This window comes from Centropristis striata, chromosome 24 (assembly GCF_030273125.1).
Source record: "Centropristis striata isolate RG_2023a ecotype Rhode Island chromosome 24, C.striata_1.0, whole genome shotgun sequence".
Classification (NCBI taxonomy): domain Eukaryota; kingdom Metazoa; phylum Chordata; class Actinopteri; order Perciformes; family Serranidae; genus Centropristis; species Centropristis striata.
The window spans coordinates 2,212,727-2,284,815 of NC_081540.1; the positions used below are offsets into that span (position 1 = coordinate 2,212,727).

Sequence of the window (72,089 nt, forward strand, 5' to 3'; positions counted from 1 at the left end):
GGTAAGACCACTAAATGCCTAATATTTCTATATTCTCATATTGTTATCAGGCTGTTTACGAGGTTATTATAGTAAAAAAGCAACTAGCTGCTCGAGTTGTTGTTGTTATCCGATGTAATAAATGTGCGCGAGTGCAAAAAAAGACTGGAAGGTATGACAAAAATATACAAATCTATATAAAAAGGTAATGCAAAATACAAAAAAATAACATTTTTAGGTTGTCTGACTCTGAGAGGGTGTAAAACACTATTATATAAATATATTATTGTAAACATTTTGGTTGCCATCCCTTTGTAGCATTATTCTACATTTTATACACATAATATGCATACATTTCTGCTATTTGGCATTTATTATGAATATATTATTTTTGTGTTTGTTTTCCTGAGAGTACTTCGCATTTTACAGATATTGCACATTGGAGAAAATATATTCTAGCATGTTGAATGGGTTAAATAAGTTCTCTTCCCTTACTCTTTGAATGCTAAGCTAAGCTAACCAGATGTTGGCTGGATATTTACAGTACAGATATGAGTGATATCAGGACAAAAAAATATATTTTATATGCAATCTCACTCTTAAAAATGTATTTTTATCGAGACTATTCTCCCCTCAAACACGACCCCAGAGATCGTTTGTACAGGCTGCAAAAAACGTCACATATTTACGTTTCAGTCTGTCCTCCGCTGCCCTCTAGTGGCCGTAATAATCATGCATCACATGAAACTGCAGATTTTTTTGTACAACTGCGAACCTTACATTTATGCATAATAACATGTGCACTATTTTTCCTAACTGGTGGTACTAACAATCATCCTATTCTGTCGTTTAGGTTGGATATATTGTCATTTTTATCCCTTTCAGATCATATCAGTGTTAATATTTACACATATTTATAAACGCATGCAAAAAAACATGCAATTTATATCAAAATTCTATCTTACTTTCTTCCTGTAAAACCAGATATCATGCATGCTTATCTATACCAATAATATCATGACTTCCACCTGTCAATAACAGCGATATAGTGGAGACAAAATCTGCCTACAGATGTAAAAACAACAAGTACAAGAGCTCAAAACTGCTTTAAGAAACAACATGGTTGAGGTTTAATTCATTCAGGGGAAGCTTCACCTATTCAAAAGTTATTTTAGTTATGTTCTTACTAAACATTTCACACATTGGGCACTGAAAAATTGCAGAAATCAAAGGGTTTGTGCAATGCAAATCAAGCTCAGTTTTATGTATAATAAGAGGGTTTAAAAAATAAGCAATCCAGAAATTATTGATAAAGTGTGAGTATATAATATATTTGGGAATATGATTCTATGCAGACGATATGATATTGTTTCTTTAGAGTATATGATCTGATTGTTATACATAAGAAATAATAAAAGCAGTGCTTATTGTTTCTGGTAAGAATCTGAAGACATTAAGCAGCTGCTTGTTATTATAATTCACTTAATCCAAAGTATTGTAAGGCAATTTTTCCAAAATTGGGCACTGCAAAATCAAAGTTTCTGCATTTGCAAATAGTTATTGTTAAATCCATGTAATGTAATGTATAGTATGTTTAATGCTATTAGAAAATTGCAGAAATCAAAGTTTTGGCATTGCAAATCCAGCTCCCCTTTATGTATAATAGAGGGTTAAAGAGGGTTTAAAAATAATAATAATAATAATAATAATAATAATAATAATAAGGCAGTGAGAATATAATATATATTGATATATGTGATATTAATCACAATTCTATCTTACTTTCTTCCTGTAAAACTAAATATCATGCATGCTTATCTATACCAATAATATCATGACAAAAAATATATTCTAGTCATGCATTGCAAAAGCATAGTTTCTGCATTTGTACTTTTACATTTTGGCACACAGTTATTGTTGAATCCATGTAACTTAAAGGTATAAAGTATATTATAAAATATTAGAAAATTGAAAGGGTTTATGCAATGCAGAACAATTTCTCTTTTAAGTTTAATAGAGGGTTAAAAAATATTTAATACAGCAATTATAAAGGTTGTTAAAGTTTGGAAATATCATTCTATGCAGACGATATAATATTGTGCCTTTAAGAAACAATTTGGTTGAGGTTTAATTATTTCAGTGGAAGCTTCACTTATTTAAAAGTTATTTTAGTTATGCATTGCAAAGTCATAGTTTCTGCATTTGTAGTTTGACATTTTTGTCAGACAGTTATTGTTAAATCCACATAACGTAATGGTGTATCGTCGGGTTTTATGCTATTACAAAATTGCAGAAATCAAAGTTTGGTTATTTCATAAAAGGGAGCTGGATTTGCATAATAAGAGGGTTTTAAAAAATAATTAATAAGGCAGTGAGAATATAAAAAGGATGTTCAATGTTGCAGAAATATTCTATGTTTCTTTAGATTGTCTGATCTGAGAAAACAAGAAAAACAAGCTTATTGTTACAAGAAACAATAAGCACAGTTTATTATGTCTTATGCAGGACATCAAGCAGTTTCTTATTATCATTTCACATAATCCAAAGTATTCTCACATTATTCATCGTGTCACTTTACCACAGAACCCTAAAATGAGTTTGGCATGGTGTCGGGACAGACTGAAACTTTTACAGCTCCTGCAACACGTCGTGTGATATTCTTTATGAATGTGTGCTGCCCCTCCTCTGAGCAGGCCTCACCTCCACTCTCTGCCTGCTTTCTCTTCCTCTAATGTGCGTGTGATGAATATTTCTCAGATGCTTCCTTTAGGCCATATCTGATCAAAACAAATGCACCTGCACTTTTTTTTTTTTCCTCCTCTCCTCCTCTCTCCCCTTCTTGCAACTGCGACTCCCCCAGGACGGGTAAAAATTGACTCCCTGGCTTCCTCCACCAGGCAATTACGTGCCATCTGTTCCCATCTTGGTTGTTCCAGCTCGTTTTGTTTCTGCGATTGTTCGTCTAATATCATCGGCCTGAAAGTGTTAGAGAGGAGGGGGGAGGAGGGGGGGACGCAAAAATGAGGAGTGGCATGAAGAGGAATTAATCGAATCTAACAGCAGAACCAGATCTTCCCCTCTGAAAGGAGATAGTCCCTCTAGAACGAGGACCATTACCATATTCATCACCTAATATCGCCTGCTGTATGCAAAGTGGGAGAGAAGAGTGCAATATGACTTTCTTGACCGCCTTTCTAATTCCATCTGTGCAAGCTTGCAGACTTCTTTTTTTATTGTTTGTCTGCAACAAGTCCACTTTGTAGCTGCTTTGTTGCTGTTGTTGTTGTTGTTGTTGTTGTTGTTGTTGTGATGCCTCCAGGTTCGAGATTTAACATAAAAACATGATCAATTTAGAAATAAAATGGCTATACAGACACAAAACTACCAAAGAATTAGCAAAATGTCCAATCAAGGACATAAAACAGCTAGAAAGAGATATAAATTGTAAAAATAGATGCTGAAAAACTGCCAAAAATTACATAAAAAGACAACAAAGAGGCAAAAACCGCTACAAATAGATACAAATGACACAAAAATATGCACAAAATGTGTCCATTTATTGTACTTAAGTACAATTTTGGGGTACTTTACTTGAGTATTTCCATTTTATGTAACTTTATATTTCAATTTCACTACGTTTTAGAAGTAAATATTGAACTTTTTACTCCACTACATTTAGCTGACAGCTTCAGTTACATTCCAGGTTGAGATTTAACATAAAAACATGATACATTTAGACATAAAATGACTATACAGAGACAAAAACAACCAAAAAATACATTAAAAATACACAAAACTGTCTATTCAGGGACGTAAAACAACTAGAAAGAGATATAGATTATAAAAAAGATGCCGAAAACTGGCCAAAAAAAGACTAAAAAAGGCTAAAAAAAAGACGACAAAGATGCAAAAACAGCTACAAATAGATACAAATTACACAAAAAGATGCACAAAATGTCCAAAGCAAGCATTCACAAAATGCATTTATGTAACTTTATACTTCTACTTCACTACATTTTAGAGGCAGATATTGTACCTCCACTACATTTATCTGACAGCTTTAGTTACTCTTCAGGTCGAGATTTAACATAAAAACATGATGCATTTAGACATGTAATGACTCTACAGAGAGAAAAAACAGCCAAAAAATACACGAGGGGAAGAGAAAAAAATCACCAAACTACCAAATATATGCAAAATGTCTATTCAGGGACATTTAATAACTAGAAAGAGATATAAATTATAAAAAAGATGCCAAAAACTGCCCAAAAAAATACGACAAAGACGCAAAAAGAGCTACTAATAGATACAAATTACACAAAAAGATGCACTAAACGTCCAAAGCAAGCATTCACAAGATGCATTTTTATGCACCTTTATGCTTCTACTTCACTACATTTTAGAGGTAATTATTGTACTTTTTACCCCACAACATTTATCTGACAGCTTTAGTTACTTTTTTTTTTTTAAAGATTATTTTTTTGGCATTTTACATGCTTTATTGAAAGAGAGAGACAGATAGAAAGGGGGTGACAGAGGGGAGGACATGCGGCAAAGGGAGCTCAGGCCGGATTCGAACCCGGCTCCACTGTACTGACTGTAGCCTCTATACATGGGGCGCCTGTGTAACCCACTACGCTACGGACCACCCCCTTTAGTTACTTTTGAGTCGAGATTTAACATAAAAAATGATACATTTAGACATAAAATGACTCTACAGAGACAAAAAACAGCCAAAAAATACATGAAAAGAAGAGAAAAACCCACAAAAATACCAAAAAATACACAAAAAAACTAAAAAGTCGCACGAAACAGCTACAAATTGATATAAATTACTAAAAAACAACCAAAAAATACACAAAAAGAAGGCAAAAAATTTCAGAAAAACTACACAAAATATATGCAAAATGTCTATTCAGGGACATAAAACAACTAGAAAGAGATATAAATTATAAAAAAGACGCCCAAAAAAACACATAAAAAGACGACAAAAAGAGCTAGAAATAGATTGTAGTTGCAGCCATGCTTTGTTGTTGTGACGCCTCCATTTGTTTGGGAGTGGCAATAACAGCCCATTAACTGTGCTGTCATATAGCCGCCTGATATTTATATATGTGCTTGTTATGCTGCCATGCTGAATCACATTATTGTTTTGTTACAGTAACTATTGGGCCCATTACTCTCTGCCACACACACACACACACACACACACACACACACACACACACACACACACGCCGTGTGCAGATTTAATTGCGGTGATGTTGCAGGCGAGGCGAGCAGCTGCATTGGAGAGTTTTAACAGTGATATCAATAACGGAGCGCCACCTTAGGCCCAGATAATTCTCCGTCTCTCCTGACAGAGCGCAAGATAGAAATAATCAGTCACAACACCAGTCAGCCAGCCTGTAGGACCTCGTGTGACATCAGCAACAGTGATGGCTCAGGACCCATCTGTGTCCAGGGGGCAGCTCCCTGTGTGTGTGTGTGTGTGTGTGTGTGTGTGTGTGTGTGTGTGTGTGTGTGTGTGTGTGTGTGTGTGTGAGGGTAATTGGTGAGAAGATGTTGGATCCTATAAGGATGTTGGATCCTGTTTAAAGGGACTTGATCAGGATCCTTACTGGTTGAAAATGAAACATGCACAAAGTCAAAACCAATAAAATTTTGCAATAGATGCATGCATTTGTGCTGCATTCAAGTCCTGCCAAAGTTATCGGAAAAATGAGCTCTCTATATTATTTTACAGCATATCTGCTCTAACTAATGCATGAAAAATGCATAAAAAATATGATTGAGAAAATCCCCAAAACTACCAGAATACATGCAAAATGTCTATTCAAGGACATAAAATAACTAGAAAGAGATGCCAAAAACTGCCAAAATAATACAGAAAAAGACTACAAAGATGCAAAAACCGAATTTCCCTTCGGGGATGAATAAAGTAATCAATCTATCTCTATATCTATCTCTCTATCTCTCTATCTATCTATCTAAAACAGCTACAAATAGATACAAGTTACACCCATCTGTGTCCAGGGAGCAGCTCCATGTGTGTGTGTGTGTGTGGATAATTGGTGAGAAGATGATTGATCCTATAAGAAGAGGAAATCTGTTTCGCTGCTTAAAGGGACTTGATCAGGATCCTTTATGTGTTTTTATGTTTGTTTCTGTTTGTTTGTCTGTCTGCAGCCTGGTTTACTGGTTGAAAATGAAACATGCACAAAGTCAAAACCAATAAAATTTTCCAATAGATGCATGCATTTGTGCTGCATTCAAGTCCTGCCAAAGTTATCGGAAAAATGAGCTCTCTATATTATTTTACAGCATATCTGCTCTAACTAATGCATGAAAAATGCATGAAAAGAAGAGAAAAAAAAATCCACAAAACTACCAAGATACATGCAAAATGACTATTCAAGGACATAAAATAACTAGAAAGAGATATATATTATTTTAAAAAAAGATGCCAAAAACTGCCAAAATAATACATAAAAAGACTACAAAGATGCAAAGACTGCTACAAATAGATACAAGTTACACCCATCAGTGTCCAGGGAGCAGCTCCACGTGTGTGTGTGTGTGTGTGTGTGTGTGTGTGTGGATAATTGGTGAGAAGATGTTGGATCCTATAAAAAGAGGAAATCTGTTTCTCTGTTTAAAGGGACTTGATCAGGATCCTTTATGTGTGTTTTTATGTTTGTTTGCAGACAAACTATCAGCCTGATTTATTGGTTGAAAATAAAACATGCACAAAGTCAAAACCATTAAAATTTTGCAGTAGATGCATGCATTTGTGGCATTTGTGCTGCATTCAAGTGCTGTCAAAGTTATCGGGAAAAATGAGCTTCCGATAATATTTTGCTACTCCTATAAATGCATCAATAATAATAAACTTCTAATATAAAACAATCTGAGTGGCTCCATTCTCCAGAACCAGTATGTTTACTTTTCATACTTTAAGTACATTTTGATGCTGATACTTTTACTTGTAGTGGAGTAATTTCACAGTGTGTATTAGTACTTTTACTGCAGTAAAGTAATCTGAATATTTCTTCCACTGCTCTCTTTGTTGTCACGCAAATACATATTATACATTTTTACTCCACTACATCTAGCTGACAGCTTTAGTTACTTTTCAGTCGAGATTTAACATAAAAATTATACACATTGACATAAAATGACAAAAAAACAACCCAAAAATACATGAAAAGAAGAAAGAAATTCACAAACCTACCTAAATATATGCAAAATGTCTATTCAGGGACATAAACCAACCCTAAAGAGGTATACATTATTTAAAAAATGATGCAGAAAAATGCCAAAAAATGACATAAAAAGACTACAAAAGGGCACAAAACAGCTACAAATTACACAAAAATATGCAGAAAATGTCTGAATATTTCTTCCACCTCTGTCTTTGTTATCACAATAATATTGCAAACTAACAAGCTAAATAGTAATAAAATAAAACATCTTCTTTGGAAGCTCAGTGAACACACTGAAGTAAAAAAAAAAACTCAAGAATGGGATTGTCCAAGGAGCACATGAACGCACCATGGTGTCAGATATAATTAGAGCCTGACGTATTATTGTTCTGTCACAGATAAATATATAAATATATCTGTATCTGTGGGTACGAGCGTTTATTCTCTCTGATATTCACTGAAGTGAAAACTCACAGAACACATGATGCAGAAAACTAAATGTTCTTCCTCTGTCGTCCTTCACACGGCCACTAAAATATGTTAACTATGTATAATTATATTAAATATTTGTTTGAGAATCAGCCTTCTGACTAACCTTGCACAGGCAGATCTGTGCAGAATGTCTGCACGAGCCACAAAGTAAAAGTCTATGTTCATTATAACTCAAAAATGAACTCACTATATCCATAATTTGTGTATTTTTACAGACCAGATATATAAAATATAGTTATAATAACAAATTGAGGGACATTTTCAATGCTTTTTACTCAACATTTGGTAATAAAAGTTAGATATGAGACAAAATTAACCATCATTTCTTGTTATTAACGTTAAGATTATTTCCATTTTTATGCAACTTTATACTTCTACTTCACTACATTTAGAGGTAAATATTGTACATTTTACTCCACGATATTTAGCTGACAGCTTTAGTTACTTTTCAGGTCGAGATTTAACATAAAAACATGATGCATTTGGACATAAAATGACTATAAAAACAACCAAAAAAATGCATTAAATAACAAAAAATGAAACAAGAAAGAAAATGCACAAAACTACAAAAGATATGCAAAATGTCTATTCAGGCACATAAACAAACTAGAAAGAGATATAAATTATAAAGAAGATGCCAAAAACTGCCAAAAAATACATAAAAATACAACAAAGAGTGAAAAACAGCTACAAATAGATACAAATTACACAAAAAGATGCACAAAATGTGTCCATTTATTGTACTTAAGTACCATATAAGGTACTTTACTTGAGTATTTCCATTTTATGTAACTTTATACTTCTACTTCACTACATTTCAGAGGTAAATATTGAACTTTTTACTCCACTATATTTATCTGACAGCTTTAGTTTCTCTTCAGGTCAAGATTTAACATGAAAACATGATGCATTTAGACATAAAATGACTCTACTGAGACAAAAACAACCAAAAAAATACACTAAAAAATCCACAAAACTACCAAAAATATGCAAAATGTCTATTCAGGGAAATAAAATAACCACAAAAAGATATAAATTATAAAACAGATGCCAAAAACTGCCCAAAAAAATACATAAAAAGACGAAAAAGAGACACAGCTATATAGATTTAACTCAAAAATGAACTCGCTATATCCATAATTTGTGTATTTTTGCAGTATTGGTCAGACAAGATATATAAAATATAGTTATAACAACAAATTGAGGTACATTTTCAATGCTTTTACTCAACATTTGGTTATAAAAGTTAGATATGAGCCAAATTTAACCATCATTTCTTGTTATTAACGTTAAGAGCTTCCACCTACGTGCATCTCTAGTGAACATATGAAGGTAAATATGTGAGATTGTTTAAGAATCCTGCAGAGAAACTTCAGCCGGGAGAAAAAAAACCTCCAGTAGAGACAGTCAGCAGTCTGCAGCAGGTTAAACAACAGCACAGTAACTAGTTCAGGTGCATTTAAATGGATTTACTTGAATTTAAGAAGTAATTTCTCCTTTTTATTGACTTTTCTAAATAGAGGAATTGTCACTGAGCTGCAAAAACATGACTCACTATATAACTGAGCTCCTGTAAAGTAAATGAGTTATTCAGATTATAGACTGTTATAACTAATCAGCTGTTATGTGATTATTTATTTACTGTAATTTATGTGTATGATCTCTTATTTGAAGCAGATCTGATTGAAGAGAACATGATGCGTTCACTGCTCAGTCGCTCTGTTGGAATCTTTGTGTTTGCTGCCCTCTGGTGGTCAACTGGTCAACTGCTACCACAGACATTTATCATTTTCTTGCATGCATATGTCCCATCACAAGCTACATTTTACTGTTAAAGTGATACTTTTAGCACAACAGGTAAATCATGAACCAAAACCTTTAACCAGCTCTGCAAAAACATGTGTAGATTTCCTGCTTTACACACTTCTTAAACACACTTTTCCCAAAACAGAGCACACAAAGATCTACAAAACACTTTATTGTATTATATTTACATCTCACCTTCATGTATCTTGTCCTAGATGTGATATTAAAGTCGTTTTTTGGCTTAACTCTATGGAGTTTTGGGCTATTTTGTCCATTTTTAAATCATTTTTATCCTGCCTGTATACACCACTTAAAAAATGTTTAAATGCCATGTTGGTATAAGAAACAAAGAAAAACCAACATAAATGTGATCTTGTGATTGTGTGTGATCCTGTCATCAACTCTGGTTTTATTCTAGTGGGACGCCATTTTACTTGTGTCTTGTGAGTTTAGCCAAACAATTATGGCCATTTTGTGTCTTTTTTGGTAATTTTGTGTCTTTTGTTGTGTCTTTTTTTGTTATTTTGTGTCTTTTTTTGGTCACTTTGTGTCTTTTTTTGGTCACTTTGTGTCTTCTGTGGGGTTTTTTGGTCATTTTATCTTCTCTTTTTTAGTCATTTTGTGTCTTTGTGTCATTTTGTGTCTTTTTTTTAGTCTTTTTGTGTCTTTGTGTCTTTTTTTTTAGTGATTTTGTCTTTTGTTTTGTCTTTTTTAGTTATTCTGTCTTTTTTTTTTGGTCATTTTGTTTCTTATTTTAAGTCATTTTGTATCTTTTTTTGGTCATTTTGTATCTTTTTTTAGTCATTCTGTGTCTTTTTTTTGTCATTTTGTTTCTTCTTTAGTCCTTTAGTCCAACATAAAATGTGATTTTGAATCTTTTTTTTTTTTTTAACTTTCAAAACACTATCATGCTGAATAAAGAATTTTAAATGTTGCAAATCTACCATATAAGAGGGTTCCATCCAGTTCTATCATTTGATACTAAATCTATTTGAGCTTGTCTCCAGTTTTACTTGGTATATCATCATCAAACTGAAACTGGCCTCATGGAGTTTACAGCCAGAACTTTAGAGGTAAATTTACAGTAGGGCTCCACGCTGCTTTGTTTTCTAGTCTGATGGAGGCAACAAGTCTGGATTATTTGGAGCTTTTAGAGACTCCAGAAGGTTAAAACTTCTGTGGTTGTATAAGAAAACTGAGATATTCTGCAGAGCGTGATGTAGAAATGAGCAACAGGTGAACAAGTGGCAGCAAATCTGTTCTTATGTCTGCTTGGAGACGTCCCTGACTCTTTAATAAAAGACTTTTTCAAACACTTTTAATGTTGGCGAGGAAGGAGAAGACGGTGAAAAAGGTCAGAGATTTTAGACGTTAGAACTTCTGTAAGACTCAGATTCTATATCGATGCAAGGTCTCGTGTTTTTGTGCAGGAATGGAAAAACTTCTAGGAATTTCTCTGCACATTTTGCTTCCACTCTTCTTCTTTTAATGCATCTCCTTCTGATTCTTTCAGAGATTCATTTATTCTGAGTGTTTATTATTATTTGTGTCGTCTTCATTCTCAAGTATCGGATACATTTTTTGATTTTTGCACGAATGTTTTCAATAACAAGCAGAGTTTCAGAGGTTAATTTGTAAAAATGCAACATCCCTTTTATAAAATAGTGATCAGTGGGTCGCAGCTATGAAACATATTAATGATAACGTCTGTAAAAGTGTTATTTTTTTTAGGAATCAGTCAAATTAAACTGCACCACAAGACAAAATGTTAAATTTACACTTTAATCTCCTGTGTTCAGAGTATTTCTCAGAATAATAAGCCCAAATTCTGCACAAAAAATGTGTTTGCTAATATCTTTCATATGCAATCAGTATGTGCAAACGTCCAGTTGATCAATGCAATAGAAAGAGATATGGATTATAAAAAAAGATGCCGAAAACACACAAAAATATTTTTTAAAAAGACTACAAATGGGCACAAAACAGCTTCAAATTACACAAAAATATGCAGAAAATGTCCAAAAACAGACATAAAAAAAAGAGACTGAGGTAAATATTGAACTTTTTACTCCACTAAATTTATCTGACAGCGAGATTTAACATAAAACATGATACATTTTAAGTGATTAAAGCACATAACAATATATTAAGTGGTTATTTAATGCTGCTTACATAAATGCATCAATAATAATATATTTACAATCTATGTGGCTCCATTCTGCAGAAGGAGTACTTTTATTTTTGATACTTTAAGTACATTATAATGCAGGACTTTTACTTGCAGTGGAGTCATTTCACAGTGTGTATTAGTACTTTTACTGCAGTAAATGATCTGAATACTTCTTCCATCTCTGCAGATCCATTACTGCAGTAAAAGCACTAATACCACAGTGGGAAATTATTTGATATCTAAAATTTAAAAGTTAAAGTACTTGTTCTGCAGAATGGAGCCACTCACATTATTTTATATATTCTAAATATATAATTAGATTGTTATTATTCATGCATTTTTAATATTCTCAAGTTCTGGCTCATTTTAACTACTTAATATGCTGTTGGGACGTTATATTAAATGCTTTTATGTCCTTTTTTTGGACATTTTGTGCATCGGTTTGTGTAATTTTTATCTATCTGTAGCTGTTTTGTGTCCCCAATCTTTGTATGTATTTTATCACGTTTTTATGTAAAATTTTGACCTGAAAAGTAACTAAAGCTGTCAACTTAATGTAGTGGAGTAAAAAGTACAATATCTGCCTCTATAATGTGGTGAAGTAGAAGTATAAAGTTACATAAAATGCATCTTGTGAATGCTTGATATGGACATTTAGTGCATCTTTTTATATATATATATATATATAATTTGCATCCATTTGTAGCTGTTTTGTGTCTATTTGGTGTATTTTTATGTGTTTGTGCAACTTGTTTTATAATTTATATCTCTTTCTAGTTGTTTTACGTCCCTGAATAGACATTTTGCATATGTTTTGGTAGTTTTGTGTATTTCTTTTCTTCTTTTCATGTCTTTTTTGGTGTTTTTTTGTCTCTGTAGAGTCATTTTATGTCTTTCTCTATATCTCTGTCTAGTTGTTACTAGTTGTAACACAGTACTTATTCCACTAACATGCTTAGTATTACTATGAAGTGACCAGTGATCTTGTGCAGAATGCAATGGAAAGAAAGAGGGAGGGAGAAGGGGTGAGGTGGGGGAGTGACGAAGAGGAGGAGGAGGAGGAGGAGGAGGAGGTGGAGGCTGCAGGACGGAGCAGAGAGCTGCAGAGAGAAACACACCTGAGTCCAGGTAAGACTTCTTCATGCTTTTTAAAGCTTTTTGTGAATGCATCACTTACATTTTGAAGCTTAAAATGTGATTTAAAAGGCTTTTGTGCTCAGGATGGAATTTCAAAATAAAAGCCTTTTGTTTGGGGGCATTCCTGCAGGATTCTTTGTTTTATTTCATTAAACGCGTTCACCTGCAGCGTTGTCTCTCTAACTGGCGCTGAAAGGCTCCATTGTTTAGCTTCGCTACGCTGGAATGCTCCTGAACATCCTGCATAATCCTCTCAATTATGAATGCTATCATTTATTCTATAGTCCCGGCACCTCGGCGAAGGCCGGCCCGTAGCTTAGCAACCAGTGGCTCTCATTCAACTTTAAAAGAGGCGAAACGTGAGAGGACCCGGCGGCGCGCTGCTGCAGAGTGACGGGATTTGTTACTGACACGTAACCTACATTTACCTGCAACAGATTGATGACTCGGGAAAAGTCTCAGGGTGCAGAAAGTGAACCAAGATTTCTCCTTTAAGTTCTGAACTTAAGTACATTTTTTAGGTACTTACTCCACTACATTTAGCTGACAGCTTTAGTTACTTTTCAGGTCCAGATTTAACATGAAAACATGATCAATTTAGACATAAAATGGCTATACAGAGACAAAAAACAACCAAAAAATACATTAAAAGAAGAAAAAAACACTACAAAACTCTCAAAAAATATGCAAAATGTCTATTCGGGGACATAAAACACTAGAATTAGATATAGATTATTAAAAAAAGATGCTAAAACTGCCAATAAAATACAAAACAGCTTAAAATAGATATAAATTACACAAAAAGATGCATAAATGTCCAAAAAAAATAAATTTAATATAAAAACATGATAAATTTAGACATAAAATGGCTATACAGAGACAAAAAACTACCAAAAAATACATTAAAGGAGAAAAAACTACCAACAAATATGCAAAATGTCTATTCAGAGACATAAAACAACTAGAAAGAGATATAGAATATAAAAAAGCTGCACAAAAACACATAAAAAGATGACAAAGAGGCACAAAACAGCAAATTATCTATATCTATTTGCAGCTATTTTATGCCCCTTTGTAGTCTTTTTATATATTTTTTCGGCAGTTTTTCAGCATCTTTTTTATGATCTATATCTTTCTAGTTTAGATTTATGTCCCTGAATAGACATTTAGCATATTTTTTGGTAGTTTTGTGGATTTTTTCCTTCTGTTCATATATTTTTGTCTCTGCATAGTCATTTTATGTCTATATGTATCATTTTTATGTTAAATCTCGACCTGAAAAGTAACTAAAGCTGTCAGATAAATGTAGTGGAGTAAAAAGTTCAATATTTACATCTAAATATAGTGAAGTAGAAGTATAAAGTAACATAAAAATGGAAATACTCGAGAAAATGCACAGAGTTAGAGCAGATGAGCTGTAAAATATAATAAGGAGCTCATTTTTCCCATTAACTGACAGTACTTAAATGCAGCACAAACGCCACAAATGCATGCATCTACTGCAAAATTTTAATGGTTTTTACTTTGTGCATGTTTCATTTTCAACCAGTAAACCAGGCTGAGTAAAAAGTACAATATTTACTTTTAAAATTTAGTGACGTAAAAGTGTAAAAATACATAAAAATAGAAGTTCAGTACTTAGTTTTGCAGCACTGAACAAACAAAGCTCGTCCACAGATTACATCTTAAACATGTTTTTTTAAACATGGGAAGCAGATTTTATCCTTTCACGCTGAGCTCACATGTTTCCAGAGGGACTTTATTGTGAACATGCTCCGGTAAACCGACACCTCGGCCTTTCAGCCCTGCAGCCGCTTGTTGTTTAGCTCCCAGAGCTTTCTAACTAGGTCTCCACTGTCAACATATACACTCAGGATATGATCATTCTGCACGCTCATAATGTAAAGAGTGATGAAGAAGAAGAAGCTGACCTCTCTCTCTGGCACTGTGTCACATGCCTTGTGTTCAGTTTCAATGCCTGCAGCAGATAAGCTCTGCTGTTTCCACCACAAGTGACAATAAAAGGCCTGTGCTGCAGTCGGAAGCAGATATGTGAGACGGCTGAGGTTTCATGATGAGAGACTTAAAGAGCAGCGATGAGACGCTCTGCATCACCTTTTGAACATTTGATCATTATATTATGTTGCAAATAGTGAGAAAAGATGTCATTTCATTTTCTTGAGTATTGCCAAGATGCACAAAACAGCCAAAAATAGATGCAAATTACAAAAAAAAAGATGCACAAAATGTCCAAAGCAAGCATTCACGAGATGCATTTTACGTAACTTTATACTTCTACTTCACTACGTTTTAGAGGTAAATATTGTAGATTTTACTCCACTACATTTATACGACAGCTTTAGTTACTTTTCAGGTCAAGATTTAACATGAAAACATGATCAATTTAGACATAAAATGGCTAAACAGTGACAAAAAACAAAACTACCAAAAAATATGCAAATTGTCTATTCAGGGACATAAATCAACTAGAAGGAGATATAAATAATTAAAAAAGATGCTGAAAACTGCCAAAAAATACATAAAATGACAACAAAGAGGCAAAAAAACGCTACAAATAGATACGAATTACGCAAAAAGATGCACAAAATGTCCAAAAAAGGCATGAAAGGCATTTCTGCAGGATTCTTTGTTTTAAGTTGGTTTCATTAAACACGTTTAGCTGCAGCGTTGTGCATCTAACTGGCGCTGAATGGCTCCATTGTTTTGCTTTGATTTGCATTTTTATTATCAATATTGCACATAAGTTTTTTTGAAGGTTTCTTTGTTTGTTTTTTCCTGAGAATATTTCACAGATTTTGCACATTAGAGAAAAATAGATTGTTGCATGTTAAACAGGTTGTTGCATGTAATTAGACAAGCTATAAAGGAGAAAATGCATTAGAAATATATATGCAAATTGTGCAAGTTATTCATTTATTTTTGGTTATTGTCCGTCTTTCATTATAACTGTTCAATTTTTATACAAAATTTTGTATTTTTTAAAATTTTGTTCTGATTTTTATATTAAAAAATGAAAATAAAACAATATAATATATATAATATACATAATTCATATTTATATGCAGAGGATATACACAGTATAGTATAAGAGGTATAAATCTGATATATAATAATTTAGAAAAATGCATGGAAAACATATTTATATCAAAGGTATGCTGTACAACAAATATGCAAAAGTATAAAGTGTGCTATTTAGTCTGATAATAAGTATAATAATATAAGTTTAAACTGTTTATTTACATTGAGTTCAGGACTTTAATTGTTTTATTGTGAAGTCTGAGAACACACTGACCTCGTTTGTTACCTGAGAACACTTTAGAGTCTCGTGAGAAACTAAATATTGTGCAGGACAGATAAAGTTGCAATGAAAGGGAACCTGTGTCCCAGTTTTAAAGCAGGGAGGTCAAACAGAAGGGTTGATTTACAAAACATTACAGGACCAAGTGCCCTGACACTTCTTTTGATTTGAAACTCTCTAGTTATTCTTGCAGAGTTTTAAAGAAGCACTAAAAGCACTTTTCATGACCTCCTAACCCAAATAACCAAAATCATGATCAATAAAACCATGTTAAATGTCTAGATATCAGCTCTTAAATTAAACTCTTATCAGCCATTTTTGTTGTTGTCATTATATTTTTCCAAACAAATGTACCTTTAGTTGTACCAGACATTAAAATGAACAAGAAAATGGAGAAAACAATGTTATGTTACAAAATGTTGTATAAAAATAGAACAGTAATAATAAATAAATATGTTGTAATTACGTAATAATAAAAAGACAGACAATAACCAAAAATAAACGAATAAACTGCACAATTTGCATATATATTTGTAATGCATTTTCTCATTTATAGCTTGTCTAACTACATGCAACAACCTGTTTAACATGCAACAATCTATTTTTCTCTAATGTGCAAAATCTGTGAAATATTCTCAGGAAAAAACAAACAAAAAAACCCTAAAAAACAAAAAAAAAACTTCTGTGCAATACTGATAATAAATGTGCAAATCAAAGCAAAACAATGGAGCAACATTTTGAACAAGTTGAACCAGTGTCATTTTTTTTAGAGTGTAGAAACATAAATGTCACACTGTGAAAGCTCCTATGATTGTACTTTCAACTGGATTTCTCAGCTTGTCATATGATATATAAATAAAGTTATTACTGTAAATAAAACGTGTATTTTCAATAAATAGATGGACTCCAGAGGGTTAATGATAACACTTTTCTCTTTGTCTTTACAGAAACACTCAGAGAGTCTTGTTTGCTGCTGAGATCTACCGTGAATCATGTTGATGCGGTCTCACTCGGAGAGGAGAGCCCTGCTCGGGTTCACCGCCCTGCTGACTCACAGCACGCCGACGCAGAGAGACGCGACCTCCCCACCTCCTCTCTCCTTCACCCCGAGAGACTCCGTCTTCTCACCCGTGTCCCTGCCTTCCCCGCCGCCCTGGGTGACTCAGGCTCTCTCCAACCTGGAGCAGGGCGAGCGAGAGCTGCAGAGCCTCCGGGAGCGCCAGCAGGCCGAGGTGGAGGAGGTGAACCGCGAGCTGGACAACGCCGCCATCGAGGCCCAGCGGGAGGAGCGCCGCCTCCTGGAGAAGGTGGAGCAGGACGGCCGGGAAGCCCAGCGCCACCTCAGCCAGGTGAAGCGGGAGAACGCGGCGGCGGTGCGAGTCGTGCAGTCGCTCGTCGACCAGCAGCTCCGAAAAATGGGGCAGCTGAAGGAGCAGATACAGAGGTGGGGCAGCACCACGGGCGGAGCGAACAAAAACCAGCTGCAGAGAGGAGCGGCGGAGGTGACCCAGCCCTGGGAGATCTCTCTGACCATGAAGAGGGTCCACTTCGTACCGAGCCCCGCCTCCAAGACGTTCAGCTTGGGAGAGATCGACGTGAGGGAGCAAGGGATGACGTACCCGATCGGCGTCTGTGGAGTGCAAGGACAAAAGTGTGCCTTGCATTCAGGAGACAAGGCGTTCTCAAACATCACTCCTCTTGAAATCAGGAAGGAACCGAACAAATCCAGCCAACGGTGCAGCCAAGAGGAGATCGGCAAGGGGAACATGCGAGTTGTCCGGAAACTACGACTGTCGAGCTCCACGGAGAACGAAGACGAGCTGAAATCGCCAACACCGAGACATCGCGGAGCATCGGAGTCCTCACACGATGAAGAAGTGGAGTCCGTGTGTTCGGACACACAGGGGCAAGACCTCTTCCTCGCAATCCCGCCGGTGTCCAGTCAAGGAGAGTCCGAAGGGGATGAATCAGACGGAAGGCACAGTGGGAGAAAGAGGCGTTGGGCAATGAAGGGCAAGAGGAAGCAGAAGACTCTTGTTCTAGTCTCGTGTGAAGAACCGTCCGTCCCTCCTGATGCAAGGAGCAGTTTGGAGTCTCCAAAGACGAGACGCAAAGGTTCACTCAGACACAGTCTTGCAGATCTTTCTCAGCATGCCACACCCAAGAAAAAGACCTCGAACAACTCTTCGGTGGACAGTGGAAGCCCTCCATCGCCGGTGGACAGTGAGGATTCCTCTTACACCGATCTCGGATCCCTAAAGCAAGAGCAAAACCGCTCAGTGTCCACCGCCGACCTCTCAGGGAAACTTCACCCTTTGATCAACGAGAGTGAGAGTCGAGGGATCAGGAAGGTCAACAGGATGCGTCTCGCCTCTGAACCTGAAGGAAGCGGTACAGAACCGGACGATCGGCAATCAAGATCCCAGACTCGTGTTACGCAGGGTTTAAACCGCGTGAGCAGATCTCTGTCCATGTCCGCCATCGAGGGAGACAAACTGCACCAAGCCAAGGAGTCACAGCAGAAAGAGAGAGCTGCGTCAGCTCTGGGGGAAGTAGAGGAAGAGGGTTCGAACGCGCTGGACGCGGCGTATCTGGTCAAACAATTCGGGAAACAAGGATCCGGTCGCACCGACTTCAACCTCCCGAGTGGCGTGCATGCAACCGTGAAGGGGCAGCTGTTCGTGGTGGACTGTGGCAACGCCCGGATCCAGGTGACGGATCTGCAGAAGAACGTCGTCCAGCAGGTGTCTCCGTCCGGCACCGAGAGGTCTTCCCGCATCTGCAACTACTTCGACGTGGCCGTGAACTCGAAGGGCCTGATCGCGCTGACGTGTGCGGCCGAGCGAGCCGTGCTGGTGTTCAGCCGCCACGGGCGCCTGCTGCAGACGTTCGGCGGCACGCTGATCGGATCCACCAACGAGGAGCTGGATGCACCAAGAGGGGTGACCGTGACGCGCCAAGATGAGTTCTTAGTCGCGGATATCAAACGTGGCACCTTGACGTCCCTCAAGCTGGACCCCAAAACCGGAGCGAGACTGGAGCGCACCGTGGTGACCGGCTACCACCGGCCGTACCTGGTGGCAGCCTGCCTCGCCACCGGGCTCATGGCGGTGTCGGAACGCGGGAACGAGACCGGACGAGTCCCGTGCATCCGGGTCCTGGAGCCGGGCTGGAACACCATCCGGATCCTGGGGGTGTGCTCCGGTTTGGGGCCGGTCCTGAGTTGCCCCTGGGGGCTCTGCATCGACAGCGATGGGGACGTTCTGGTGGCGGACTGGGGCAAGCAGCACCACCGCGTCCTCCTCTACCCGTCCAAAGGAGTCGGCTGGCCGCTGGTGAGCGACGGCCTGAGCAGCCCGAGGGGCCTGGCGCTGATCCCCGACGGACACGTGGTGATATCGGACAGCATGAACCACTGCGTCAAGATCTACCGCTACAAGTGAAGCTCCGGGGAAAAGATTGAGATACCGTTCAAGTTCAAGTTCCTTTATTTGAACCCAGAGGGAGATTTTGTTTGCAGTATAGAGTCTAGGGTTGTCACGATACTAAAATTTTCTACTCGATACCGATACTCAGGAAAATATTCGATACTCAATACCATTTTCGATACCACAAGGATAAAAACAAAGACCCCAAAATTTAACAGAAATATTTTTAGCAACAAGAAAAATGCAACATGTTAAAATTAACAGAACCACAGGTTAAATATTTAAAATAAAAAAACAGTTGTGCAAAAAGAAACTGCAACTATGATAACAAGCTTCAGATACTCGATACTTCTGAAAATGAGTATTGTATCCAGATACAACGTATCGATACTTTTTTGAGTATCGATACTTTTGACAACCCTAATAGAGTCCTCATACACACACAAAAGAGGCACATATCACACATCATTCAACTTAAGACAGTGGGAGTTAAGAAATGGCAAATTAAATAAAAATGAAATGAAATTACAAATTAAAAGTTCTTACAGGTCCAGACTATACTTAGATATTGATGTGAACTAAAATACGAATAGCAAAAAAAGAAGACAGAAAAATAAAATCAAAATAAAACAGCAAAATAAAATAAAACTTGTTTAGGTTGTAAAAAACGTAGATAAAGGTTAAAATGTATATATAGAAATAGTAAATACACACATAAAAGCAACAATAAATAAACACCTGTGCAAAGCATCGCTATGACTTGTTCCTCAGTGTAATGGCTGCTAGTGCAAATGATAAAACTTATTTCCTCAAATAGTAGCCGGGGCTTCTATTAATAAAACATCAGTTTGGGACCCGGCTAATAATAGGGGCAGGCATATTATTTGAAGGAGGCTTTTATTAAAAAAAAGACAAACAGAGCAGCTCTGACCGGCACTTTTTAGAGTGTTTTACACAGCGCATTGTAGCCAGTTACCCAGATGTCGGCCATATTGGAAGTACTGGGATGTAAACAAACAATGAACAGCACGCTGAATGTTCATTTTAAGCAGGATTTAAAATGTCGAAACTACTAAAAAGCCCTGAAGAACGTGCGTAAACGGCTCGACTTTACAGAGAATGACTAGGACAGCGGGAGAAATAAACATATTTACCGGCCGGCTTTTATTTACTAAAAATAGTTTTTACACCTGGTTACTAAATGAGGCCGGTCAGTAATAGGGGCCCGGCTTTAAATTGAGGAAATACGGTAGATAGAGTAATGTGGAAGGGTTAAATCTTTAAATAGCAAGCAAAATTACTTATTTTTGTAGTCCAACCCAGAAGTTAGCATCTCTAGATTTTGGATTTTTGCAGAAAATAATCTGTGGCAAACACACGTTTCTGAAGCTGGATGGATAATGTTCACACACAAACTCCACTTTTATGATGTTTGAATGCAGCCAACTATTACATGTTATGCAACTTTATACTATATTCCACTACATTTTGGAGGCAAATTTGAGATTTGACACAAGAAAAATCAAAAACAACAAAAAACATGATAAATCTGAAATGATTTGACTTTTTCTTCAAATTAAACCAAATTAAAACGATGCTTATGTATTTGTATCACACAAATGCACAATATATATAAAAGTGGGGGCATTTAATGCCATTTTGTAATTCTACTCCACTACATTTTGGAGACAAATTTAAGATTTGAGACAGCTTTAGTTACTTTTTAATGTCAAGATTTAACATAAAAACATGATAAATCTAAAGTGATTCGACTTTTTCTTCAAATTTGACATCATAACAGCATATTAAGTAGTTAAATGAGCCCTATATTTACCAAATTAAAACGTCTGCAAAGAGCACCAATTTATATACAATCTGCACTAAAAATGATTCATGAAGAGTGAAAGTTGTGGGAACAAGAGCAAAAGTTCTGCTTCAGATGCTCTCCGAAAAGCTACCTGCAAGTAAGCTGAGAAAGGTAATTTAATGGAGCTCGCACCTCTTAAACTGCTCGTTTTTCCACAAACCATGAGTCCTAAACACTAAATATTAGTATGACCAGAAAGAAAAGTCTCTGCTGGACAAGTTGATGTAGGTTTCATGTCTGAATTTAAAAAAAAGAAGAAGAGAAAAACGACTTTTCTTCGAGAAATGTCTGGTCCAAGTTCTCATTGGTCTCTATGGGACTCTGTGGAGTAGCTGTTACATAATTCTCACAAAAAAGTCACAAATTTCTCTACAATCTGCACTAAAAATGATTCATGAAGAGTGAAAGTTGTGGGAACAAGAGCAAGACAAGCTAGTGAAACTGAAGCCTGATAAATAGGTTATGAACCTAATCTTTGAAAAACTCGACTAGAGGCTTTGAGGTGGACTAGAGAGAGAAAGTTCTAGTCCGTGTCCGGCGTGATGACGTTTAAGGACAACTACTGTAGTCTGATTTAACCTCTTGTTAGCAGCCGACCTTATAAGGACACGCAAAAACTCAAAAATTCACCAGAAAACATCACTTCAACTCGTGTGAACCACAGACCTTATTTCATCCTCGAACCAGCAACACATGCAGAGTCTAACTTCTGAGTTTAAGATATATAGAATATAATATAAATATAATATCTTTGGGAATTGTTTGAGTATCATTTACAGCCTCTACCTCCTACTTGTTCAACTGTTTGCTTAGATAATTAGTGATTGTACCTCTTTTTTATTTCTCTTTATGATAATCAGTAGATGAAATTGTAGCAGTCTGGTGTAAATTATTTTAATCAATCCAGACAGAAGATAGAATTAGTGGTTAAAAGTAATGGTGCATGCTTTTAAAATTACCCTTGATTGTTTGTTTTGTCCCCTTAATTAATCTACAGTTTTAGGGAATTATGCACAAACTGCAACCGTTATTTATCTGTAATCACTGTAATCATATCAGATCGTTTGGGAGGAGCTCAATGATTTTTGTACTGTCGATTTCTCTGATTAAACTCTGATTTAAATCTATTTTTTTGCATTTCTGTGTTAACTGGGGCTCTCTTGCACAACACCACTTGAACTTCAAAGTGCACTCATTAGCTGTGGGATATTTCTCTGCTGACCCTGTTTGCACCAAGTCTGCAGCTGTGTTTTTCCAGAAGAGTCCGCCACCAAACAAACAGGGAACAAAGATCCTGATGCAAGAACATGTGGCAACCAATGTTAACCAAACAAATCAATAAATTCATTTGAAATGCACCTCATCTCCAAGTATCTCATGCATTAAATCAGCTTTATTAAATATTGTCTTTGCAGCCGGTTCCTGCAGGAGCCTGAGCTTTATACAACACTGATATTTGTTCAGAAAATAAAAAAATCTATCATAAAAGAGATTTCAAATCGAATGCATGAGTGAAAATGATCATGCAAGAGTTTAATTTTGCAACATAAATGCCAACAACCCGTCTATGCAAACACACCCACACACACGTACACAGACATACACCCACACATTTACACACACGTACACACACGTGCACACACGTAGTTACCTAACAGAGGAGTATAAAGGCTCTGCAGCGCTGCAGATCTGCTCCACACTGAGACTCAGAGGCCATCATCATGGAGCTCCTCACCAAAACTCTCTTCCTGTGCCTCGCACTGACCCTCACTGCTGCAGACCCTGTGTGAGTATTACATTTTATGCAACTTTATACTTATACTGCACCACATTTTGGAGGCAAATTTGAGATTTGAGACAGCTTTAGTTACTTTTCAGGGCAAGATTTAACATAAATACTTGATAAATCTGAAGTGATTCAACTTTTTCTTCAAATTAAGCCTCATAACTGCATATTAAGTCGTTAAAGGAGGCCTATTTTTTATCAAATTAAAACAAATTATCACAAAAATGCACAATATGCAAATTTAAACTATACTCCACTACATTTTGGAGGCAGATTTGAGATTTGAGACAAGCTTTAGTTACTTTTCAGGTCAAGATTTAACATAAATACATGATAAATCTGAAGTGATTTGACTTTTTCTTCAAATTAAACTATACATAAATGCATATTAGGTAGTTAAAATGAGCCATAAGTTTACTAAATGTAAGTAATTAATTGCACAATATATATAAAACTGGGGCCATTTTGCATTATTATTACTTATTTAGATTTAATCCTCATCTCAAGATGCTTTATTTCTACATTTTGGAGACAAATTTAAGATTTGAGACAGCTTTAGTTACTTTTTATGGTTGAGATCTGACAAAAAAACACAATAAATCTGAAGTGATTCGACTTTTTCTTCAAATTTAACCTCATAACTATATTAAATAGTTAAATGAGCCCTATACTTACTAAATGCAAGTAAGTTATTGCAAAATATATATAAAAGTGGAGGCATTTTGTGCAAATATATACTATATTCCACAAGATTTTGGAAACAAATTTGAGATTTGAGTCAGCTTTAGTTACTTTTCAGGGCTAGATTTAACAAAAAAACATGATAAATCTGAAGTGATTTGACTTTTTCTTCAAATTAAGCCTCATAAATGCAGATTAAGTAGTTAAAATTAACCCCATCTTGCACAATACAACAAAGTGGGGCCATTCTGCATAATTACTACTAATTCAGGTAGATAATTCAGATTTAATCCTGATCTCAAGATGCTTCATTTCTAAATGATTGTGCATGCAAAGACAAAATTTTAATTTTACACATCATGCAAAAGTCATTAAGTAGTTTTAAATTGTCCTACATATTTTTCTGTTCCATAATAAAGCAATAAATGAGCATAAATATTTAAATGCAGGACGTAGTATAACACAAACTTTCTTGGAAGCTTCAGAGGTGTAAAATAAACTTTTGAGGCTGTTTTCGTTGCATTAAACTCTCCAGTGTTTCAGTTATTTTGTCTGATTTATTTATATATTTTCTTTAATCTGTCCGACGGCTGCAGGGGAAATGTTTCTGACTATTTATTTACTCGATCGCAAAGTTCACCGGTCGGATCAATTGGACAAATAGAGAGTCATCATTTTATCTGCCGTGCACTGATTGACCCTCTTCTATCATGACTCAGGGATTTATTTTTGGAAATGAAATGAGATGTAATCTTGTGTTTAATGATCCACAGGCCCGCACCGGACGCAGTGGCAGAGGCAGACGGTGAGTGGAGACGCTTTCTGAAAATAATTTATATCAAAATCACATCAGCAGGGGCAGCAGGGGGCGATTCTGCTGTTTGCATAGAAGCCTATGAGAAAATACTACTAGTTCGAACTTGATTTATTACCTCAGTGAACATTTTTGTAATAAGTTTATGGTCTCAATCTTTAGCTTTAAGTCTTCTTTATTACAGCATGGTGTTTATTTTCTCAATTATGGAACAATTTACAGCAAAATAGACGATAAAGCAGGGTACACTTTAGGGCGGGGCACTTGTTCTTTACTTAAGTAACTTAAAACTTCTACTTCACTACATTTTAGAGATAAATATTGCACTTTTTTACTCCACTGCATTTATCTAACAGCTTTAGTTACTTTTCAGTTCGAGATTTAACATAAAAAAACATGATTAATTTAGAATTATTACACATTTTTATGAATTAAACTTCATAACTGTATATTAAGTAGTTAAAATGAGCCCTATATTTACTAAATGTAAGTAATGAATTGCAGAATATATATATATAAAAGTGGGGCCATTCTGCATAATGAATACTAATTCAGGTAGACAATTCAGATTTAATCCTGATCTCAAGATGAAACCGTTTATTTAAGTGAACATAAATACTGTATAACAACAGGAGTACTTTTTTTTAAAATCAAAGCTCAATAAAGTGCACATTTTAAAAAATGTATGTAATAAAATAGGCCAAACTTTTTCTGAAATAAATATATTTATTTATCTCATGATAATAATGTTATTATATTATATTATTATCTCACGATAATAATGTTATTATATTATATTATTATCTCATGAAAATAATGTCATTATATTATATTATTATCTCATGATAATAATGTTATATCATATTATTATCTCATGATAATATGTTATTATATTATATTATTATCTCATGATAATAATGTTATATCATATTATTATCTCATGATAATATGTTATTATATTATATTATTATCTCATGATAATAATGTTATATCATATTATTATCTCATGATAATATGTTATTATATTATATTATTATCTCATGATAATAATGTTATATCATATTATTATCTCATGATAATATTTTATTATATTATATTATTATCTCATGATAATAATGTTATTATATGATATTATTATCTCATGATAATAATGTTATTATATTATATTATTATCTCATAATAACGAGTTCTTCCTCCGTGTTCAGACGGTCTGCCGCACCGCTGTGACGATGTGGAGTTTGACGCCATCACTCCGGACGAGAAAGGAATAATGTTCTTCTTCAAGGGTGAGTATTGGTTTAATAAAGTCATTATAAGAGATTATTAAACTTTAATTATCTGACGTTAAACTGGTGTTTTCCCCCTCAGGCCCCCACCTGTGGAGGGGATTCGACGGAGACGCTCAGCTCTCCAACGAGTCCTTCGCCGAGCTGGACGACCTGCATCACATCGGACACGTGGACGCTGCGTTCCGCATGCACAACGAGGATAACGTGGGAGAACACGACCACGACCACATCTACTTCTTCCTGGTACGACACACACACACACACACACACACGCACACACACACACACACACACACACACACACACACACACACTACAAACAAGCAGCTTCCATCAGTGGAGTAATGGAAATAAGTACATTTACTCAAGTAAAAGAGAGAGAGAGAAAAAAAAGAGAGAAAGAAAGTAAGAAAGAGAGAGAAAGAAATAAGAGAAAGAGAAAAAGAGTGAAAGAAAGAAAAAGATAGTGTGAGATAAAGAGAGAGAAAGAAAAAAGAGAGGGAGAGAGAGAAAGAAAAAAGAGAAAAAGAGTGAAAGAAAGAAAGTGAGAGGAAAAGACAGAAAGAAGAGAGAAAGAGAGAGAAATAAAGAGAAAAAGACAAGAGGGAGAAAAAGAAAGAAAGAAAGAAAGAAAGGAGAGTAAAAGAAAGAAAGAAAGAAAGAAAGAAAGAGATAGAGAGTAAGAGAAAGAAAGAAAGAAAGAAAGATAGAGAGTATGCGAAAGAAAGAAAGAAAGAGAGAGAGAGAGAGAGAGAAAGAAAGACATAGAGTAAGAGAAAGAAAGAGAGAGAGAGAGAGAGAGAGAGAGAGAGAGAGAGTAAGAGAAACAAAGAAAGAAAGAGAGAGAGAGAGTAAGAGAAAGAAAGAAAGAAAGAAAGAAAGAAAGAGAGAGATAGAGAGAGAAAGAGATAGAGAGTAAGAGAAAGAAAGAAAGAGAGAGAGAGAGAAAGAAAGAGAGAGAGAGTAAGAGAGAGAAAGAAAGAAAGAAAGAAAGAAAGAAAGGAGAGAAAGAGATAGAGAGTAAGAGAAAGACAGAGAGAAAGAAAGGAAGAAAGAAAGAAGAAGAACTTTGCATCAGAACTTACAGAAAGAGTTTCCATGTCTCCTGAAGCAGCTTAAAAACTTCTATGTGCAACTTTTTCTCCTGCAACTGTTGCAGAGAGAATCATCAGAGAGAATCTGATGGGAACCAGAGATCTTCTCCCTGCTGACTGGTTTCTTCTCCCTCCTGACTGGTTTCTTCTCCCTCCTGACTGGTTTCTTCTCCCTCCTGACTGGTTTCTCCTCCCTCCTGACTGGTTTCTCCTCCCTGCTGACTGGTTTCTTCTCCTCCTGACTGGTTTCTTGTGCTCTCTCTCTCTTTGTCTGCAGGACGACCAGGTGTTCAGCTACTACAACCACACGCTGGAGGCCAACTACCCCAAGGCCATCGCTGACGACTTCCCCGGAGTCCCCGGTCACCTGGACGCCGCCGCCGAGTGTCCCAAAGGAGAGTGCACCGCCGACTCCGTCCTCTTCTTCAAGGGTACGAAGACTCATTTATTGTTTTACAATATAGCTGATAGAAGTCTCAGCATGTCCCTCTGCATCCTTTATAGATAAATACATTTCAACTTTCTTCACACTTTTTTACGTGTTTTATACATTTTTATAGCACCTGTGGTCCAAGGTTATTATAGTTGATGAAAACTAACGAAATAACGAAAACTAAAATTGAAAAAACATTTTTGTTAACTGAAATAAAAATAAAAACGAGTTTTTAAAAAAACGATACCCAAGTTTTAGATTTTTCATTAGTTTTAGTTTTAATTTCGTTGACAGTTTTTGTTTTCAAATTCAGTTAGTTTTATTTTGTTTTTATTTTAGTTTTTACTAGTTTTAGTGTTAGTTGTAGTTTTTTGTGTAATGGGGTATTTGTTGGGTGCCAGATTCAACAAAGTCATAATAAATGTTTCCTTTATTTCCTTTGTCTGATCCATCTCAGCCCCAATAAGTTTATTAAGTCATAAAACCAGATAGATGAAATAGATTTCATATCAACCAAAAAGACGAAAAACGAAGGACATTTTCACTATAAATTTAGTTAGTTTTAGTTAGTTTTGTAACCACAAAATACAGTTTCAGTTAGTTAGCATAAGATAAAAACACATATAATGTGTCAGTAATGGCTCCATAATTAACACTTGAAAAGGTGCCATTTTGCACATTATTGCTACTTTAAGTAGAATTTTATTTGTAATCAGAGCTGCAACAAGTATTGGAGAGTGTAATTAAGCGTGCACGCTGCAGCTGAAGGTTTCCTCTGCTGCAGGACACGACGTGTTTGTTTATGACCTCACCACCAAGACGGTGAAGACCAAGACGTGGGACCACCTGCCCAACTGCACCTCGGCCATCCGCTGGCAGGAGCACTACTACTGCTTCCACGGACACAACTTCACCCGCTTCCACCCGGTGACCGGAGAGGTCAACCCCGGATACCCCAAGGACGCCCGCAAGTACTTCATGAAGTGTCCCGGACACAGTGAGTCAGCATTATTAATAATTAGCTCATAAACAGCTGCTTTATCATTATTACTGCACAGGAAATAGATCTGTGCTAACGGGTTGTTTGCTCCTGCAGCTCATGGAGATCATTCCAAAATCCCTAAATGCAGCGAGATGAAACTAGACGCCATCACCACCGACGATGACGGCAAAAGCTACATGTTCGCAGGTAAAGTATGAAAAATAATAATGACAGAGACATTTATGTGCTGCAAATATATGCAAATTAGTGCATATTTAATGAGCTCAAGCATCACTTGTATATATATTTAGTAGATTTCTCCTAACTTTTTCCCCACTCTCATGCACAATATTATGTGTTTTTCATGTTTTTTATGGATTAGAGTCAATAATTTGTCTTCAAATAGTCATTTCCATTAAGAATGTATAAAAACCTTAAAAGGGCGTTTTTTTTATTCTCATAAATCTCAACTTACTGACCAGTTTTATTCCTCACTATATTATGAAGGTTTTTACAGTCATTCATATCTGATTTATGCAACACTTTGTTGCATATTTAATGCCTCATCTAAACATCAAATTTCAGAAAAACTTTTAATGCAAAAAAATAAAGTCGAAACTGGGGAAGTTCCATGCTGATATCTATAAGTTAAAAAAATGACTCTATTCACCTGCAGAAATGCAAAAAACTTTGAATCTAATATATCTACATGCAAATGATCAGATATTTATAGAGATGTGTAGATGTAAAGTGGACTCTGTGGTGCGTTCAGGGGCGCTCTACATGCGTCTGGACACGGAGCGTGATGGCCTCCACTCCTTCTCCATCACTCGCCAGTGGAAGGAGGTGCAGACGGGCGTGGACGCCGCTTTCTCCTACGACCACAAAATCTACCTGATCAAGGTAAAACTACACCCATTCATCCCTCGCTTTTTGTGTCATTTTGTGTCTTTTTTTGGTTATTTTGTGTCTTTTTTTGGTTATTTTGTGTCTTTTTTAAGTAATTTAGGTCTTTTTTGGGTCATTTTGTGTCTTTTTTTAGTAGTGTTGTGTATTTTTTTGGTCATTTTGTGTCTTTTTTAAGTAATTTAGGTCTTTTTTGGGTCATTTTGTGTCTTTTTTAAGTAATTTAGGTCTTATTTGGGTCATTTTGTGTCTTTTTTAAGTAATTTAGGTCTTTTTTGGGACATTTTGTGTCTTTATTTTAGTCATTTTGTGTATTTTTTAAGTAATTTAGGTCTTTTTTGGGTCATTTTGTGTCTTTTTTTAGTAATTTTGTGTCTTTTTTTGGTAATTCTGTCTTTTTTTGGTCAATTTGTGTCTTTTTTAAGAATTTAGGGTTTTTTTCCTGTCATTTTGTGTCTTTTTTTTAGTAATTTTGTGTCTTTTTTTGATCATTTTTATACTGCCCCCAGGTAATGTGACTTTGAGACCCCTTTTTGAGGGTCTTATCCATGTTAGAGTTTATAGTAAAAGCTTGTGTGATGCTGAACTCCTGCAGGACGACAACGTGTTTATCTACAAAGGAGCGGCTCCCTACACGCTGGTGGAAGGTTACCCTAAAACCCTGAAGGAGGAGCTGGGCGTGGAGGGACACGTGGACGCTGCTTTTGTCTGTCCTGCTGAAAACACAGTTCATATCATCCAAGGTGAGCCGCCTGGAGCTGCAACACCACACAACACAAAACACACAACACACAACACACAACCAGAAATTCAGTGATTTGGGAGAAATTCGGACTGTGAAAATGATACAAAAAGCAAAAAAAAACTACCTCATAACATGCAACAACAAGTACAGAATATATGATATTATATTATGATAAATTAAGAGGACATTTTAATTTTTTAAAAAGCCATTTGCTCTCAGAAGATCAGTTTTGTGGGATAAATTTATGGAATCATTTGGATTAAATTATTAATACATTTCATTTATTTCTATGTTTATTTTTGATGCAGGTAGATGTGTATATAATGTAAACTGACTGACTGAAAATGTAAATATTACAGTTACAGTCATAGTTGTATATAAAGATAAAGTTTGAAGCAAATAGGAAACAATAAGACATATATATATATGTAGCAGGCAAGAGTTAATAAGTTATATAACTTGTATAATAATAATCATTATTATTATATTAATAATAATACTATCCAAGAATATATATTATAATTATATATATATATATATATATATATATATATATATATATATATATATATCATAATAATAAAAATTATGATTTTTTAATAATAAAAAATAATAATAATAATCATATCCAAGGTATTGGATTAGATTTATTATATTATATATATTATAACTATTACTATACTAATATTTTTTTTTTATTGATTTATTATTATTATAATTATTATCATTATCATTATTATTAATAATAATGATAATAATAATCATAATAATAATATCCAGGGTATTGGACATATTATAATATATATGTATTATTTGTATTATTATTAATAATAATAATATAAATAATAATCATAATAATAATAACAATAATATTATTAATAATAATAAAACTTGATTTTACTCATTTTCACACATTTCATTCCAACTTTTAGGGTATTTTCTTTCACTTTGTGTGTCTTTATTTCTATTTTCGGTGTCATTTTATGAACAAATATAATAACAAAATAATAATAAAACATTCAGTCGTAACTAGTCCTGGAGAACACGTAGAGCACAGCGTGTTATTCTGATCATAACTCATCACATTTTTCATATTTCTGTCACCAGGAACGAATCTGGTGGACGTGGACCTGTCGGCCACGCCCCGCGCCATCACCAAGACCACGCCTCTGCCCATCGCAGACATCGACGCGGGTTCGTGCGACTCTCACGGCGTCAACGTGTACAAGGGCCACCACTTCTACCACTACGAGAGCGCCACCACGCTCGCCATGAGCAAGATCGCCCCCATGCCCCAGGACATCACCCACGCCATGATGGCCTGCCAGGAGTAAGAGCAGGAGAACTTCTGTACCGTAGAGAGTAAATAACTGCACATATATCCTCCTCCAGCTGTGAGTTTGAGTTTCTCAATGAATAAAATGATGTGGAAAACTGCAAAGTGGAGCGTCTGGTATTCTTTCACTTCCAGTGAAAAGGAGAATTTTTACTGGTTTTTATATTTTCAGGCTGCAGATGTGAGAGTGAAAAGACAATTTATATATATATATATATATATATATATATATATATATACACACTACTGGTCAAAAGTTTTAGAACACACCAACTTTTCCAGAATTTAATTGAAAACGATGCAGTTTAATGTTTAATGCAGTTTAATGTCAGTGTACTCTGAAATGAATGCACATTTGTAACATTTAAAATTCTTTAATGAGCATGATAGTGTTTTGAAAGTAAAAAAAAGATTTTAAAAAATCACATTTTATGTTGGACTAAAGGACTAAAAAAAGACACAAAATGACTAAAAAATGACAAAAAATGACCAAAAAAAGACACCAAAAGACACAAAATGACAAAAAAAAGACACCAAAAGACACAAAATGGCCAAAAAAAAAAAGACACAAAATGACAAAAAAAAGACACAAAATGACCCAAAAAAAGACACAAAATGACTAAAAAGACACAAAATGACTTACAAATACATGAAAAGAATTCAAAAATGGACAAAATAGCCCAAGACTCCATAGAGTTAAGTTGTTAACCCATTTCTTGTTCCCTGAAAAAGGCCTACTTGTATAATTCTGAAATGTACATTATTTTCCAGTTTTGGTTAAGCTTACCTTTTTTTATTTACCTCTGGCAGTTCACCACTTACCTTTGGACCCTTTCAAGCTGTTCATTTGACTTGAACTGCTTGAATTTAAATAAAAAACTGGAAAAATTGGGGTGTTCTAAAACTTTTGACCGGTAGTGTGTATATATATATATATATATATATATATATATATATATATAGAAATATATATATAGAAATATATATATATATATATATATATTATAAGTAATGACAGAGTTTGGACACTAGAGGACCTGCTGCACTAATGAATGGGTTGCACAGAAATAATGAGCAGGGGCGAGATAAAGAGTGGATCAGTACTGGAGAGGAGGAGGAGGAGGAGGAGAGAGGAGGAGGAGGAGGAGGAGGAGAGAGGTTTTAGTCCCAGTCTAGTCTCAGACTGAGGTTTTAGACAGACTGTGAATATTGCAGGGAAACTATTTACAAGACTACAACTAGGAGAGAGAGAGAGGAGGAGGAGGAGAAGAGGAAGAGGAGGAGGAGATGGAGAGGAAAGGAGGAGGAGAGGAGAAAGAGGAGAGGAGGAGGTGGAGGAGAGAAGAAGAAGGAGGAGCAGGATAGAGAGTAGAGAGAGAGAGAGAGATGAGGGAGAAGGAGGAGAGGAGAAGAGGAGGAGGAGGAAGAAGGAGGAGAGGAGGAAGACGAGAGGGGGAGGGGAGGAGGAGAGAGGGAAGGAGAAAGAGGAGAGGAGAAGAAAGAGGGGGAGGAAGAGAGGAGAGGAGGAGGAGAGGAGGAGTAGAAGGAGGTGAGGGAGGAGGAGGTGAAGGAGGAGAAGGAAGAGGGAAGGAGAGGAAGGGGTGGAGGAGAGGAGAAGAAGAAGGAGGTGGAGAGGAGGAGGAGAGAAAGAGGAGAAGGAGATGGAGAGGAAAGAGGAGAGAAGGAGACTTCCAGTTTTTAGTCTCCTGTGAACATTTGTTGGTGTAAACCAACATTAGAAGGAATTTTCCTTAAATTCCACCACGAGCTGCACAACAACACATTAAAAAAGTGAATTTTCTGCTGATGTCTCTAAAGATGAACTTGTGGATCTAAATGCATCTTTTTGTAATTGGTTACTTTAAGTGCTGCTAAAGTGTGAAAATAAGAGTTAAACCCAAAAACCTTCTCTCAGAGGACATTTTTACATGCATGCAAAGAGTTTAGTTTGATGCATTCTGCAGCTTTTCTGTCTTTCTGCAGGTTTCACGTCTTGACTAATTGGCGTTTAATCCATTTACCTGTTTTTTCTCAAAAATGCATCACCGAGCTGCAGCTTCTGGGTCTAAAAAGTGCAGTCAGTGTCTTAAACCTGCATTCTTTCTAACGGCCAGCAGGGGGCGACTCCACTGGTTTGCAAAAAGAAGTTTAAGAAAATGAGCCCATTTCTCACTTGATTTATAATTTTTCTAATTAGTTTCTGGTCTGAAGGAAGTTGCACACAGCTAGGAAACATTCCTGCATGAAAGAAATAAGATCCAACATAAAAGTCTGTTTTAAATCTGGATTTCGTCACCTTAATATGAGCCAGACTAGCTGCATAATAAGATAAAAGAGCCGTTTCCATACTGACGAAAACAATTCAACAACTTGGATACAATCTGTGATCTTAAACACTAGTTTCAAGTCTTCTTCAATACAACATGATGATCATTCAGCAAAATATATTCCAGTTTAGAATAAAACAGAAGATAAAGCAGAGAATAAAGTAAATAAATTCACCTGCAGTCAGCAGGATTTACAGCACACATTAAAAACCAACCAACCAGCATATTAACTATTAACATACAGCAGCATCACAGCACGATTTATAACAGATAAAAAAATGCATTTATTGATTTTTGCATGTTCGATTCCGCCTGTTTAAAATTATATTTCTTTCCTGTCAGTTCTAAATAAGAAACCTGTTGATGATTTACATCTTACAAAAAAACACATAAACATACACAAATAACAGTAAATCTACTCTCCTGTAATTAAAGAAATTAAACGTGCAACAAGTGTTCCAGGAATCAAATAAATGCATTAATATCAGGATAATTAAATGTATGTATCTGAAACTCTTTATGGTGGATGAAATGTTTGCAGGGTATTTTTTGCAGCAGGACACAATATAGAGAGAACTTTTAGAACCATAAGAATAAAATCTGATCTGATCTAATCTTAAAAACACCCCATTTTATTATTTTATAATATATGAACTCTCCTTATATTCCTTAAATATGGGACTGAGGATAAACAATATACTCTTGAAGGTAGTTCATAGACCAAAGGAGGTTTTGGTGTCTCTTTTTTATTTCTCTTTAGAATAAAAATGCTGTTTTATTTATGTATATCACCATATTAGTGATGTGGGACTGTACTGTGCTATATATATATAGGGGTATATATATATATATATAGGGATAAAAAATGACACAAAAAACGCACCAATAACATAATAAATTCACCTGCGTGTCAACAGCAGCGCCGTTTAACAACAAACAGCACAACTCAGATCATTGAAAGAGGAGTTTAACTCACCTCCTCTCCTCAGCAGCGGCCTCCTCCTCCTCCTCCTCCTCCTCCTCCTGTCCGTCTGTCTGTCCTCCTCCTCCTCCTGTCTGTCTGTCTGTCCTCCTCCTCCTCCTCCTGTCTGTCCTCCTCCTGTCTCCTGCTCACCTGTCCGCAGTTAATCGCCGCTAAATGTTTTTATCGTTATAAGTCTCGCTTCTTTGCAGCTTTTTCTTTCTTTCCGCTCCTCCTCTTCACTCCTTCGCTCCTTTTTTTAAAATTAAGGTTTATTTATAATCGTTTTTTATTCAACTTCTTCGCTCTTTCCGTCTTAATTGAATGTGTTTGTTTCCCTGTTGACCTTTGACCTTATTGGACGGAACCATTAGAAGAGGAGGAGGGGGAGGAGCTACCACTGTAACACCGGATATTATTACACATAGACATTTATATTACAGGTAGATATTTATATTACAGGTAGTCTGCTGGAAAAAAACCCGATAATACACATGGGCTGTTCCAACAGATCCATTACCCCCAAATACACCTTTTTATTTATTCATTTATTTATCTATTTCTCTATTTATTCATCTGTTTATTCATCTATTTATTTATTCATTTATTTTTTTATTTTTTTATCCATCTATTCATTCATGTTTGTATTTATTTATTTATTTTTCTATTTTTCTATTTATTTATTTATTTATTTTTCTATTTATCTATCTATCTATCTATCTATTTATTTATCTATTTATTCATTAATGTATTTATTTATTTATTTAAGTATTTATCTATTTATTAATGTATGTATCTATGTCTTTATTCATCTATTTATTAATATATTCATCTATCTATATATTCATTTATTTATTTATTTGTTTGTTTATTTATTCATCTATCTATTTATCTATTTATTTATTTATTTATTTATTCATTCATTTATTTATCTATTTATTTCTTTAAGCGCGGGCCAATTTACAATTCACGACAGGCAAAATATGAACAAAAAAGGTTTGAATAGCAAAAAACAAAATCAATATACCAATGGTCTGTTATATAAAAATATAATAAAATAAAGTAAATAAAGGAATAGCACAAAAAAGTCATATAAATAGATAAAGAGCATAAAAATACATTTAAAAAACATGTCAGGATGCATTAAAATAGCAAAAATGTATACATTTGCATCTATTTGTGTCTTGTGTTTTGTGTCTCTTTGTCGCCTTTTTATGTGTTTTTGTGCATCTTTTTTATAATTTATATCTCTTTCTTGTTGTTTTATGTCCCTGAATAGACATTTTGCATATTTTTGGTAGTTTTGTAGTAGTTTTTTCTTCTTTTAATGTATTTTTTGTCTCTGTATAGTCATTTTACGTCTAATCACTTTATATTTATCATGTTTTTATGTTAAATCTCGACCTGAAAAGTAACTAAAGCTGTCAGATAAATGTAGTGGAGTAAAAAGTATAAAGTTGTATAAAATGGATGCAGACAAAGTTCAGAACCACATTTATTGATGTAAAGATGATTCTTTTATTCTTAGAATGACAGATTTTTTCTTGCAGCTGGTTCAGGTGTGAAGCTCTTCAATTTGGAGAACTTTCAGGTGGCCAAAACCTTGTTTTTCCTTGCAGGAGAGAGTGTGAATCAGAAATGTGTCCGTCAGAAGAGGGCTGACCTTGTGGAGCAGCAGCAACATAACAGCTTCATCGTCCTGCAGGCTGAGAGCGAAACACTCGTCCAGCTGAGCCTCCAAACAGCCACACACACACTTGTCCCCCAAGAAAATACAGTAAAACATTTCCATCAGCTTTCAAAGTCAACAAGAATTGAAGAATGTGGCATTTACAGGCTGATTTTAATGTATTTTTGGCTTTATTTTCTGTCTAAAAGAGCAAATATTGCCTCCAAACAAGCCTGAAAATGTTGCTTTATTTAATTCAGAGGTGCTGGTCTTTATGTGCATGTCATTATTACAGTTTACAGTATTTTGCACGCTCATATTGGAGCATAGGGACGTGTGTGTGTGTGTGTGTGTGTGTGTGTGTGTGTGTGTGTGTGTGTGTGTGTGTGTGTGCAGCCTGCAGGAGTCCAGAGGTGGTGACGGCATTAGCAGCCATTCAAGGCCTTTTCACTCCCTGGAGAGGTTTTTGTTCAGCCAAAATCCCTGGGACTTTCAGCAGGCATAAAGGAAGTGCTGGCCTCAGCACGGCTTAATGGGCGAGGCCGTGGACACACACACACACACACACACTGACACACACACACGTCCATGTGCACATAGAAACACCACCACAGCAGACTGTTTTCATCTCACACACACAGCTGCAACATATCGAGGAATATTAATCATATGGAGCTGCGATAATGCTTAAATATTAATCTTTTTTTATTCTAAGCCCTATAATAAACTGTGACAGGTCTATTAATTAGAAAAACATGTCTGAAATGAGAAGGGTTCCTCCTCTGGGGAGCATGAATCACATTTAATTCCAATCTGTGATGATTTTTCTCGTGGATGAGAAGAAATTCTGCAGCTTGATTTTCTGATAATTTCACAGTTTTGAGGTTTTAACCAGCAGCTGAATTCTCCTCAGAGGTCTCCTCCTCTAAACAAACAACTTTATCTGACAATTAAAACTGATAACATGGAATAAAGTGGTTTCACATAAAAAAAATAGTTTTTTTTAATGTAGTTTGGCACATCTGCAGCTTGTTTGTGTCATAAATTTAGATCCAGACATGCAAATTTGCAGAAACAGATAAATAAATAAATGAGTATAATTTTAAAATAAATAAACCAATATAATTGTGCATGTTTGTCTCCTTAAAAGCACAATATAAATGCATGATTTAGGAAGATTAAAGTGCATTATCTTAGCCACCAAACTGGAAATAAATTAAAGTAGAAATATCAGTTTTTGCACGTGAACTATAGCTATAAACGACCTAGATAAAAACTCAATTTATGGCAGAAAACTCCACCATTTAATGCGATAATTAACCGCTGACACATGATCAAAATGAGAGATTAATCTTAGTTTGAAAACTGTTTGAAACATTTGAGATAAAGTTAGTTCACGAGTCAACAAAATGCATGAGAAATAAGGCAGAATAAAGTCTTCAAAATGATAAAAACTGGAATTTGACACTTTAAATTGTGAGAAAAGAAGAAGACGAGTGGAGAAAGGAGAGCAGGTATGGTACAAAAAGTTTATTCAGTGACAGTTCTGTAAACATCTGAGGTAAATGAACATTTACATCAACATGTTCTTTAACAAAAGGTTCAGACGCAAGGCACTTCTCTTCAAAGACAGTCTTGGTTTTAACAAAGCAAGGGGCCGTTCTTCATTCCTAACACGTCGGAGTCTGTGAAAAATCCACCACACGACCTCCGTCTGCTCTCCAGCGCCGGATTTCTTTAAGTCAAGGCACGTCCACGGTGCAGAAGAGCCAAAAGTCTCTCAAAAAATATCCAGGACAGAAAAACAACAATCACTTTAGAGTCATTTCTGTCTATTCCACGTCTAATGTGATGGTGTTATTCCATAAATAAACAAAAATATGTTAATATCCCTCCTTTCTCTTCTATGTATAATATCTTCATTAGCTATCTAACTGTGCAAATCTTTATCTACATATCAAAAGTACTAAGAACAGCTTGAACAACAAGGTTATGAAAAACAGTTCAGCAATAAGTCAAATGAACCTTGTTCTCTCTCAGAGACCAAGCTCGGCGGGTTGGTTTTTATTTTATCGGGACTGATTCAGGAAAAAAAAGTTTGTTTTAAAGCTCCAGCATGTCGTGATATAAATATCTTTGGTTTGTTAAATATCTTTGGTTAAATCCTGCACATCAGAACAAAACAAGAAGAGAAAAGTGATGCTTCAGCTGCCACGATGAGCTGAAGTTTCATCAGAAACATGGAAACATTCGACAGAAACATTCAGTCAGTTTTGGAGAATTTTGTAGAATTTGTACTAAAAATGTGCTAAAATGTACAAATATTTAAGTGCTTTTTTCTGCATCTCGCCTCCTGTTTGTCTCCTCGTGTTTCTTTGGTTTATAGCAGTTAAATTGTTGCATTCATGACAATTTGGAAATCAAAAAAAATCAAATTAAAGGCTGAAAATATGTGCAACTAATCTCCAACTCTCCTGAATAATATCATGTTTTTTTGCATGTTCTATATGAATTAGAGTCAATATTTTGTCTGTGTTTTTTTAGTTTTTTCTTATAAATCTCAACTTCAGCTCCACTTACACTTTGTGATATCTTTGGTTTGTTAATTATCTTTGGTTAAATCCTGCACATCAGAACAAAACAAGAAGAGAAATGATGCTTCAGCTGCCACGATGAGCTGAAGTTTCATCAGAAACATATAAACATTCGACAATTTTGGAAAATTTTAGAGAATTTGTACTAAAAATGTGCTTAAATGTACAAATATTTAAGTGCCATTTTCTGCATCTCGCCTCCTGTTGTGTTTCTTTGGTTTATAGCAGATAAATTGTTGCATTCATGACAATTTGGAAATCAAATATTTTCAAATTAAAGGCTGTAAAAGTGCCACTAATCTCCCACTCTTCTGCACAATATTATGTGCTTTTTTTTTTTTACATGTTTTACATGAATTAAGAGAAAAATTATGCTTCAGCTGCCACGATGTGCTAAAGTTTAATTAGAAACATGTAAACATTCGACAATTTTGGAAAATTTTGGAGAACTTGTACTAGAAATGTGCTAAAATGTACAAATATTTAAGTGCCTTTTTCTGCATCTCGCCTCCTTTTTGTCTCCTTGTGTTTTTGTGCATTCATGGCAATTTGGAAATCAAATATTTTCAAATTAAGAGCTCTAAAAGTGCCACTAATCTCCCACTCTCCTGCCCAATATTATATGTTTTACATGTTCCATAAGATTTACATTCAATATTTTGTCTTCAAATAGTCATTTCCATCCAGAACGAGTATTTTGAAGGTTTTTACAGTCATTCAGACCTGATTATTTTAAGTTTCTGTCAAGCTTTTCTCATGCAAATCTTTAAAATGTGCAGAAAAATTCATTGATGGAAACACGACTACCACTCTCTAATATCCATTGACAAATTAATATATTTTTACATCCTCATACTGTAATTTTTTTTGCATTTTTAAGTAACTGGTCTTTTTCTGCCCATATAATAACAAACTACTTTGGGTAGAAAACAAAAGAGACTGCACAGACCAAAACATTGTTTTTTTTTCATGCATGAATTTTTAGTTTTTGAGCTATGTTTCTCCCATAACGTGTCTTCTTTCAGAATAGTAGAAAGAAAACATCCATAATAAACATTTCTGTGTATATTTGACCATATTTAGTCTGTGTTTTACATGTAAGTTAAATATACAACATGAAGACACAGAACAGTGACTTTAAATGCAGATTTTAAATCGAAAATGTCATTATGAGACGTCAAAAACGAACTTTAATCAGGAGAAAATACATATAATTTAAATCGTATTTGAGATTTGTTCGGGAACTACATTTTCTGGAGATAGAGCGTGAGAATATATTTTTTTTAGGAGAATAATCACAGTAAAATATAATTTGTTCTCATTTTAAAAACTACAAAAAGCTTGTGAGATGTGGTTGAAACCAACATTTACTGAATTAGACTTTTTCTTTTGGTTATTTTTTTGGTTTTGTGTGATATAATGCAGCACTTTTCAAGTATAATCGACTATAATTCAGCTCAGAGAGAAACACAAAGATAAACAAACCCTAAAACACTGTTCAATGCTCCTAATAGGATGCTTTTTATTATTATTATTCCTGAATTAAAATGATATAAATTAAAGCTTTTGGGAATTTGTTTTTGTTCTTTTGGCAGGAATTAAAACAGAATCATTCCTCTGTGGAAATGAGAAATAAGAGGGGTTTTTTTAGATCGTATTGCTTTCTTTGTGTCAAAAAAATCTATGTTTTAATCTACAGCTAGTCTAGAAAATAAACTACAGAGTCCTCCTGCACAGAAGAGCTCGACAGTTCTGTAACACACCGCAAACACAAGCATCAGAGAGAAGAATGACTGATTCTCATGCTCTGCTCAAGCTGCAAAACTCAGCTACGTTAAGGCCTCGTTGGCTTTGATTCTCCAAAATAACCTCAAAGTCTTCCAACATTGGAGTTATGCATAAAGTGACCTGTGGGGCCAATGTCAGAAAGCACTTCTTTTTTTATTTAAAAAGTCGTTTTAACTTGCAGCTCGACCAGAAACTAACTTTTTAAACTGTAGCTAGTTCTGTATAACATCCTATTAATCCTTATATATTTACATATTTATAGACTTTTTATAGTTTTACCCTGATGTAACTGCAGAGATGTCATTTTGTAAACACGGAGACACGGTTCAGGTACACACACACACACACACACACACACACACACGTGCACGCACACACACACACACACACACACACACACATGCATGCAGCCTGTGAAGCCTAAGGACCATGTCTCAGGGTGGGACAGCTTCGTCCCTCTCTTCATTGAAACTACAGGCTACCGAGACACTCGGAGACACTCGGAGACACTCGGAGACTCGGACAGACCCGACAGGACACGGACCGCTCAGCTCCCATCGTCACATCACGAGAAAAATTAAAAATAAATAAAAACAAAAGTGCAAACCTCTCCTCTCTTTATGTCTCCCAGCAAAAAAATAAAAAATAAAAATAAAGAATATAATAATACCGCTGCCTCTACGCTCCAAAAACGTATTAGTTAGTCCAATCATCATCATCATCATCATCACTATAACCTCTTCTCAATCCTGTCTGCACTGGTGATATATATATTTATATATATATATATACTGTAGACGTGTGTGTGTGTGTGTGTGTCTGTGTGTGTGTGTGTGTGTAAGTGTTTCTGTCCAAACTCTAAACACTAAATTTCTCTCTTTGTGCCAAAATAATCATTAAAGAAATTCTATTTTTGCTGCTGCAACCACCTCACTGTTCTTTAAAAATTCTCCAAATAGTCATTTTTTAAAAATTAAGAATTCGTTTGTTCTCACAAATCTTAACTTCAGCTCTACTAAAACCTGTTTTAATCCTATTTTTTTAAGGTTTTTACAGTAATTTATACATGATTCATGCAACATTTTGTTCCTAAAAACAGCAGATTAGTGCATTAAAGAAATTAAAGAAATTCTATTTTTGGTGCTGTAACCATCCCAATGTTCTGGCAGCTGAAAGAATTTTTAAAAAATGCTCCAAATAGTCATTTCTATTAAGAATATCACAATGTTTACTTCCAGTTTCAATTTTCACTATATTTTGAAGGTTTCTACAGTCATTTAAACCTGATTTATGCAACATTTTGTTCCTAAAAACAGCAGATTAGTGCATTAAATAAATTAAAGAAATACTATTTTTGGTGCTGTAACCATCCCAATGTTCTGGCAGCTGAAGGGGATTAAAAAAAAACTATATTATTTATTGCATCGATTCTAATGTCTGTGTGCTAATTACGAGTTAGCTTAGCATAAGCATGCATTTCTTGCTCTGGTGCATGTCTGTTTAAGTGTGTGACAGTGATGCTTTCTGCAGAAATGTTGCTTTTAGTTCTTTTCTGTTCTGTTCTGGAAGCTGACATGATTTTTTTTTAAATAAATTACATTTAAAATAATTAGTTTTTTCTCACAAATCTTAACTTCAGCTCTACTAAAACCTGTTTTAATCCTCAATATATTTTGAAGGTTTGTTTACAGTCATTTAAACCTGATTCATGCAACATTTTGTTCCTAAAAAACAGCAGATTAGTGCATTAAATAAATTAAATAAATCACATTTTTAGTGCTGTAACCATCCCACTGTTCTGGCAGCTGAAAGGAATTTTAAAAAAAATCTCACATTATTTATGCAGACATCAAAATAAAAAGATTGATCGACTCTCGTCTCTGTTAGCTTAGCATCAGGCCTTTTGTTTTCATGCATTTCTTCCTCTGCTGCATGTTCAGGTTACTGCATGTCTTTTTAATATGTAACAGTGATGCATTCTGCAGAAATGTTGCGTTTAGATGCTTCAGACTTCCTCTGATGGATGTTCAGGTGACTGCATGTCTTTTTTAATATGTAACAGTGATGCATTCTGCATAAATGTGGCTTTCTAGATACTTCAGACTTGCTCTGGTGCATGTACAGATAATTGCATGTGTTTTTTAGTATGTGACAGTGATGCATTCTGCAGAAACGTTGCTTTTAGATGCTTCAGACTTCCTCTGATGGATGTTTAGGTTGCTGCATGTCTTTTTAAGTGTGTGACAGTGATGCTTTCTGCAGAAATGGTGCTTATAGACGCTTTAGACTTGCTCTGGTGCATGTTCAGGTTACTGCATGTCTTTTTCAATATGTGACAGTAATGCTTTGTGCAGAAACGTTGCGTTTAGATGCTTCAGACTTCCTCTGCGTGCACAGCCGTCTCTCCTCTGCTCTCTGATTGGTGCAAAGCCCCTCTGAGCTGACTGAACTCTTCCTTTCCCTACTTCTAGTTTCACAACTCTGAGATTAAAATAAGCCGCCTCCTCCAGCCGGGAGTGTGTTTGCACGTCTTCCTTGCAGGCTTGTCTTTAGCTGGAGGTTCAGGCTCGTGTGTGGTTTAATGTAACAACAAAAAAAAGGAAAAAAAAAAGGAGATTTTGTGTGTGTACACAGCATGTGTGTATGTGTGTGTGTGTGTGTGTGTGTGTGTGTGAGAGAGAGTGTGTGTTGTAGCTACACTGCCAGGTCGTCGGGGCGAGCCCGGACGCCGCTGCTCCTGCTGGCCCGACTTGGCTTCCGGATGTCCCTCGCGGCGGCGGGGGGCGGCGGCGGGAGGCTGGTGCATCTCGGCCCGGGTGACCACGGTGAAGTCGTCGCTGTGCGGGATGCTGCAGGGCGACGTGTCCTCGTCCCCCGGGGCCAGGGGCGACAGAGGGGTGTGGCGGGGCAGCGTCGGGAACATGGAGTGCTGCTCGCCTTCTGGGAGCGGCGGCATGGCGTCCTCGTGTGGCGAGGAGGAGGTGGAGGTGGGAGGAGACGGGAGAGGAGGAGGGTAGGAGGAGTTCTGCAGCTCCAGCACCACGTTGTTCCAGTTCTGCTCCATCGCCATCATCGGCCCGTCGCCGCCGACTTTATCGCCGTAAAACGGCGCCTCCAGCAGGAAGGGCGGCGTGTTGTTAGGAGGCGGGGCTTCTGTGGGGCTGTAGGCTCCGCCCCCCTCCGCCGCCACGGCCCGCACCACGCTGACGCTGGCGTACGGCGGCAGGCAGTCGAGCGCCGACGGAGACGTGTGCTCCGGGATGGTCTCGGCGTCGCCCGGCTCGTCTCCGCCCGGCAACAGAGACTCGCTGTCGGGGACGAACTCGTTGGTGACGCCCTGCTTCACCTTCTTCCAGCCCAGGTGGTAGATCTCCAGCAGGTTCAGCACCAGGGACACGCACGCCACCACCAGCATGAAGATGATGAAGATCGTCTTCTCAGTCGGCCTGAGACACAAGAAAATATCACAAACAGACCATATTTAACTCCAAACGAGATGATGATATAATAAAAATAAAAATAAGAATGATAATAATAATAATAATAATAATCGTCTTCTCAGTCGGCCTGAGGCGAAAGAAAATATCACAAACAAAGATTTTTTACTTAAAACGAAATGTTCATATGGGGAAAATCTACCAAACTATTCTTTTTTTACTCAGAACTATGTCAGAAATTTTGGAAATTTCTCCATTGTGACACTAAAAAAAGTAATGTTTAATCTTTTCTTAAATGCACCGATAGAAACAATTAGAACACGTCAACAATCAGGCTGAAAATGACACAAAAAGACACAAAATGACTAAAAAAAGACACAAAATGACCAAAAAATACACAAAATGACAAAAAAAAGACACAAAATTACTAAAAAAAGACACAAAATGACCAAAAAAGACATAAAATGACCAAAAAAAGACACAAAATGACTTAAAAAAAGACACAAAATGACTTAAAAAAAGACACAAAATGACCAAAAAAGACATAAAATGACCAAAAACGACACAAAATGAGAAGACAGAATGACAAAAAACCCCCACAGAAGATACAAAATGACAAAAAAGACACCAATTTTTTTAATTTTAGAAAGCATATGGGAAAAATCTACCAAACTATTCTTTTTTACTCAGAACTAGGTCAGTTCGTACAACTTTAAAGGCACACTGTGCAGGATAAATACAAACATGGAGCATTTCTTCCAGCAACCCCACTCTTTTTGAATAAATTTAAAGCCACAAGCTTTCTAAAATATCTATATTTTAATCAGGTTTATTATCATAAATATAATATAAATACTTTTCTTAGTGTAATAGTGCAATTTCAATTATTCATAAAATGTTTATGTTGCAGAATAATCCACTAGGAGTGTGCACTTTCATGCATTTATCGGCCAATTTATTGGACTACAAACAGGAAATCTGCATGTGTGCATGAGTGAGTTTGTCCTTCATGCATCTTAAGATCTTTTTATCTGATTGACTTCACATTTGGCAGCTGTGTCACTGAGGAGCTGAGGGAGAGCAGACTTTAATATCAAGCTGATCAAATAAACACGCTGCAAGCTGAACTAGTAAAACGATGAGCTAAAAAGCACGCTGCCTCACTAATTCTGCACCAGGATATAAGAACAATCATCTATAGTGTCATGCAGGATTTTCTAGTCTGCCTTCCTAAAAACAGCAGATTAGTGCGTCAAAGAAATCAAAGAAATAATATTTTTGGTGCTGTAACCATCCTTCTGTTCTGGCAGCTGAAAGGAATTAAAAATATATACATTATATACTGCAGATTGATGGATTCTCGTGTCTGTGTGCTAATTACGAGTCTGTTAGCTTAGCATAAGGCAGCTCGGCTGTTTGTTTTCATGCATTTCTTCCTCTGCTGCATGTTCAGGTTACTGCATGTCTGTTTCAGTGTGTGACAGTGATGCTTTCTGCAGAAATGTTGCTTTTAGTTGTGGATCAACATTTTGAACCAAAAAGAAACAAAGAAAAACCAACATAAATGTGATCTTGTGATTGTGTGTGATCCTGTCATCAACTCTGGTTTTTATTCTAGTAGGACTCTATTTTATTTGGGACTTGTGTGTTTAGCATAACAATTGTGGTCATTTTGTGCATTTTTTGGTCATTTTGTGTCTTTTAAGTCATTTTGTGTCTTTTTTTGTCCATTTTGTGTCTTTTTTGGCAATTTTGTTTCTTTTTTTAGTAAAGTTGTGTCTTTTTGGGTCTTTATTAGTCATTTTGTGTCATTTTGTGTCTTTTTGTGTCTTCTTTGGGCCATTTTGTGTCTTTTTTTAGTCGTTTTGTGTCTTTTTTTAGTCGTTTTGTGTCTTTTTTTAGTCATGTTGTTTCTTTTTGGGTCTGTTTTTAGTCATTTTGTGTCTTTTTTAAGTCATTTTGTGTATTTTTTTAGTTATTTTGTGTCTTTTTTTGGCCATTTTGTTTCTTTTTTTAGTCGTTTTGTGTCTTTTTGTGTCTTTTTTTAGTCATTTTGTGTCTTTTTTTGTTGTTTTTTGTCTTTTTGTGTCTTCTTTGGCCATTTTGTGTCTTTTTTTAGTCATTTTGTGTCTTTTTTTTGTTGTTTTTTGTCTTTTTTTAGTCATGTTGTTTCTTTTTGGGTCTGTTTTTAGTCATTTTGTGTCTTTTTTAAGTCATTTTGTGTATTTTTTTAGTTATTTTGTGTCTTTTTTTGGCCATTTTGTTTCTTTTTTTAGTCAAGTTGTGTCTTTTTGGGTCTTTATTAGTCATTTTGTGTCTTTTTTTAGTCGTTTTGTGTCTTTTTGTGTCTTTTTTTAGTCATTTTGTGTCATTTTTTTGTTGTTTTTTGTCTTTTTGTGTCTTCTTTGGCCATTTTGTGTCTTTTTTGAGTCATTTTGTGTCTTTTTTAGTCGTTTTGTGTCATTTTGTGTCTTTTTTAAGTCATTTTGTGTCTTTTTTTTGTCATTTTGTGTCTTTTTTTGGTCATTGTGTGTCTTTTTTAGTCCTTTAGTCCTCCATGATTTGGAGCTTTTGGACACTCCACAGGGTTATAATCTCGTCTCGTTACACCCCGACTAGATACCGTCTAAATAAACGTGTCAGAGTGTCCCCGGTGTGTGAGTGTGTGTCTGACCTGGAGATGAAGCAGTCGACGGTGTTGGGACACGGCCAGCGGCCACATTTATAGAGCGGCCGCAGGTGGAAGCCGTAGAGGAAGTACTGTCCCAGGATGAAGCCCACCTCGAACAGCGTCTTGAAGATGATGTTGAAGATGTAGGTCCTCAGCAGCGCCCCGCGGATACGGATCTTCCCGTGCTCGTCCCTGATGGGAGGCTTCTCCTTCTTCCCTCCTCCTCCTCCTCCTCCTCCTCCTCCTCCCCCGTCTCCGACCCCGTTGTGGTAGAGCGGGTCGTGGTCCTCCTGGTGGCGCCCGGCCTTGCGGAGCTCCTCCTCGCGCTCCCTCCTCTTCTCCTCCATGCGGACGATGTGCAGCACGTGGCCCAGGTAGATGAGCGTGGGCGTGGAGACGAAGATGATCTGCAGCACCCAGAAGCGGATGTGTGAGATGGGGAAGGCCTCGTCGTAGCACACGTTCTCACAACCGGGCTGCTGCGTGTTACACGTGAAGTCCGACTGCTCGTCGCCCCACACCTCCTCCGCCGCCGCGCCCAGGACCAGGATCCGGAAGATGAAGAGGACGGTGAGCCAAACCTGCACACAGCACATCACACATCACACACTGGGGCTGCTGGCCTCATTTTATACACAGTAGATTCATATTAAAGACATCAAACAAACTACAATATGTCACCTTTAACCTTCCTTAACCCATTAAAGCCTGAAAAGTGGATACAGCGTTTTGTAGTATTTGAAGTTTTTTCCACCTATTTTCAGTCTCTTGGCCAATGAAATGCATCAGAATACATGTGGGAGTGTTGCAATGCATCATGGGACTTTTCCAGAACTTTGAAATCATCAAAGACACAAAATGACCAAAAAGGACACAGAATTACCAAAAAAAGACACAAAATTATTTAAAAAAAGACACAAAATTATTAAAAAAGACACATAATTACCAAAAAAGACACAGAATAACCAAAAAAGACACAAAATTACCAAAAAAGACACAAAATTACCAAAAAAGACAGAATTACCAAAAAAGACACAAAATTAACAAAAAAGACACAAAATTAACAAAAAAGACACATAATTACCAAAAAGGACACAGAATTACCAAAAAAAGACACAAAATGATTTTTAAAAAGACACAAAATTATTAAAAAAGACACAAAATTACCAAAAAAGACACAAAATTACCAAAAAAGACACAGAATTACCCAAAAAAGACATACAATTACTAAATAATAACTTCAGCTTATTTTAAAATCGTCCAAAGGTTTTACAGGCATTTTTTACAGGCGTTTTAGGCCTAAATGGGTTAATAGAAATGTTGGTTGTTTTTTGTCTCTGTATAGTCATTTTATGTCTAATAACTTTAAATTGATCATGTTTTTATGTTAAATCTCGACCTGAAGAGTAACGTAAGCTGTCAGATAAATGTAGTTGAGTAAAACATGCAATATTTACCTCTAAATATAGTGAAGTAGAAGTATAAAGTTACATAAAATGTTACATTTTAGTGTTTTTGTGTGTTTATTTACTTCTTTTACTGTGTTTTTTGGTTGTTTTTTTTGTCTCTGTATAGTCATTTAATGTCTAATAACATAAAATACAATAGTTTTACATTACATTGAATTTTTAAAAACTTTTAAAATTATTTTTTTGTTAGATTTTTAAACTTTGATATGGGTCAATTTGACCCACATTATATGCAGAGGGTTATTTGTGGTTTCATGTTTGGAAGAGATACATTAATAAAGAAGATATAAACTTTATCTGTGAAGAATAATTCATATTATCACAATCATTTCATGGAATGAGGGCGGGGGGGGAAGCAGCAATTTCATGTTCATTTTAACGACTTAATATACTGTTATGTGGTGAAATCACTTTAAATTGAAATTGAAAAGTAACTAAAGTTGTCTAACTAAACTTGAGTAAATGCACTCAGTTAAATTTGATATTAACAGGTTATTATTATTATTATTATAATAATTAACAGTCATTTGTCACCTTTCCGATCACAGTGGAGTGTTCTTGAGCATTCTCCAGCAGCCGCCCTAGAAAGCTCCAGTCACCCATGCTTCACTCGATTTTCTAGCCTGGAGAAGAAAAAAACAGTGTGAGAGTCAGAGATATTTATGATTAGATGACATATGATTCTTATAAAAAAAGACCAGAAACAAACAGCAGAGCGGAGAGGACGCAATGAGTCTAAAGTCTGGTTGGTTAAACTCACAAACAACACAAAATGGAATATAAAGTCATACAATATTGATTGGATGTGTTGGTTATATATATTGGTTGAAATTACATTTATTATAGAGAGAGTAAAGTACCATAGAAAGCTACTGAAATGTTCCAAATTTCAAGGTTCAAATGTACAAAACCAACCCTACTGTGAAGTATAAGAAATGAAGAATGATTGCATATTTTTATTTTATTTAACTTATTTATTTATTTAATTTACTGTGTTTTAAATATATTTTTATGTGTATATATACTTTTTTTTTAATTGGTTATATTACTGTGAAGTATATAAAATGAATAATTATTATATAATTTTTTTTTTTAAAAGAGTCAGAAACACACCCTAACATGAACTGCCAGGATTTAATTTAACTTATTTTCATTTATTTATTGTATTATTTTTTAAAATATTTTATGTATACATGTTTTTTATTGGTTATATTACTGTGAAGTATATAAAATGAACAATTATTACATATTTTTCTTATTAAAAAAGTCAGAAACATCAGAAACACACCCTAACATGAACATTACTTATTTTAATTTAATTGATTTATTGTATTACTTTTATATTTGTATATATATATATATTATACTACAATAAAGTATAGATAATAAAGATTTTTTTAACATATTTTTCTTAGAAAAAAAACATGCACTTTCTCCATGAACTGCAAGGATTTTATTTGACTTATTTTTATTTATTTATTGTATTATTTTTATATTTGTATATATATATATATATCTATATAGATATAGAAAAATAGTAAAATTATAAAGTTACTTAAAATCTAAATACAGTAACTTGAGTAAATGTACTTAGTTACATTCCACCTCTTCAGATTAAATCTGTTTGTACGACGTTCCTGCATGAAACTTTTTCCGACTCAAGATCCAAATAAAATGTCACAATAATAAAATAAAAAAAGTCAGACTTACTAAAATATTGTTGTATTGTCAGTGATAAATCCATCGACCAGAGATCAGAAGAAAAATTATATCTGTAAAGAAGAAACAAAAAAATGTTGTTTTCAAGCAGAAATCACGTTAAAAAATTAAAGTCATTTAGAGTCATAAAATCTCACCAGTTTGGATCAATAATTCTTCCTTAATAAGATAAATCAATAATGCATTAAAATCTTCATGCATCATAAAGAGAGATTAAAACTTTATCCAGCATGTCACTTTATATGTTTGTGTGTTTATGCATGTGAGGATAAACTGGTATGTGCAGGCCTTTTCTCACTTTATCAACATGTACGTTTGTTTGCAGACGTGCACGTATTTCTGTGTGTGTGTGTGTGTGTGTGTGTGTGTGTGTGTGTGGCTGGCTGGCGGGCGGACAAAGAGCCGGCCATCTGTGGGAAGTGAATGAGCGGATAACAGGTCGTCCCGGTCGAATGCTGGACTCATCACATCCCAGGAATGCTGAGGAGGGCAAATGTTTGACCGGGATCGACTGATACACACACACACACACACACATACACACACACCTCACACACACACACACACACAGAGTTACTGTAACACACACCTGCTGCAGCGTGAACAACCGATTTCACTCCTAATATAAAAATATCTGATGATTTTTTATCTTATTTGAGCTCAAAACAGGAAAATGTGAAAAAGCTGCTTGAATAAAATCAAATATTCTGAATAAAAGTGTGCAAAAACCTTTAAAAAGTTCACACATCTTTGCTGAATTAAAGCTCAGAAACAGTGTGAGACTTCTCCAAACCCTGCAGCTAATAAAAGCCAGGATAAAAGTCCCAGCAGACTATTTACTGTAACTGTCCAGCAGCGTTGTGTGTACATGTACATGATGTGTTGACGTGATGAAATACCATCTGTCAGGACGGACAAAAGAGAAGCTGCCAGATGGACATTGTCCTGGCTGGCGTGTGCTTTTGATGGATCAGAGGTCTTTGTGCTAAAACAGCCCAAACAGTTAACTCTTGGTCTGCCGCTCGCACCCTAAAAAACCTTGTTAAGATATGCAGACAGAGGCCTCGGTCCCAAAAACACTGTTACAGCAGCAGGTTTCTGTCACATGCATGTAAAAAAACACATTAAAATCACTTAGATTAAGTTTATGCTACAGAAAAGTGTGCACGAACACACAAAAAGTGCACGATTCAGTGTGCAAAAGTGCATAAAATCCTTAATAAAGTGTGTAACAGTGCAGAAAATTAAGGTTATGATGCAGAAAGGTGCAGAAAGGTAGAATAAATGACTATAAATGTGTAGAAAAATATACATAAAGACAAATAAAGATGCTAAATGTGTTTAAAAGCAGAAAACGGTGAGAAAAAAGGCCTCTAAATGTACATAAATGTCTACAAAGGCCACAAAGTAAAAAAAAAGTCACATCTAATGAAAGAAATATATATATTGCAATAAGAAAATATGTGGAAATAATCATAATAATTTAACAACAGGATATTAAACAATTAAACAGCAGCTGTGTGTTATAATTTGCAACAGAAACATGAATTTCCCATTAAAAACGGTGCTTTAAAGTAGGTAAAAAAAAAAAAAATAATAATAATAATATTTTGCACTATATTCTACACTTTCAGTATAATTTTGGCTTCTTTATCTTGTTTAAATAAATAGGAAAAAAATTACCAAAAAGTTGCTAAATACGTTTAAAAGCAGAAAATGGTGAGGAAAAAGGCGTCTAATTGTACATAAATGTCTATAAATACAACAAAGTAAGGCCACAATGTAAAAAAAAGTAACATCCATTGAAAGAAATATATAAATAAAGAAAATATATATATGGAAATAATCATAATAATTAATCAACAGTATATTAAACAGCAGCAGTGTGTTATAATGCAACAGAAACATGAATTTCCCATTAAGATCGCTGCTTTAAAGTAAGTTAAAAAAAAATAAAAAAAATAAAAAATAATATTTTGCATTATATTCTACACTTTTATAATCATTTTGGCTTCTTTATCTTGTTTGAATAAATAGGAAAAAAATTACCAAAAAGTTGCTCTGCTGCACTTTATGCGCCGCCTTCAGAGATCAGGATGAGGAGACTTTTAAGACTAAATCAGATTAAAAGTTACATAAAAACAGTAAATAATTTAAAATCTCTCACTCATTGTGATGTGTTTTGATGCTTATAATAATTATGATATGCAGAAGATTAAATTCCAGCACTGACTTGAGTTTAAAGATGATATTTTGAGGCTTTTCTGCTGCTGCTGCTTTGAATGGATGAATTATTAGCGGCTTCCTGTGTTTCCCGTCTTTCCCACAGGGCCGTGAACGCAGCACGAGAGGTGCATTAATCCAGGTGTGTGGGTGATAATCCCGCCTCGTCCCTCCCACTCCCACAGCTCCTCCATCCTGCAGCCTCCACCTGCCTCCTTACCCTCTCCTCGGGAGCGCGTCTCCGTCCCGGCGGCGCGCTTCTTCTTCTTCTCCTCCCTCTTCTTTTATCTTCTTCTTCCACAAACTTTTTCCCACTTTTTCTTCTTTCTTTTTTTACTCCCACGGGTGGGCTCGAGGCGACCGAGCGAGGAGTGGGTGAGATTAGTGGGAGGGAGAGAGAGACACAGGGAGAGAGAGAGAGAGAGAGAGAGAGAGAGAGAGAGAGAGAGAGAGAGTAAAAAGACTCGTCTGCTGTGATAAAAAGGTGCAGAAGGCGAAGCGGCTGGTGCTGCGTGGCCGAGGCCCTCCGCCACTGTCCCACAGCCGTGGAGGGGCCACGAGGGGGGCGGCGTGACACGGCTGCATGCACGTGTGTGTGCGCGCACGCGTGCACGTGGAGGGCAGAGGGGCTGTGACTCCATCACTGAGCATTAAACACATTAAAACGGTTCCAAACGATCAATTCATCAATTAAACTTGTATTTATATTTATAGACTTATTGTCTCTTACGTTCTCTAATTTTTGCACATTTATACTAGTATCTATCTATCAATCTATCTATCTATCTATCTATCTATCTATCTATCTATCTATCTATCTATCTATCTATCTATCTATCTATCTATCTATCTTCTAAAAAAGGCTTAAAATTACCAAATAAAGACATAAAATGACCGGAAAATTACGTAAAATGACAAAAAAAAAAGGTAAAATGAAAACACTTAAAATTATTTAAAAAAAACACTTAAAATAACCAAAAAAGACGTAAAGTGACTAAAAAAGATTTAAAATGACTAAAAAATATCTATCTATCTATCTATCTATATAGAAATAAAGACGTAAAATTACATAAAATTACGTAAAATGACAAAAAAAAGGTAAAATGACCAAAATTATATATATAAAAAAAACAACACTTAAAATAACCAAAAAAAAGGACGTAAAGTGACTAAAAAAGTAGTAAGTAAAAATCTTTGACCTAGAAAAAAAGACTTAAAATGACCAAATAAAGACGTAAAATTACACAAAAGTTGTAAAATGACCCAAAAACAACATTTAAAATGACTTAAAAAACACTTAAAATAAACAAAATAAATACACAAAATGACTAAAAGGAGACGTAAAATGACAAAAAAAAATACTTAAGATGACCAAAAACTACATCAAATGATTTTAAAAAAATTCAAATGACTAAAAACACGTAAAATGACTATAAGTAGACATAAACTGACCAAAAAACAGTATATAATTTGACAAAAAACGTAAATGGACCCCAAAAAAAAAAAAAGATTTAGAATGATTAAAAAACACTTAAAACAACCAAAAAAAGAAGTTAAGTGACTAAAAAAGACTTAAAATGACTCCAAGAAGACTAATAGTTGTAAAACTAGATTAAAGAATTAGATAAAAAAATGAATCATTAAAAAAAGGATGACAATAAAATACCATAAAAGACTAGACTTGAACATAAAAAAATAGGGGGGAAGCAATTTAACAAATCAAATCAATCAAATCAACTATTTTAAAAATTAATGGATATAAAAAGAGTAATCATAGTAAAACTGGGTGAAATAAAAACTAGATCAGAGAAATAGATTTTAAAATACATCAATAAATTAAAAAACAAATGATGACCTTCAAATACCGTTAAAGACTAAAAACAAGATAAAATAGATTTTTTTAAAGAAACAAAGGATACAAATTTCTAATGAAAATAAATAAATATTAATAATAAAAAATAAAAACTACATTAAATACAATGATAATAATAATAATAATAATTAATAATTAATAAAAACTACATAAACATTTTTTTAAACAGAAATAAAAAAATGAGAAAATAAGACTAAAAACAATCCAAAGAAATGATAAGGATAAACAATATATATATATTTTTTAATTGATACATTTTTAAAATATTATTATTGCTATTATTGTAGTGTGGAAGTGGTGCTGATATGAATATTTGTTTTTTATATTTAATATATTTATCGGAGCTGTGAATGTGCTGCAGTTCCTGCTGCCGCCACCAGAGGTCCCCACAGGACATATAAATATATATAATATATGTGTTTCCCTCATTTCTGTCCTTTTCATCACAGGTCCATTGATATTATTATTACTATCATTAAATTATTAACTAAAAAACATACAATTAAGATGAGATGAAACTTTATTTGTGGGGAATGGTGAGTGAATTTCAGACGTTATCATGTAAAAATACAGTTTTAACTTGTTGTGATTCATCGTCTCCACCACTGAAGGCCTCATTAACACCTCAGGTATCATAGAACACGTTCACTGTTTGAATTATTCCACTTTAAAGTCTTTAAAGTCTCTGAACTCTGTGTGTATTCTCCACCTTTCTGCAGCTCCGTCAGGTGGAGACCAGCAGCTTGTGGTTGCTTTTGTTCTGCAGCTTCTCTCGACTTGACTTCCTGCAGGATTTTCTCTCCTTCTGAGCGCTCAGACTCCTGAAAAACAACGAGAATAAATGCACTTGAGGGCTTCCTGTGTTCTGCTAGTGCAGCTGAAGGATGAAGGGGATGTTTGGGTTAATCACCTGACTGTCTGACTGATTAATACCTCTACCTGGTGACAGCTTTGGCTACCAGGCTATCTATCTTTGACCTAGAAAAAAAGACTTAAAATGACCGGAAAATTACGTAAAATGACAAAAAAAAGGTAAAATGAAAACACTTAAAATGATTTAAAAAAACACTTAAAATAACCAAAAAAAGACATAAAGTGACTAAAAAAGATTTTAAATGACTAAAAAATATCTATCTATCTATCTATCTATCTATCTATCTATCTATCTATCTATCTATCTATCTATCTATCTATTTATTAACTTATCTATTTATCTATCTTTGACCTAGAAAAAAAGACTTAAAATGACCAAATAAAGACATAAAATGACCGGAAAATTATGTAAAATGACAAAAAAAAGGTCAAATGAAAACACTTAAAATGATTTTTAAAAAAAACACTTAAAATAACCAAAAAAAGACGTAAAGTGACTAAAAAAGATTTTAAATGACTAAAAAATATCTATCTATCTATCTATCTATCTATCTATCTATCTATCTATCTATCTATCTATCTGTCTATCTATCTATCTATCTATCTATTAACTTATCTATTTATCTATTTATCTATTTATCTATCTTTGACCTAGAAAAAAAGACTTAAAATGACCAAATAAAGACATAAAATGACCGGAAAATTACGTAAAATGACAAAAAAAAGGTCAAATGAAAACACTTAAAATGATTTAAAAAAACATTTAAAATAACCAAAAAAAGACGTAAAGTGACTAAAAAAAGATGTTAAATGATTTAAAAATATCTATCTATCTATCTATCTATCTATCTATCTATCTATCTATCTATCTATCTATCAATCTATCTATCTATCTATCTATCTATCTATCTATCTATCCTTCATAAATCTATCTTTCACCTAGAAAAAAATACTTTAAATGACCAAATAAAGACGTAAAATTACAAAAAAAAGTTGTAAAGTGACCAAATTTTTTTTTGATTAATACCTCTACCTGGTGACAGCTTTGGCTACCAGATAGGCCAGCTCCGCCATGTTCAGCACCATGCAGATGGACGAGGCCGTGGCCATGAAGACGGTGAAGATGGTTTTCTCGGTGGGCCGGGAGATGAAGCAGTCCACCAGGTTGGGACACGGCCACTGGTCGCACTGCACCAGCCGCGGCATCTGGAAACCATCGTAGACCATGTAGAGAGCGTACCTGCAGGGACACACACATTTATTATTTATGAAAATAAACCAAACAGGCACAATAAGAGACACAAAACTGGAGGGGAGTCAATGCTACCCTCAATTTATACATTCAAAAAGATATATATAATTTTTATCTCATCTTATTTCATACATTTTTAATTTAATTCATAATTACATTTAATTAAATTATTTTATAGTGATTTATTGTCATAATTTAATTGATTTTTTTTTTTAATCTATTTTTACTGCTACTTATTTGCTATTATTTATTAGTCTATATATATATATATATATATATATATATATGTATATCATGCTTTACTTTTTAATTTTTTTCACTATTTTCATCTTTTTTATCTAGCTTTATTACTTTTATTATTATTATCATTATTATTTTCATCTTTTTTATCTAGCTTTATTATTATTATTATTATCATTATTATTTTCATCTTTTTTATCTAGCTTTATTCCATTTATTATTATTATCATTATTATTTTCATCTTTTTTATCTAGCTTTATTACTTTTATTATTATTATTATTATCGTTATTATTTTCATCTTTTTTTTATCTAGCATTATTACTTTTATAATTATTATTATTATTATTATTATCATCATCATTATTATTATTATTATTATTATTTAGTTTAGTTTTTATTTTATCTTACCTTACTTTAGTTTTATTTATTTTATCTAATTAATTAATTTCTAACCTATAATCTAATTTATAATGGGATGGGTGGGATGAAGGGGTGGAGAATCGGGGTTGGGCTTGTTTTTATGTTTTATTATTATTGGGTTTTTTTTTTAATGTGACGCACTTTGTGTTACATTTCTTTTGTATGAAAAGTGCTCCAGAAGAACACGTACATGAAGCCTCCTTCAAACAGCAGCCTGAACAGCAGGCTGAAGGCGTACGTCCACCAGAGGGCGCCAGCTATCGGCAGCCTGCGTCTCTTCAGGGTCTCCAGGTCTTCATCAGGACTTTTACTGCTCAGGAAACCAGCTCTGCCTGAGGCCTGTCGCACAGCAGCACACATTACATGACAGAAAACTGCACAAAACTAGAGAAAATAACACAGCAGCACACATTACATGACAGAAAACTGCACAAAACTAGAGAAAATAACACAGCAGCACACATTAAATGACAGTAAACTGCACAAAACTAGAGAAAATAACAGAAAAAGAGAGGACAGAAACAAGAACAAGACAAAACAAACAGCAGAGCACAAAGGCATTTTCTTAAAACCCAGATCATCAGTTCAGGTGTAAGTCTGAAGTTTTAGTTTGCAGAGTTTGCATTACATTTGTGAAGATATTATGTCACCTGTAACAGTGTCTTTGCTGCATTTATATCATGCAAGTGCTGCTTTATTAGTTGCACAAAGTGATATAAATAAATTGCACCTTTAAAAAACACGAGAAGATAAAAGACAAAAGAGGCACGGTGTAACCAGATGCATGATAATTATTCTATTTTATACGTTAAGTTTGCACAAAGTACAATAAAGTGCCATGAAGTTTGATAATTTGACCATTTTTGATGCTTAAAATCTGTAGTTGGTTGCAGTTTGTGTTGCTTCTTTGTACTTTAATTTCTCCAAACAGCCACGATCACAAATCTCACATGATTTCTTTACTGACAACTGGATGCATACTGCCTTCTTTTCTATTTTATCCATTTTTGTAATTATTTCTGGTGTAGACCTTCAATAATGTACACAAAAAATAAGATAAATTTAAGTTCTTATAGTTTAAAAGTTTCTTGCTGAAAATGCATGAAATAAGAAAGCATAATAAGACTTTACATGACAAGATAAAACAAAAAACAGCCAGAAAAGACATGACAAGACCTAATAAATAAGTCTGTGACTGGACAGGAGAAGACGTTCACACCTGCAGCAGCCTCTTCTTGTCCCGGTGGTTTCTGTAGGACACGTACATCGCCACCAGGAGCGTCGGCGTGGAGACGAAGACGAGCTGGAGACACCAGAGACGGATGTGTGAGACGGGGAAGAACTGATCGTAGCAGACGTTTTCACAGCCGGGCTGAGAAACACACACACAGAGACACAGATTATCAGAATAAATGTGTGATATTTACATGATAATATCTGTGTGGTGTCCTACCTGCAGAGTGTTGCAGGTGAAGTCAGACTGCTCGTCCCCCCAAACGCTCTCAGCTGCAACAACCAGCACCAGGACCCGGAAAATAAAGAGCACAGAGAGCCAGATCTTCCCCAGGCTGGTGGAGTGACGGTTGGCCCCGACCAGCTGAGCGTACAGAGCGGGCCAGGACATCCTGCAGACACACACACACACATAACAGCACTACACTGGCATATAAACACATAAATAACAAATATGATCACATCTTCCTGTTTTAGCGTCCACACAATGGCTCCCAGTATGTTTTAGAATTGTTTTTCAGATTTTACTGATTACTTTTTTTTTTTTTTAAAGATTATTTTTTGGGCATTTTTACTGCTTTATTATATAGTGACAGATAGAAAGGGGGAGACAGAGGGGAAGACATGCAGCAAAGGGACCTCAGGCCAGATTCGAACCCGGGTCCACTGCAGCAAGCACACGGCCTTCATGGTAAGCGCTCTACCAGTGTGAGCCACCGGGACGCCCCTACTGATTACTTTTAAGGCCCTTCATGGCCTCACAACTTGCTGCATCTCTGATCTTACACCCTACACATGTGTCTGTACTTTGAGATCCTCGGGCGGAGGTCTCCTGACTCTAGGGCGGAGGTCTCCTGACTCTAAGGCGGAGGTCTCCTGACACTAAGGCAGAGGTCTCCTGACTCTTAGGCAGAGGTCTCATGACTTTAAGGCAGAGGTCTCCTGACTCTAGGGCAGAGGTCTCCTGATTCTAGGGCAGAGGTCTCCTGACTCTAGGACGGCGGTCTCCTAACTCTAGGGCAGAGGTCTCCTGACTCTTGGGCAGTGGTCTCCTGACTCTTGGGCAGTGGTCTCCTGACTCTAGGGCGGAGGTCTCCTGACTAAGGCAGAGGTCTCCTGACTCTAGAGCAGAGGTCTCCTGACTCTTGGGCAGTGGTCTCCTGACTCTAGGGCAGTGGTCTCCTGACTCTAGGGCGGAGGTCTCCTGACTAAGGCAGAGGTCTCCTGACTCTAGAGCAGAGGTCTCCTGACTCTTGGGCAGTGGTCTCCTGACTCTAGGGCAGAGGTCTCCTGACTCTAGGGTAGAGGTCTCCTGATTCTCAGGCAGAGTTCTCTTTTAATATCTTAAGTCTCTTCTTATAACATACTTTTATCGGAGAGCCTTTCCTGATTTTACCTGAACTTTACCTTTTCTTATCATTTTCTAACATTACTTTTTATCTGTTGTTTTAAGTCTGTTTTTAACTTTAATATGTTTTGAAAAGTGCTCTTTAAATAAAGATTATTATTATTATTATTATTATTATTATTATTATTATAAACAGGGTAAAAGTGGAGTTATGCACCAGGTTCGGCTGCTTCCTTTGAATCGTGAACATCCGAGAAGAGGGAAGTCGGTGGCAGCAGATGAAAGCAAAAGACAGGCGGTGAAACAAAAGAGGAGTTTGAAAGAAGAAGAGGATGAAAAGGAATGAAAGTGAGAGGAGGAGGAGAGAAGAAACGGAGCCAGAACTCATGTGAACTGATGAACCTCTCTGCCCACTGTGGACCGAGCTGAGCTGAGCCCACTCCACTAAAAACACACTGAGCACACTGTACAGGCCCACTACCACAGCACACACACACTTTATTTATCATATGCATTAAATATTAATTAAGAGCAACAGGTTCTGGTTGTAATACTTCCTAAAAAAAGTCAAAACATCCTGTAACTTCCGCAAAAAATCAGAGATAATTTCCTCACCTTGCGTCTGCACAGTCAGCTTGTTTGCAGGAAAATATTCCACATGTTCCTCTGCAGCATGAAAACAAACAAATAAACAAACAAACAAACAAACAGCTCACTGTCACATATCTGAATAAAAATGCAGTAAAACTGAATGAATCTGGGTCTAACAACACCAACCTGCAGCTGCTCCTTGCTTGGCATGAAGTACAGTAAAAGATGTTTCCAGAGTCGAGTCAGACACAACAATGAGGGGACATCCTGTGGGGACTTTCAAAATAAAACTTGCAAATGGCAAAACTGTTGCAGTGTGTTGGAGCAAGATGCTGCACAGATAATATTTATAGAGAAATGTAGCAAAGAACAAAAAAGATCAATGCACAGCCACTGATAATAAATCACTATTATTATTTACTTGTTAGTCACTCTGGATAGATGTACTAAATATTAACGGGATAATGAATAAATTAAATGCAGAAGAGTTGAAGTTCTCCAAACGTTTAGCTCCAAAAATGTCCATATTGCAGGCTTTTATCCTGCAAGAAAGGAAATGTGGAGTCTGTAAACGTGGGATGAAATACATGATTATATGTACACTGAAGTGAATTCAAAATGCTTCCAGAATTTGTACCAGATTTGACTTTATTACTCATAAAACCAGAGGAATTTGTTGGAATAAGAGAGGTGAGTAGAGCTGCGAGGGAAGATGAAACACATGACTGTTCCTCTAACATTCACCAAGACAGATCTGTTGATTTTAACCAGAATAAAAACAGACAAAACCTAGATAAAATGCACCTCTCCAAACCATAAAAAAACAAGAAACAGCACAGGAAAGTCGTGTCCAGCAGGTCAATATGCAAACAAAGATTGACTCAATATCTTGCAAAAAAACTTGAAGTCACTCACAGGTTACTTGAGACATGCATGTGACTGAATAGCAGCTCTCAGTTCTGTAGGTGGACTTGGGAAACTGATCCTGGATTCGGGCAATGCTACTTTACAAAAGTCTGCAACACATACTCATAATTTATGGATTTTTTTGCAGATTTTTGTATTTCCCGTTGATAACATAAAACAGGTTATTTGCAGTATTCTTCTGATGCTTTACAGTAACGTCTCATTTCTGTGATGTTTCTGCAGAGATGTAATGCATCATATTTTTAAAAAAAAGACCATTATAAAACAAATTAACAGATTAAAGTGCACAGGAAAGTCCACCAGAACATTAGGCAAACAAGGATTGCCTCAGTCTCCTGCATAAAAATTTGAAGTGGCTCACAGGTAAGTTGAGACTCTGACATCTCTCAGACTTGCCTTAAAACTCTCAAAAAAAGCAATTTTTCATGCAAAAGATCATGCACATACCAGAGACTTGACTCAAGTCACAAAATTGAGTTGCAACTTGACTTTAACACCAATGATGCAGAAAGAAAATGGCTTCAGAGCAGAAAAAGTGCACACGAACAGACCCAACACACAGTTATAAAGTACCTATTAAGTTGCTTTGCTGCACTTTTTATAATCTATGATGCCGTGTTACCACTTCAAAATAAATAAGCATTACATCATGTGATACATGCAGTGTGGAAGTGAGAGGTTTGGGAGGACAAAGTGTCTTTGTAGCAGCTGTAAGAGGACACAGGTAGAGTCAGAGGGAGTGGAAGCATCACTTGGCAGCAGCCGTCTGCAGGACAGTGCAGCTCTGTGCTCTAATGACTGACTTCTCCTCTGTTTGTTGAAGTGTGGGAGCAAAAAAAACCCACCAACTTCCTCAGTTTCACACTGTGAAAGCTCAGAATAACTGAGAGGAAAAGTTCTGAGGAGGCTGAAGCTGACTCAGCATGTTCAGCTGCAGCTGTCAGGATCAGTTAATAGGATATTAGTGAATAAAATACTTAGAATTGGCATAAAATGTGCAGCTAAGTCTCAAGTATAGACAAACACAATGCACTTCTCCCTAATTATTCTGATTGTAAATCTCTTTGTGTCTTCTTGTAGCCATGTTGCATCTCTGTGTGGCTGTTTTGTGTCTCTTTGTAGTCATTTGAGTCGTGATTTCAGTTTTTTGCATCATGTTTTTTGTCTCTTTTAGGTCCCTTTATGTCTTTTTGCTGATGTAATATAGTTTTGTAACTTCTACCATAGACGTTTTGTTCATTTTGTGTTTCTATGAGGTTAATTTTGTCTCATGTCTATAAATCTCTTTGCATCTCTGAGTCTCTTTGTAGTCATTTAAGTAGTATTTTCAGTCTTTTTGCATCATGCTTTTTGTCTCCTTGTACTCCCTTTCTGTCTTTTTGCTGATGTTATATAGTTGTTATGTGTCTATTTGTATCTCTTAGCAGATGTTTTGGTTGTTTTTACCTTTTTGTTCTCATTGTAAATCTCTTTGTGTCTTCTTGTAGCCATGTTGCATCTCTGTGTGGTTGTTTTTCCCCTTTTTTTGTGTCTCTTTGTAGCCATTTAAGTATTAATTTCAGTCTTCTTACGCCATGCTTTTTGTCTCTTTGTGCTCTCTTTCTGTCTTTTTGCTGATTTTATATTGTAGTTATGTGTCTCTTTGTGTCTCTCAGCAGATGTTTTGGTCATTTTGTGTGTCTATGAGGTCAATTTATGTCTCTTTTTGCTCATTTTGAGTCTCCTCCTGGCTGGTATTTGCAGATTAAACAGGTTATTTGCAGGATCTTTTTAGTAAAGTACTTAGAATTGTAATAAAATGTGCAGCTTAGCCCCAAATATAGACAATTTTGTTTCTTTGTGGTTGTTTTTCCCCTTTTTGTTCTCATTTTAAATCTCGTTGTGTCTTCTTGTAGCCGTTTTGTGTCTCTTTGCAGTTATTTAAGTAGTTATTTCAGTCTTTTTGCATCATGCTTTTTTATCTCTTTGTGCTCTCTTTCTGTCTTTTTGCTGATGTTATATAGTTGTTATGTGTTTCTTTGTATCTCTCAGCAGATTTTTTTGTGTTTCTATTAGATTAATTTTGTCTCTTTGTGGTTGTTTTTCCCCTTTTGTAGTTGTTTTGTGTCTCTTTGTACACATTTAAGTTTTAATTTCAGTCTTCTTAAATCATGCTTTTTGTCTCTTTGTGCTCCCTATCTGTCTATTTGCTGATGTTATATATTTATTTTGTGTCTCTTTGTATCTCTCAGCAGATGTTTTGGCCATTTTGTGTGTCTATCAGGTTAATTTCTGTCTCTTTGTGCTAATTTTGAGTCTCCTTCTGGTTGGTATTTGCAGAAAAAGGCCACTCTGACACTATAATCCATCCATGATGATTCCACTATAAACTGGTATAAATGTGAATTAGAGCTTTACTGTATTTACAGTGTGAGAGACGTGATATATGGCAGCTCGGCGGGGTGAGACAGAGAGGGTGTGAGTGATTGTAAAGGAGTCATTAGAGGAATAACAGCAACACTTATTTATTCCTGATGCATATCAATGAATGGATATCAGTGTCAGTGTGAGTCAAAGAGCCTCTGTTTGATGTGTCGGTCAGGACGCAGCTAAAGAAAGAAAGCAGAGGGAGAAAGGCTGGATGAGTGAATGAGTAGGGAGATAAAACAGAGCTGATTGTTAGAGTAGCTCCTGCAGGAGAACAGAGGAGGCCAGTGTCACCATACACACTGTACCACACACACAGATAGTATGTCACACACACACACACACTGTAATGAGTGAGGGGGAGCAGCATGTGACTGAATAGCAGGTCTCGGTTCTGGAGGTGGACTTGGCGATCTGGTCCTGGATCCGGGCCACGCTACTGTACGACACGTACTCATAATTCATGGAAATTTTGCAGATTTTTGTATTTCCCGTCAATAGCATTAAACAGGTTATTTGCAAGATTTTTTTTTTTGTGCTTTACATTAACGTCTCATTCCTGTGATGTTTCTGCAGAGATGTAATGCATCATAATAAAAGAGTAGACCATGATAAAACAAATTCAATTTGCATAAAAAGTTGAAGTCACTCAAATATAATTTGTGAATATTTAGACATGCACTTTGCTCTGACTTGCTCCCTCAGACTTTCCTTAAAACTTGCAAAAAAACCCAGACAAAAAAACTTGAAAAAAAAAAGTTTTTCATGCAAAATATCATGCATATACCAGAGATGTGACTTTAGATAGATAGATAGATAGATAGATAGATAGATAGATAGATAGATAGATAGACAGATAGATAGATAGATAGATAGATTTTGTGGTCATTTTACATCTTTTTTTATTAATTTTACATATTTTTACAGTATTTTTGTTCATTTTACGTCTTTTTTTGGTTCATTTTAAGTATTTTTTAAGTTATTCTAAGTCTTTTTTTTTTGGTCATTATAAATATTTTTTTCTCCTGTGTTAAAGTCTGTTAGTTTCATCCAGATTCTTAGATCGATGAGATGTGCAAAATTACAGAATGCAAGAGACAATAGAATATAAATATAAATACAAGGAAATAATATACAAGAACAAATGCTGTGAAATATTTAATACCAATGATGGGACAGAAAACTCTTTAGTCAGTGGCTTCAGTGCAGAAAAAAAACAAGAACAAAAATAGCTGATAAGAGTTTAATTTAAGAGCTAATATCTAGGCATTTTCCATGGTTTTCTTTATAATAATAACCAAAATCATTATCAGGAAAACCATGGAAAATTAAACTCTTATGTAAAAAATGTACCTTTGGTGGAAAAAATGAACAAGAAATGAAAGAAAACAAAGTGGTCTAATCATTTTTCCATGACTGTAAATAAATGTCTTGCAGTGACTCTGTCTCGCCGCTGCGCCTCCCGGGCAGCAGGAGGCGCTAACGGTTCAATAACAAACACACCGGAACCGGAAACTGGTTCTCTCACATTCGTTGCTGCAGCTACAGTAAAAGTCTGAGCAGCGCGGCGAGAAAAGAGACACTAAAAACTTAAAATAAAACATCAGATTAAAAATAAAAAATGGCTCTAGAATCGCGGATCACACAGGAGGAGATCAAGAAGGAGCCCGAGAAGCCCATCGACCGGGAAAAGGTAGATTTATTCACCGTTAGCTTGTTTGTTTTACCTGCAGGGAGCTAACAGGAGCTAGCCACATGCTAACAGAGAGGGACTGATTTAAAAACATTCAGGACGAAGTTTAAACCTTAAAACTCACATAAAAAACAATATTTCTGCTTTGTTTTAAGCTACTAAACACTCTGAATATCCAGCGTGATTTAAAGCAGATTTAATAGAAGCATCTCTTCTAATTAACAGCTAGTTAATCATCAATACTTGGTCATTTGTCGTCAATTAAATATTAAAAATGTTAGTTTTTGTGTTTGTTTATATAGTTTGGCTTCACCTGAGCAACGAAAATGTCAATGAAACATGTTGGGAAAAATCAATTTTATTATATTTATGCTTGTGGAGAGACACAAAACTGCAAAACACGAAGTTAAAGTTAAAATTAGCTCGATATGAAGCCTAAATAAGCTGATTTTCACCCCAAAATCTAATCTTTAGTTAATTAATGACTGTTTGTAATGAGTCAGTATGTTTTCTCGTTATTTTAAGTTATTATTTTGAATAACTATATATTATTTTGGGATGCTAACAGAGTTTTGGTGATTAACTCATTATTTTTTGGATACTAACACAATATTTTCCAACACTAACACAATATTTAGACACTAATGCATTAATTTAGGACGCTAATACAAACTACAGACACAAACTCATTATTTTTGGCCTACTTACAGTATTTTTAGACACTAACACATCTATTTCACACTGACTCATTGTTTTTGGGATGCTAACGCTGTATCTTTAGACACTAAGTTGTTATTTTAGGATGCCAACACAGTATTTTTAGACACTTAATTATTATCTTGAGATACTAACACATTCATTTGAGACTCATTTTAGGACGCTAATACATTATTTTTTTAGACAAACTCATTTTTTGCCATTCTAACAGGGTTTTTTTTACACACTAACACATTATTTTGAGACAGTAACTCGTTATTTTGAGAAACAGGATCTTTTTATTCTTTGCTTTCATCTTTTTTTTGCTGTTACCACCAACAAAGGGTTTCATAGTATGAAATCCCAAATAAAAGCCAGTTTTTGCTCTATTTATTACTTACCTCAGCTCAGAGTTTCACTCAGTGATTCCAGCTGCACATCAGTGACCATCAGGAGGTTTTTTCTACAGGTGTTTCACATTATCGCTCCTCTTAATTTAGGCGAACAGGGCGAGTTAATTAATACACTTGAAATGAAATATGTTAAAACATTCAGTAGTAATTATATTAGTACTGTATCAAACTTTAAGGATAATCAAAGTAGTGTTAATATTAACTGTGTTGACATTAAAATGTGTTTTAGTTACTCTGTGTGACCACAAAGAGGCAGCAAACTTGAGAAATTCTATTGTAAAGGATAAAACTTTAAAAATAAAACTTGCCCTGACTCCTGTGTTATATAGATATCCAGGGGAACATGTTAGTCAGTGTCATGCAACATAATTAATGTGTTAGATGGCCTATATTTATATCTATATATGCTTCTTTTTTGCTTTATTGCTCCAAGGCCAGAGCTGCACAGTCTGTCAAGAACGTTAAAACATTATTAAAAATCTATTTATTCTCCTTGGCGTTCAGTCCCAGCTAAGCATCTTCTATCGATAGATGGATGAAAGGATAGATAGATAGATTAGTAATTTTACGTCCTTTTAATCATTTGTCTTCTTTAAGTAATTGTAAGTCTGTTTTCTATCATTTTACACCCTTTTTTTGGGGTCATTTGTCTTTTTTTGGAAATTTTGCGGGTTTTTTTGGTCATTTTACGTCCATTTTTTGTCATTTTACTTCTTTCTAGTCATTTTACATCTTTTAGTCACTGTAAGTCTGTTTTCTGTCATTTTGCCTCTTTTTTTGGTCATTTCACGTCCTTTTTTTAGTCTTATTACTATATTAGTGTACGATTCTATTGTATTTTAATAACTCTACAGCACTTTGGTCACCTGAGGTTGTTTTTACATGTGCTCTATAAATACACTTTGACCTGTTTCCGCTGCAGACCTGCCCCCTCCTGCTGCGAGTCTTCACCACCAACAGCGGCCGACACCACCGACCAGACGAGTTCGCCCGCGGCAACGTTCCCTCCAGCGAGCTGCAGATCTACACATGGTGAGACCGCAAACACTTCACTCTGTTTCTTTGTTGTTGCATGTGTCAGTCGAGTTGTTTTAAGTTGAGTTTCTCACACATTAAAAGCTCCTTGTTGGGTTTAATGCGTCTCTGTTTCTTTGTGTTTTCCAGGATGGATGCCACTCTGAAGGAGCTGACCAGCTTAGTGAAGGAAGTTTATCCAGAGGCCAGAAAAAAAGGGACTCACTTCAGCTTTGCCATCGTGTATCCCGACCCCAGAGGGAAAGTTTACAGGTAAATATCTCGCTACAGGAACTCTCATGAAGCCGGCTGCTTGTTTAATGACTGAATTAATTCAAACTTCTCTTCTCCTCGCAGGTTGAAAGATATCGGCAACACCATCTCCGGCCGGAAGGGCGCCGACGACTCCATGACGTTGCAGTCTCAGCGCTTCCAGATCGGAGACTACCTGGACATCGCCATCACGCCGCCCAACAGAGCCCCGCCCCTTAACGCTCGCATGAGGCCCTTCTGAATAGAAACACCGACACCTAAAACCGACACACATCAACCTGAAGTTCATTTTTTGTTTTAATTCTTCCATTATGTTGCATAATGCTGGCTGGTTTTTGCCCCATTTTATAAAATGTGACGTGTAATAAAGTTGTCATTTTTTTTCCAAAAGTTTCTGACCCTTTCTGTGTTTATTATAATGAAATGGTTTTAGGAATTAAGTCTTAATTTCAAAATAAAAGCTCCATTAAACAGCATTTGTGTTGTGATATAAAAACAACCTCAGAGGGATGCTGAAGTGAGACTGGGGACAAAATTAAAAAATTATTTAAAAAAATATTAGATTGTTAAATACACTATTTTCTTGCTCTCATAATGGTGAAACTATAAAGAAAATAAAAATATAAGGTTAAATTAAACACTTTTCCATCGTTGAGGTAAAAACTTAAAACTGTTTTGTTTTTGTAAAATATTTAGAGGTAATAAAGAATTCTTTATTACATAAAAAAAATTCTGTTTTCATGAAGGACATTAAAAATATATTAAGAGATGAAATTACCGTATTTGATTGACTATTTTATTATTTAATTATTAATTAAATTAATTAATTTAATTATTTATTTAAAAATATAGTCAATATATAAATGTTTTATATATAAAACATAATATATTTATGTGAATTAATTACAGACTAAATAAAAAGATTATTATGATAAATAACTACTTTATGTCAAGAAAATATTTTGATATTGTTTGAAATAAGTAAGTTATACCGGGAGTTCAAATCGGGGCCGTGTCAAAAAAGTGTAAATGAAGAATACATTTTTATTTAATAAACATTATTTTCTGGTTTGATTAAGGATGTCTAAAAAATATTAAAAAGAGACAAAATTTCCGTATTTTATTGACTCCTTTTATTATTATTTACCATTATTTACGGTCTAAAAAATATATAAAAGACATAATATATTTATGTAAACTCATTACAGACTATGAATAATTTTGACAGGAAGTAGAAGAAATCGGGTTTCCGGTGCCTCCAAGTCGGTCTATCTGCGGGTTCACAGTACAACAAGACACGCCCCCTAACGTCACAATTTGGTACGTTTTAGGCGTCACAACTGTTATTTGAGGCATAAAGATCATTATGTTACATCCAGGGATAAATAGCTACTTTGTTAAGTAAAGAAAAAGTTTTAATTTTGTTTAAAATAAGTAATAATACCGGGAGTTATCACCGGGGGGCGTGTCTTGATGTCTGCAACGAGCACTGGCCGCGCATGCGTACTGCCACATTCTGAGAGCTAGCAGAGGATCCAGCAGAGCTAAGCTAACTGTTAGCTTCACAAATCAGACATTTACTCAGAAAACACGCGTTAAAATGTTCCGGAGGAAACTGACAGCGCTGGATTATCACAATCCGGGAGGGTTCGACTGCACAGGTGAGACAAAACACTACGAAAAAGCTGCTAAATGAGGCTAAAGGAGGTGAAACGTGTATTCTGGTATCACAAGTTCAACAACACGCCGAACTCCATTTATAAAACAGTAGATTTATGATGTTTTATGATTTAGGAGCCTTCTTATTTCTATAACATGAGATCAAACATGTTTAACAACCTTTTTAGATGCAACTCTTTGATTCGGCTGCACTAACTTTGAAATAAATTGCTATTTTTGCCCGGTTTTGACCTAAATGTCTTATTATAAATGCTATATATTGCAACCAAACTCTATTTATAAAACAGTAGATTCATGATGCTTTATGGTTTAGGAGCCTGTGTGTTTTTAAAACATGAGATCAAACATGTTTTACAAGCTTTTTAGACGACTCTCTTTTATTCGGCAGCACTGAATTTGACAGATATCGCAATTTTTGTCTGTTTTTGTCTAAAATGTCTTATTTTAAATGCTATATTTACAATGTGACGTAACAGGACATTTTATGTGAATATACGCACCTGATTCTCGGTTTATTGTTGCTCTGAATATTAATTATACCACTTTTAATAAATGCTGGCTCATCCGGATGCAGGACCATTTGTGTTTTTTTTTCCCATTTGTCCGAACGAGTTTCTGTCTCTCTCTCGCTAAATATATCCATTGGCAAATTAATATAATTCCACATCGTCATACTGTTTTTTTTTTTTTGTTGTTGCAATTTTTAAGAAAGAGTGAATGGCTATATATTATACTATTTTCTCCCCATAACGTGTCTTCTTTCAGAATAATGGAAAGAAAACATCCAGAACAAACATTTCTGTGTATATTTGACTATATTCAGTAGATTTCTCCTTCCACTCTCTTGCACAATATCATGTGTTTTACATGTTGTATATGAATTAGAGTCAATATTTTCTCTTCAAATAGTCATTTCTATTAAGAATGTATAAAAACCTTTGAAGGCTGTTTTCTCAAAATGAGCTCCACTATATTCTGAAGGTTTTTTACAGTCATTCACATCTTATTCATGCAACATTTTATTCCTAAAAACAGCAGATTAGTGGATATTTAATGAGTTTGTGTCTCTCTGCTCAGATGAGACACAGTTTAGGAACCTCATCGTGTGGCTGGAGGACCAGAAGATCCGACATTATAAGATCGAGGACCGAGGAAACCTGAGGAACATCCCCAGCTCAGACTGGCCCAAAGCCTACGAGAAGGTGAGACTAATATCAATAAATAGAAACATCTTAAAACTGACACAGAATGTGTTATAAACAGGATGGTTGTGCAGCTTTACATGCATGTACAGTTTATGCTTTTCACACTTGCTTTGGTGATATAAACGTTTGTCTCCCAGGCTAATAAAGCCACTTTGATCCGTGTCTAAGTGTCTTTTTTCTGTGTCCAGTACCTGCAGGACCTCAACTGTTCATTTGGAGTCCAGGAGAAGCAGGAGGCTGTAGACTGGCTACTGGGCCTGGCTGTAAGATACGAATATGGAGACAACGGTGAGATCACGTCACAGAAAAGTTTCACTGGAATAGAAACTGACTGAGGACTGTAAAACTGTAATACTGGTGATGACCAGCAGAGGGAGACATTACACTAGGAATCTACTGATGCCAGCTCAACAGTCAGGATTTTACACAAACGAAGTTGAAAATAAATACAGAAATAAAGTCAGATCTTGAGAAAGGAGTTGAAATGAGAATGTGTATAAGTCAGAAAAAAGTCTGAATGTTGAGAAAAATTCCTGAAACAAATCAAAATGTCGAAATGTTGAGAAAGAAGTCAAGAAAAAAGTTAATGTTGAGGAAAAAGTCCAGAAAAAAAGTCAAAATGTTGAGAAAAACGTTCATGTTGAGGAAAAAGTCCAGAAATAAAGTCGAAATGTTGAGAAAAAAGTCAAGAAAAAAGTTGAAACGTTGAAATAAAGTCCAGAAAAAAAAGTTGAAATGTCAAGAAATATGTCAAAATGTTGAAGGAAAAAAGTCCAGAAAAAAGTGAAAATGTAAAAAAAAGGCAAAATGTTGAGAAAAAGTCAACAAAAAAGCTGCAATATTGAGGAAAAAGTCGAAATATCAAGAAAAAAGTTGAAAATGTCAAATGTCATTCGTTTCTCTGTACTTTTAAAGGCTTTGAAAGAACACGAAGCATTTACAGAAACTGTTGAAAATAAATACAGAAATAAAGTCAAATCTCCTGTTTTCATCCTCACATCACATGATAATAATAATATTGTGTTTGTGTTTGTGTTTGTGCTCAGTGGATAAATATAAGAAGTGTGAACCGCTGGCAGCGTCCAGTAACAGTGGCCCCGCCCCCGACCCGCTCGTCAACCTGGACAGTAAGTAGGAACACTCCTCTGGTTCTGGTTCTGGTCCTGGTTCTGGTTCTGGTCCATGATTACAGCTGTTTGTGTTTTCAGGTGAATCTCCAGAGTTCAAAGCGGGCGTGACGGCTCTGGCCAACATCCTGAAGATCCAGAGACACGACGACTACCTGGTGATGCTCAAGGTGAGAAAAGATTCTTCCTCTGAAAACTTCTAATGACTCTTAAGACTTTAAACTCTTATTTCTATCATCACTATCATCTGAAAGTTTCATTTCTAATCTCTGTTTTCTTGTGTTCCTGCCAGGCGATCCGTATTCTGATCCAGGAGAGACTTTCTCCAGAAGCCATCGCTAAAGCAAACCAGAACAAAGAGGTACAGTAATCTCAAGATTCTCCTCTTTACAATCCTTAAAATAAAATAATAAAGTTGTTTTTATGAGCAGTTGTCTAAATGTGTATAATGTTTCTATGTTTCTGTGTTTCAGGGTATTCCCGTCGCTCTAGACAA

The 72,089-nt window shown here is 35.5% G+C and overlaps 5 protein-coding genes across 6 annotated transcripts in view; 3 read left to right on the top strand and 2 right to left on the bottom strand.

Moving 5' to 3' along the window:
* The first annotated feature begins 23,062 nt into the window (after positions 1 to 23,062).
* Positions 23,063 to 31,574, top strand: LOC131962670 (hemopexin-like). Its single transcript, XM_059327657.1, has 10 exons — positions 23,063 to 23,189; positions 24,644 to 24,675; positions 25,890 to 25,970; positions 26,053 to 26,216; positions 27,345 to 27,498; positions 28,285 to 28,497; positions 28,597 to 28,689; positions 29,255 to 29,385; positions 29,984 to 30,131; positions 31,241 to 31,574. The coding sequence occupies exons 1-10, from the start codon at positions 23,125 to 23,127 to the stop codon at positions 31,465 to 31,467; spliced, it is 1,308 nt and encodes a 435-aa protein (XP_059183640.1). The 5' UTR covers positions 23,063 to 23,124; the 3' UTR covers positions 31,468 to 31,574.
* Positions 31,575 to 43,502: 11,928 nt separating this feature from the next.
* On the bottom strand, positions 43,503 to 50,204 carry LOC131962668 (gap junction alpha-3 protein-like). The gene is given in 5 exon segments (XM_059327655.1): positions 43,503 to 43,586; positions 43,588 to 44,254; positions 46,920 to 47,497; positions 48,920 to 49,008; positions 50,096 to 50,204. Coding segments are annotated over 4 exon segments (1,398 nt in total). The 5' UTR covers positions 48,989 to 49,008; positions 50,096 to 50,204.
* Positions 50,205 to 54,495: 4,291 nt separating this feature from the next.
* Positions 54,496 to 66,544, bottom strand: LOC131962676 (gap junction beta-2 protein-like). Of its 2 annotated transcripts, XM_059327668.1 has the most exons (8): positions 66,283 to 66,544; positions 60,346 to 60,435; positions 60,184 to 60,234; positions 58,441 to 58,612; positions 58,207 to 58,359; positions 57,178 to 57,326; positions 56,107 to 56,313; positions 54,496 to 55,021 (listed from the first exon to the last, which is right to left on the bottom strand). In XM_059327668.1, exons 4-8 carry the CDS (start codon positions 58,609 to 58,611, stop codon positions 54,925 to 54,927), a joined length of 777 nt encoding a protein of 258 aa, XP_059183651.1. In that variant the 5' UTR covers position 58,612; positions 60,184 to 60,234; positions 60,346 to 60,435; positions 66,283 to 66,544; the 3' UTR covers positions 54,496 to 54,924. The 2 variants fall into 2 exon arrangements, with proteins under 2 accessions (XP_059183651.1, XP_059183650.1); XM_059327667.1 differs by lacking the exon at positions 66,283 to 66,544 and having other exon boundaries at positions 60,346 to 60,835.
* On the top strand, positions 65,027 to 67,971 carry sap18 (Sin3A-associated protein). The gene is made up of 4 exons (XM_059327670.1): positions 65,027 to 65,185; positions 67,217 to 67,326; positions 67,459 to 67,581; positions 67,666 to 67,971. The coding sequence occupies exons 1-4, from the start codon at positions 65,114 to 65,116 to the stop codon at positions 67,820 to 67,822; spliced, it is 462 nt and encodes a 153-aa protein (XP_059183653.1). The 5' UTR covers positions 65,027 to 65,113; the 3' UTR covers positions 67,823 to 67,971.
* A 1,113-nt stretch (positions 67,972 to 69,084) lies between these two features.
* The window catches only part of rtraf (RNA transcription, translation and transport factor), a 4,285-nt gene continuing 1,280 nt past the window's right edge, over positions 69,085 to 72,089 (top strand). The window contains exons 1-7 of the mRNA XM_059327669.1: positions 69,085 to 69,242; positions 70,339 to 70,463; positions 70,655 to 70,754; positions 71,513 to 71,593; positions 71,675 to 71,763; positions 71,886 to 71,954; positions 72,067 to 72,089. The exon at positions 72,067 to 72,089 is cut by the window's right edge and continues 26 nt beyond it. Of these exons, the coding sequence (XP_059183652.1) occupies positions 69,182 to 69,242; positions 70,339 to 70,463; positions 70,655 to 70,754; positions 71,513 to 71,593; positions 71,675 to 71,763; positions 71,886 to 71,954; positions 72,067 to 72,089 (548 nt within the window). The 5' untranslated portion in view covers positions 69,085 to 69,181. The remainder of the gene's footprint in view (positions 69,243 to 70,338; positions 70,464 to 70,654; positions 70,755 to 71,512; positions 71,594 to 71,674; positions 71,764 to 71,885; positions 71,955 to 72,066) is intronic.

What these genes read in the sequence shown, in the direction of transcription:
- sap18 (XM_059327670.1), top strand. Translation starts at nt 65,114, where the DNA reads ATGGCTCTAGAATCGCGGATCACACAGGAGGAGATCAAGAAGGAGCCC. An exon ending in GAGCTGCAGATCTACACATG is followed by an intron (nt 67,327 to 67,458) that starts GTGAGACCGCAA and finishes TGTGTTTTCCAG; the next exon opens with GATGGATGCCACTCTGAAGG. An exon ending in CCCAGAGGGAAAGTTTACAG is followed by an intron (nt 67,582 to 67,665) that starts GTAAATATCTCG and finishes TTCTCCTCGCAG; the next exon opens with GTTGAAAGATATCGGCAACA.
- LOC131962676 (XM_059327668.1), bottom strand. Translation starts at nt 58,611, where the DNA reads ATGTCCTGGCCCGCTCTGTACGCTCAGCTGGTCGGGGCCAACCGTCAC. An exon ending in CTGTTTGAAGGAGGCTTCAT is followed by an intron (nt 56,314 to 57,177) that starts GTACGTGTTCTT and finishes GTGTCCCTGCAG; the next exon opens with GTACGCTCTCTACATGGTCT. An exon ending in GTAGCCAAAGCTGTCACCAG is followed by an intron (nt 55,022 to 56,106) that starts GTAGAGGTATTA and finishes GTTGTTTTTCAG; the next exon opens with GAGTCTGAGCGCTCAGAAGG.
- LOC131962670 (XM_059327657.1), top strand. Translation starts at nt 23,125, where the DNA reads ATGGAGCTCCTCACCAAAACTCTCTTCCTGTGCCTCGCACTGACCCTC. An exon ending in CGCAGTGGCAGAGGCAGACG is followed by an intron (nt 24,676 to 25,889) that starts GTGAGTGGAGAC and finishes CTCCGTGTTCAG; the next exon opens with ACGGTCTGCCGCACCGCTGT. An exon ending in ACCACATCTACTTCTTCCTG is followed by an intron (nt 26,217 to 27,344) that starts GTACGACACACA and finishes CTTTGTCTGCAG; the next exon opens with GACGACCAGGTGTTCAGCTA.